General features: G+C 38.7%; 2 protein-coding genes across 5 annotated transcripts in view; both read left to right on the top strand.

Annotated features, from left to right (window-relative positions):
* Window positions 1-19,512: 19,512 nt before the first annotated feature.
* On the top strand, window positions 19,513-61,979 carry TDP1 (tyrosyl-DNA phosphodiesterase 1). 3 transcript variants are annotated; one of them, XM_017813913.1, is made up of 17 exons: window positions 19,515-19,583; window positions 20,005-20,115; window positions 20,288-20,838; window positions 22,355-22,398; window positions 23,027-23,082; window positions 24,383-24,479; window positions 25,032-25,066; window positions 27,130-27,222; window positions 28,856-29,026; window positions 30,607-30,685; window positions 33,797-33,982; window positions 34,670-34,718; window positions 37,462-37,528; window positions 40,530-40,637; window positions 41,373-41,475; window positions 50,107-50,221; window positions 61,498-61,979. In XM_017813913.1, exons 2-17 carry the CDS (start codon window positions 20,066-20,068, stop codon window positions 61,569-61,571), a joined length of 1,878 nt encoding a protein of 625 aa, XP_017669402.1. In that variant the 5' UTR covers window positions 19,515-19,583; window positions 20,005-20,065; the 3' UTR covers window positions 61,572-61,979. The 3 variants fall into 3 exon arrangements, with proteins under 3 accessions (XP_017669403.1, XP_017669405.1, XP_017669402.1); XM_017813914.1 differs by lacking the exon at window positions 20,005-20,115 and having other exon boundaries at window positions 19,513-19,583; XM_017813916.1 differs by lacking the exons at window positions 50,107-50,221; window positions 61,498-61,979 and adding an exon at window positions 42,928-43,087 and having other exon boundaries at window positions 19,513-19,583.
* Window positions 61,980-68,970: 6,991 nt separating this feature from the next.
* The window catches only part of KCNK13 (potassium two pore domain channel subfamily K member 13), an 80,264-nt gene continuing 77,145 nt past the window's right edge, over window positions 68,971-72,089 (top strand). For both annotated transcript variants that reach the window (XR_001874601.1, XM_017813917.1), the window contains exon 1: window positions 68,971-69,310. Coding sequence is in view for 1 of the 2 variants with exons in the window: in XM_017813917.1 (XP_017669406.1) it covers window positions 68,971-69,310 (340 nt within the window). In the remaining variant the exon portion in view is untranslated. The remainder of the gene's footprint in view (window positions 69,311-72,089) is intronic.

The following is a 72,089-nucleotide window of genomic DNA, read 5'->3' as shown; positions in this document are numbered from 1 at the left end:
GTATGGAATCTGGCTTGCTTTCAGCAAAGACTCATAATCAGCTTGGAGAATAACACTTTGAATCATGAAGAACTTGAAATAATTTCTTTACCTGTTTCTGCAGGCCATTTGACAACATGAAGTGATGGGTATCTTCAAAGAAATATCTTCATTTGTCTCCATATGCATTTTTGAGTGTTCCTGGTTGAAATGTAATTATGAGGAACTACGGAAAAAGAATGGTTTTCAACAGCAACAAAGGAATGAGAGGACATCAGACAAATAAGTAGTTTCCTCCCCCATTACCTATCACAATGGGCATCATCAGATGTTCCAGATAAAGAATAGTTATGGACACTTTACTATCTAACAAGTGTTTTCCTGTTCCTAGTTAATAGAACATGAACAAAGAAGTAAATATGGAAAAAAAGTAGCTGTGAATTCATAGGGAGGGGGTGAGATAGGATGAAGAATTAAAATATTATAGGACTTTAGGGGCTAGAAACCAAATATCAATAGGGTGAGAAATGAAAGATCTTTTTTCCAAAGGAAAGGAGAATTTAGTATGAATCGACTACCTCTCCTACAACTACCACAGTACACAAACACAGTGAAGAAATCTGAAGACACAATTTCTGGTTACATCTGAGAGACAGAAATCTACAGTGGGGCAATTCTCCTCAACAATGAAGACTTTTTCCCATATTCACACAGAAATTTCCCCAATACAATGTGCCTCCTGTAATGGTACATCCTTGTGTACTGAAGACTCCTCTTCTGTAGTATCATCACTGTACCAAAACAGAAGATGCAACATATGCTCAAGTGTATCTGTAATCTTATTTTTTCTAGGATTCCATGGTTAAAAGGGAATCTTCTTTACATAATAGATTTTTTAAAGATAATTTGCACAAGTTACAAGAGATTTGGAGGAAAAAATTCAGTGGATACATTTTAAAAACTCAGAAATCATCTTAAACTCCCAGGATTTATGGCATTTTTCATTTCAAACTTCTGAGGGAGATATTACAAGAAATGAATACAAAGTTAAAAATTATATTAAACAAATAATTCTGTGAACAGCTGAACTAATAATGCCTGATTTCTTATAGATTTGCATGTTATGACTGATTGACTTTAGAGTCTGGGATGGAATCTTTGTTTTCTCCACAGCTGGGTCTTTCTAAGTTGTGGCTTCCATGTAGACTCTCTGATGCCTGTTAAGATTCATTAACTCATATAACATTCTTTTCCTCTGTTGGGGGCACTTATAGCATCTCTCTCTTCTTTGTTCACCTATTTTTATGAAACTTGCAGAAATCCAATTATTTCTTTGATCTCAGCTCTTCGTACAGTTCACTGAAACCAGCCTGTAAGCTCCAAAGGTATCCATGAGCGGACACCCATTATCCTACAAGCTTTAAAAGAAGTCAATTAAAAATCCCACAGAAATTCTTGTAAAGCTGAAATATGAACATTTTTATAAACTTTGTCCAACTTAGGAATATAAGGATTGCTAAGAGCACATGCATCATTTCAATTCTATTAATAATATCTTTAATTTAAACAGAATACTGAAGATGAAGGGACACTGTGCAGCTGTGTTACAGAGAGTACATGCTGCCACTTCACTTAAATTTATTAAATCAAATAATAACTCAGGTTTTCATGTTAAAAACAAGCACTGTCATCATGTATTTTTTTACATTAGCTGTTAGGTTTTGTTAGGATGTAATAGTACAATATCCCCTTTTCCATTGTGTTGCATTTCTGATGCTGATTCATTTTCTCAAAATGCAGCAGAGATTGTAAGAAAAGAGAACAAAATCTAAATCCAAAGAAAACTGGTTAACAATTTGACAAAAGACTGTTCTTTTATTATTGCATAGACTGGCTCATTTTTATTTTTGTCATGTTTTTTTCCTACTAAAAAGGGACCCTAGACTTTGCAAACATTTCTTTGCTACTGCAAAAGAGTTATTGCTATTTTTATTATTCATACTATCCACACTATATTATTCTGCTATATTCAATGCGGGGGTTTACCTCAGTCTTTAATAATACTGATAGACCTTGGACTGCTCGAGCCCTTGAGTCAGACAACCATGAGTGTGGGAATGGTGACTTTCCATTTGTGGACACCGAAATTGTAAGGGACCAGCTGTATCAGCTGAATGCTCACAAGTCTATGACTGATGGGATTCATCCCAGAGTTCTGAAGAAACTGGCAGATGTTATGGCAGGATCCCTCTCTATCATTTGCCACAGGTCTTGGGAGTCTGGGGAGGTCTCTGCTGACTGAATGTTAGCCAGTGTTATTCCCATCTATAAAAAGGATACGAGGAAAGATGCAGGAAACAACAGACCTGTTGGTCTAATCTCAGTTCCTGGAAAAATTATGGAGATCATCATACTAGGTGATACTGAAAGATATTTAAAGAATAATGCAATCATCAGACACAGTCAATGTGAGTTCACAAAGGGAAAGTCCTGTTTAACCAGTTTGATATCCCTCTACAATAAGATCACCTGCCTACTGGATGACGGGGAGGCAGTGGATGTAGTTTTACTGGATTTTGGTAAGACTTTTGATATTGCCCCTCACAGCTTCCTTCTAAACAAGTTGTCCAACTGTGGGATGAGCAGTTTCATGGTGTACTGGGTGAAGAAGAGGTTGAAGGGCAGAGCTCAAAGGGTTGCAGTGAATGAGGCTACATCTGGCTGGTGACTGGTCACCAGTGCTGTGCCTCAGGGTTCAATTCTGGGGCCAGTTCTGTTCAATATATTTATCGATTATCTGGATGCAGGAACACACCATTAGCAGGTTTGCTGAAGACACCAAACTGCAAGGTGCTGTTGGTTCTCTTGAGGAACAGGAGACGTTGCAGGGGGATCTATATTGGAGCTTTGGACAATAACTAACGGGATAAAATTTAACAGATTGAAATGCCAAATTCTGCACTAGGACAGAGTAATGCCAGGCACAAGTACAGATTGGGAAAGGAGTGGTTGTAAAGCAGCCCTGCAGAAAGGGATCTGAGAATGCTGGTTGGCAGCAGCTCAGTGTGAGTCAGCCGTGTGCCCGGGCAGCCAGGAGGGTGTACCACATCCTGGGGTGCATCAAACACAGTATAACCAGCCAGTCAGAACAGGTGATTATCCCACTGTACACAGTTTTGGTGTGGCCTCACTTTGAGTATTGTGTGCAGTTCTAAGCCCCACAGTTCAGAAGGATATGGAGATCCTTGAATGTGTCCAGAGGAGGTCAAAAAAGCTGGAAGGAATGTCCTATAAGGAGCAGCCAAGGGCTTCGGGCTTGTCTAGTTTGGAGAAAAGGTGGCTGAGGGATGACCTCGTTGGTCTCTACAGCTTCCTGAGGAGGAGAAGTGGAGAGGGAGGTGCTGACCTCTTCTCCCTGCGATCCAGTGGCAGGACATGGGAATCATTTGAAGCTCCATCGGAGAGGTTTAGACTGGGCATTACGAATTCTTTACCAAGGGGGTGATCAAACCCTGCAACAGGCTTCCTAGAGAGTTGACCAATGCCTCAAGCCCGTCAGTTGGGGACTTGAGAAGCATTTGGCCAAAGCTCTTAACAATATGCTTTACCTTTTGGTCAGCCCTGAACTGGTCAGGCATTTGGAGTAGATGAACAATGTAAGTCCCTTCCAACTGAAATATTCTATGCTACTGATAAAACAACAGGTTTTCATTCTATCAGCATATGTCACAGATTACACTTCAAATAGAAGATGCAGTATATTTTACAAAAAAATCTTTTGTTCTTAACTCTGGACAAAAATCTACTTTTAATAATATGTATGCTCTGAAAGAGCTTAAGGAACAATTTTCTCTTCAGGGTAGAGGTTCAGCTTTGGATAAAAAAGAACAAGAATTGTTGTCATCTAATGGCTGTTTAATAGGTTATTTGAAATGAGTTTGGTTGGGTCAGTCTTTTCTCCAATCTCTATCATCCAATGCAATTAAAAAATAATCAGCATCTGTGTAGGTAGTCCCTGTAAAGAGATCACCAAACTGAATAAATATAAGATATTATTAAAAGAACTGATTCATATTTGAGGCATGTTGGCAGGTGCACTGCTATTACCACAGATGTTATTTATAAAAAAAATAATCTTTGATGTCTATTTTATAGCTGCCACATTCTAATTGTATCACCAGGAATGCATTATGGCAACTGACCATATGCATATCCCTATTCCACGGCAATGGAAAATAAAAAGGATTCGTGTGAAATAAGAATTGTCTATGTTAAAACAATTTGCTCTTCACCTCAAGGTGAAGAGCAATGACAGAAGGCAGGAGTGGTAACCAGGAGGTTGGAATCAGTGACTTACTTAAATTTTCTAACATAATTGTAAATACTTGTTTGGACATATTCTCAAAAATAGAAAAAGCACAAATTTTTAATTTAAATATAAATTTAAATTAATGAGTTAAAATATTTAGATTTTTATTTCATGTAGTAATTTTTCACAAACTAGAAAAATATATTTTGAACTATTTAGAAGGAATAAATGTGTGTGCAGCACATTGTATAACACTCGTGTGATAGGTTTGGCTTTCAAACCTGTGACAATTCATATCTCTGCTTATGTCAAATTTTTTATGAGTCCCTTTCTCTTCAGGAAAAGTGATATGCAAAAAGTTCAGATTTTTTAATGAATTTTCTGTAGGATTGGGAAAACAGATAGACTTGGGTCACATCTGCTAGAAACTCCATTTAAAATTTTTGTTAGGATGATTTGCTGTCAGATTTATTTATAGTGAAAGATCTATGCTTTCACTGGATACGACATAGATGTATAATAGCTTGCTGCTTCATAGGAACAGTATGCCCAGGTCCTGCAGGATTAAGCTAGTGATGTTTTTTACTAGACAAGTATTAGAATGAATGAATAATTTGAATTTACAATAGTGTACTGGCCTGGCTGAGATGGATTTATTTTCTTCACAGTACCATGAATGGTTCTGTGCTTTGGATCTGTGACTAGAACAGTATTTATAACACACCAGTGTTTTTACTGCTTAGCAGTGCTAGCACATCCTCCAAGTTTTAATTTTTTCCACTCTGTTCCCCGAGTGAGTAGGCTGGAGGTGGGTAACAAGTTTGGAAGGGACAGAGCTGGGACAGCTTACTCAAACTGACCAAAGGGATGTTCCCTACCGTAGGAAATTTGTTGCTCATGCTGTGAAGTGACTTATACTATCACCTATTATTGCAATAAAAGACAGGGTGAGAGAGTTGGGGCCATTTAGCCTGCAGAAGAGAAGACTCCAGGGAGAGTGTTTTGCAGCCTTGCAATATATAAATGGGGCTTATAAGAAAGACAGACATTTTCACCAAGGCCTGTAGCGTCAGGGGCAATACTTTCAAAAAAAAAAGATTTAGTTGGGTTGTAAGAAAGAATTTTTACAGTGAGGGTTGTGAGACACTGAAACAGGTTGCCCAGAGAACTCGTGGATGTCCCTTCCCTGGAAATGTTCAAGGCTCTGATCAACCTGGTCTAGTGGAAGGTGTCCCTGACTGTGGCAGGGGGTAGGACTAGACGATCTTTAAAGGTCCCTTCCAACCTCAACTGTTCTTTGACATCATGCTTAGCAATAAAACCTTGGGGAAAGGACAAGGAAGGAGGGGATGTTTGTGGTTATGGTGTCTATCGTCTCAAGTAACCATTAGGTGTGCTGCTTTTCAGGAAGCAGCTACATATCTGCCTCCTGATGAGAAGTAGTGAATAAAGTCCATATTCTGCTTTGCTTGCAAGTGTAGCTTTACCCTCACTCATTAAAATGCCCTCATATCAACCCATTAGCCTTCTTGCTCTTGCTCTTCTGATTCTCTCTCCCACCCCATTGTGGGGACAGTCAGTGAGTCACTGGCCACAGTCAACCCCCACAAATACCAAAGTATGTTGTTAAGTAATTTGATTACAAAATTGGTAATAGTTATAGATAGGAAAAGCAAAACTCATTATTAATACTAGCCAAAAGACACGTCTATCTTGAGGAATTAACTCATGTTTTCTTGCAAAGTATCACCCCACTTAGGCAGAACCTGGGACACATACACCCTTCATTATGTGTCATTATGTGTAATGAATCATGAAAAAGGTACTGCCTTGAGAAAGAACTTGTGTTAGGATACAGCTTCTCAATATAAAAACCAGTCAATTTGACTCTTGCTCCCCTCAACACCTCTAGTATTTTTTTTAATTAATTATAAAGATCACCTTTTTCTTCCTAAATAAAGATGCTGAGTCAGGTCCTTTACACTAATGTTCAGTCTGGTTTGCAATTGTCTTTTACCAACTCTAGAGCAATGGTATATTATTTGTGTGCATGGGACAAGCTTTTAACCCATGACTGAAAACAAACAAACAAAAAAAGTACATACACTGATATGCATGGGTAGGCAAAAAAAATGCATCTTTTCTATTGGACATGGTTCTCAAGAGATAAGGAAAAAGACTTGTATAAGTGATGAAGTGTGATAATACGAAAGGCTGCAAGACAGTTGCTTAAGAAACAAGCACAACAAAGGAATAAACTACTGCAGGCATCACCAGAGCTGGAATGACATTGTACTGTGTACTATGTTTCCATAGCAACTAGACATAGGAAGATGAATGTCTCATATTCACTGTGTTCTGCAGTACATGTCTATAAATCAAACTTGCATAAAAGAGTATAAGATTTCTTCCATGGGGTGGCTCTGAAAAACAGGTTATTTTCTCATTACTAGATAATTACATGAAAGAAATATGAGACAATTAGGTAATTTTTTCTATGGAAAGTACCAATACATACAAAAGTACTAATATACCTCTAGTGTGTGATTCTATCAATCTAAAGGCCCGGTAGCATAAAAAGCAGATCTTGAAAGCCTTCTTTTCTTCCTTATGATCTGATTTACACTTGCTAGCTTTAAAAACTGAATGAGACTTTTCTGTCCACTTTTGGTTTGTAAGACATTTTTCATCATCTATATGTTCACTCACATTCACATGTGATTGATTTTCAGCTTACTTCTGTCACTGTTTGCATTATCATGCTCTGAGGTTTTAGCACACAAATAAATTATTTTTCAAGAAAATGTTATAGCTGAGACATATTTTCTCAGCATCTGTAATTAATAATATTGAATACTTTCAATGTGACATTCATACTCACAACAAAAAAGGAAAACAGTACTTGAAAAATTTTTTTTAAGAATTTGAATCCAACTTTAAAAGATATATCTGTTCTATATCTGTTCATTTATAGACAGCCATTTATCACAAATTATTGTTGCAAAGAACTTGACACACTTCATATCCATGTAGCCACATGCAGATCAGCAGCATTAGTATAAAGAAATTCTTCTGTGTGCTACCCCTTACAGAGAACCCCATCATGAAAGAACATACCACCACACCATTGACCTTAGCAGACACTTCTGCTACTCCTGTGTCAAGTGTTGAGTTTTTAGAGTACAATGGCATTTTAATCAGGTGCACACGAGGTGCATGATAAGCCCTTGATCATTTTGTTCAATGTGACTGCAATATTTGCTCAGAAACAATAAACGTTACTCCACTGTTCAGGCAAGATTACGGTCAGTTAATACAATCAAATATAAACTGACAGCTCGCCCACATTCTCCAAACTTTAGCAACAGCTGTATGCAGTATATTACTGACACTTGTAAGAAAACAACTTCCCAGGAAAAAGAACATCTACATTAAGCAGTATTTTATCAGTATGAGATTAAAATAATTCCCAAAGAATTAAAAAAAACACAAACCCAAACTGACTCTTTACTATACTTAGACACTTAATGAGGTATCCTATTTCTTTCATAAAGTAGAGCATTTAACACCACCACTCCATCCTAAGCTCTCATCATCATGGCTAGGCTTCATGAACGAAGATTTGGGAAGGCTCTATCCACATTTGTTACAGGCACGCTGGTGACTTATGAGGCCAATACGAGATAGACATATCCGATTGCAAAAGGCACAGCAGAAAGACTCCTTAGGTGGTGTATTCAGCAGGATACGATTCTTTCTGCGTTGCCTTTTCTCCTCGAGAGTGATCCTGCGTGCGTTCTCAAAGGAAACGGCAGCGTTATAGATGGTGTGTCTCCAGGCCTCCCGATTTGAGGCCAGAGTAGACCAGTTAAGATGATCAACGTGGCCGAGGTTGAGATGTTGTTTCAGGGAGTCCTTGTATCTTCTCTTCGGGGCTCCTCTCTTGCGGCAGCCGGAGGCAAGTTCACCATAGAGCAGGATCTTAGGGAGGCGGTGGTCCTTCATCCTGGAGACGTGTCCTGCCCAACACAGCTGTGTTCTCAGTAACATGGCCTCAATACTTGTGACAGCTGCTTGTTCTAGAACAGATGTATTGGTCACGTAATCTGACCAGCGGATGTTTAGGATTGTACGGAGACAGCGTTGATGGAAGCGTTCTAGGAGACGCAGGTGGTGGCGGTAGATGACCCATGATTCAGATCCATATAAGAGAGTAGACAGCACTACGGTTCTGTAAACACTGATCTTTGTGCTTTGATTTTAGTATATAGTTAAAACAAATATTGGCTTTAGGTACCAGGTGGGTCTCCTTCGTAGCCATATAATCCATTATTCTTTAGGTTCCTGTTACATTAGATTAAGCATTTTAACATTATTTTGATATTAATAATGAGAAATACAAGAATTCCATTTTCGAGCCTCAAATTTGTTAAAATCAGTTCAACATATAATGCCTCATTATGAGCACTTTGCATGCCCACAAATAAAGTCTACTTTATCCAAAAGCTAAATGACTCTGGTGGGGCCCTTCATTCTTCATATAAAGCAATTACTGGTATTATTCCTTCCCTGTGTTCTGCTAGCTTGAATACACTTGTTTTCAATGTTATGTCTAAGAATATGTTGAGAGAAAAAAAAACCCACACAATTCTCTGCTCTGTATGGCAAGCAGAGAAGCTAAGTATTATGTATGTGTCTTTAACTTTTTTCCCTACTTCCCTTTCCTTCCTTTCTGTTAAGCATTTGTGACACTAACCACAGACTTAGTTTATTCTGCTACATTTTACTTTAAAATTTAAAGTATAAGACAATAATGCATGCAATAAAGCATTCCAAATTAAAGCAATGAGTACCTGACATGGTTTGGAGACAGCATTTCCACCAAAGTCAAAATTTTATAAATAAACATAAAAAGCCCTTTTCATACCACAGTATCACAGAGCTCTGAAATATACAAATAAGGCTTTTTCTCCCCTTGTCTCAAAAGGTCATTATGTTTTACTTTTGGATTTGGAATGCTCTCTTGAGCTGAATCTCCCAGTCTTTGCCACTGACTGTACTACGGGGAACAGTGATCACAGCAGGCAAACTGCATTTCTTCCAGTAAAATTAAACTGAAGGATGTGTGCTAGGCATGCACCCAAAGGACTCCAACTTCTAGTGATCATTCAGTCTATTGACCAGACTAGATTAGTCCAAGTAATCCTCTCAATGAATACAGATACTGGGTCCCCAGCATAAACTTCTTGCTCTACAAAAGCACAGTTAATGAGCTCATTAATTCTTAATGAAGACATAGTTTTAAAACTCACATTTTATCAGTCATTGCATCTAAAAATACTAAACATCTTATCTGCATATGTACTGTAAATTGTTTTACTTAACATAAAAGAAATATTTTAAAATTATGTTCAGTCCCAAAATTTAGTTTTGATCTCTGTGCTAAAAAGAGGGAAGAACAAGTAACACATCTACAAATACGAAATTATATATGCTCTGTTTATTTTAGCAATCTTTTGTAATATAGGTTTTGTGTCACAAATACATGAAGCTTCTGAAAAATATCTATGTCCAAAACATTTCCTCTGGCTTTGTTTTTATACAGTTTTAATCCAGTTGCACAGCTCAATTTAGGACAAAATTCTTACCTGTGTCTCCCTATCTCCCTACAAAAAGTTCAACATCCACACTTCTGAGCCAGTCTCACCTTGCAAGAGATCTCACCACTACTGCTTTGCAATACTAACTGAATTTTCTCAAGAGATAGCTCTTGAATGCAGATTTCCTGATTACAGGACGAAAATGTAAAAGTAAAAAGCTTTAAGCTTCTTAAGAAACAGTACAGGCAACAAATTACTTTCTGTATCTGGTGATATTTATTATTTACAGTTATTATTTTTATAAATACCATCTATACAGCTTATATTAATTATTATATTATTAACACCTATTACTTGTGTTTATAATCTTTATTAATAAAGGCACTGAAACAGCAATGGTGCTGAAGCTCACATCTTCAGCTGCATTACAGAATTTTCAATTAACTGAAAAATATAGAGCAAAAAGACTGCTATCCAGGAATAAGGATCAATTTGTCAATCTTACCTGAAGGCTTCAACTATGATTTTTGTCAGATAACTTAGGAGAAACAGAATTGAAGGCTCTCTTGAAGTCTTCGAAAGTCAAAAATCCCCTATCTTTTAAATCAAGATTAGGAATGGAAAAAAATATAAATTAAGGATTTTTTTTTAATCTACTTAATACAATTATGTTTGCATGTAAGCTGATCAATTCCTAGTTCTCAAATAATTATACACTCTTTAAGTTACTGCATTAGCAAAATATTTTAGAAAGGCTACAACAGACGGATGAACAGTATAAACCAGATCTTTTTAGCCAACGTGAACCCTGTTCAAAAGTAATATGCCTACAGCTTCTAAAACTCTCTTATTTAAGTTTCAATTTTAAAAGTAGACACTTTGATTTGAAAATTTCGATTTTGTAAAACTTTGAAAATACTCTAAAATATGCAAAATTACATTTCAAATCTACCCGTTCCATTGCCAACTTAGTTACTTCTACCATTGTGTTTCAAAATTTTTTTTCATAAAAAAATTTCTCCTTCAGTTTAATCCTGCTGAATGCATCATATCAGAGCATATCCACTGATCAGTCACTTAGGTTATGAATTAACTTCCAGATCCAACTGGAAAATAAAGCATCTCAAACAGGGCTATCTATCGCAAACTGTGTGCAGCAGACAGCAAAACAAACAAAAGCATAGTGCTTGAAACAGTTAAGTCCTTTGAAGTAACTCACTAAAAATAACACTTCAAAAGCTACTTTTAGTTCACAGCAAAAAGCTGAATGCATGCTTATCAGATTCCCAACATCTGACCTGCCATATGTTGCACTTTCCTTCTTTTCAAGGACCACAGTCCTTTCTGAGACCAGGAAGAAAAAGGCTAAGGATCATGTGAAAGTCCATCATCTCAGAGGTTTCTGATGGGAAATCCTCTGCTGTTTAATAGGAAAGTATCACCACATCTACCTCCCAACACGAACAAGAAAAAATCCTTGTTGCTTTGGTTTCCCTTCTTTGGTCTATCAAGAGAAGTAAAAATGATCTATGGCCAAAACCAAGGACAGAAATTGGTAAAACCTGTGACATAACTGAGTGGACAAATATGAGTCAGAGACATAATGAGAGGTAGTAACAGCTCATAGGTAGAGTGAATGGCTAGAGATTTCCTTTAACAGCTGGAGGAGCTCCTACTACAACAGTCAGAGCTACAGTCTAGAACACTGCAGCCACTGACCCTGACTTTATTTATAATAATATCATCACCACATGTGTTAGTCTAGTACTGCTTCCCTTAAGTTTGCAGCAACCAGGACATCATCTTTTTATTTCCTTCAGGTGTTCTATTTTGCTTAATTGTTTCTGAATTAAAATAATATTCCAAATATTTAGGAGAAGAAACCTTATGTTGCATATAGTAACAGCAAGAACTGTAAATATTTGACTTGTTTCATTACTGTATAACTGTGCAGTCTTCATTGCACTCATGAGATTTAAAAAACTTCTCAAATAATGGACCTAGAAAAATGTAAAACAGAAATAAATTTCCCTCCAAAACCAGCTAGTTTCATTTTTCCACCTTAAAAATATGGTCTACTAATTATGAATTATTTTAATTATATAAATAAAAATTAAAACTTAAATAATAGCCTTCAAAATTAGATCATGATCATGCGAACATTTCAATATAGTTTAATTTTTCTCACATATTTTCTACACTTGAGTATAATGCTTCTGTTTACTTCTACTTTCTCCTTTTTTTTACCTGCCATCTCATGTTTCTTTGCACCGGAGAGAAACATGGACTTTTTTAAGTCAATAGCATTTGCATGCTATGGATAAATATACATGCTGCATAAACAATCTATCTGGCATCATTCCCAGAAGTGAACTCTGAAACAATGTATAACCTCAGCTATAGATTCCTACAAAATTCATAATAAAATTGAATGTAAAACTGGATTGGTTATTCCTCCTGTATACTATATGAAAGTCTTTACTTGTACATTTATCTTATCTTTCTAATGAACTGAAAATTAAAGAAATTGAAACGCAAATCTGGTTTGTAAGCTCTTAATTGACCTTTTCTTCTAAAATCAAAGTAAAACATAAAAATTAAGAAACAAAAATCTGATCCTCAAAAGCTCAGGCCTCTCCATAAAATACACAAGAATCTTGAAATAAAAATTCTGCAGACACATGGCTTTATGGGAAAAAATTCCCACTTCAGCTCAATATTTAAACACAGATGAATACTCTTTTCTCGTAACTTTCTAATATATGCCCTATGATCATGTAAAACAAATTTGTTTTCCTGAGAAGGCAACATGACTGCATCCTGCAGGAATTTTTCCTTTATCTAATAACATAACAAAAGCTCTGCACTTCTCTTTCTTTTGATTCATTCATATCCTATTCTTTCTGCAGTGGTTCAAAAGCACAACTCCTTCAGCTCCACCTGCTGTCTCAATTCAAATCTTAAACTCCAAGTGTACAGATTTCCAGTGCTTCTTTGCTTATTTCTTCTTGGAAAAATCATATATTAAGAACCATTACGGTCTCAGTTTCCAGGATTACACAGTCTTGCTGCTTTCAACTGCTGGGTTCTGTACATGCACCATTTCTATAATAATAGAGGTTGCCCAAACACACTGAACTTATCTGCATGAACAGCTTTCCATTCAATTGGATAACGATGGAAGTGAAATGATAAAAAGCACTATAAGCTTTCTATCCTTTTATTTCTCCTCTTTCAGAGCAACATAAGAGCACAGAAAATTATAGTATACAATTTTCCTTCTATAGAATGACTCCTATAATAGAGTCCCGCCTATTCATTGATCTTGAGAGTTGGCAATTCATGTGCAGCTAGAACAGGATGTAAAGTTATGTCAACAAACAAAATGTCATCTTAAAAACTGTTAAAGCCAATTAGGTATTAATCTGTCTTTATATCGTAGTTCACTATTTTTGGTTCACACCAAATACCGCTTTCATGTGGTACTTCTGTTGAAAAAAAAACCCTGAGTAAAATCTTTATTTTGTATTTGTTGCCTAAATTAAAGATTTACAAGGGTGTGGTTTAATGAGCACGGGTTTTGGCATCAACGCTAGAATAAACAGAACCAGCCTCCACAATGCCTTTCCAATATATTGATACAAATACTTGTAGAGCCATGTGGCAAAAGGGAAGAGGAAACTTATTGATAAAAACAAAAACAGTTTTTTGCCACTTCACATTTTATATGAATCATTTCTCCAGTAAGACTTGCCACATGACCCCACATACAGAAGTTCAGGGGCAATTGGTAAGGTCAAGGACAACAAAAGCCAAGCAGAATTATATAAATGGGAAGCTTGTTTCAGAAAGAGATATTTATTGAACTGTGGTGTAAGACTGCAGTATTTTTTCAAGGTAATAGTGGATCAGTATAAAAAAACTGATAGAAACTTTCATCACCTATCAAGTTGAACACTAAAAATTACTAACTACTTTTCTCTCTCATTAATCAATATAATCTTGCTTTTAAGAAATGCCACTTTGAGTGGCAAGAATAAGTTGAAGCTAAATGTAACACAGAAGCACTAAAGATACTACCAACCTAAATGAAATCTATTTCATAGCCATGGTCAGCTCACTTATAGAATCACAGTATCATTTAAGTTGGAAAAGATCCTTAAGATCGTTTAGTCCAACCATTAACCCAGCACTGCCATGTGCACCACTAAACCATGTTCCTAAGTACCACATCTACAGGTCTGTTAAGTGCCTCCAGGGATGCTGACTCCACCACTTCCATGGGCAGCCTGTTCCAACGCTTGACAGCCCTTTCGGTGAAGAAATTTTTCCGAATATCCAATCTGAAAATCCCCTGGCACAACTTGAGGCCATTTCCTCTTGGCTTATCATTTGTTATTTGGGAGAAGAGACCGACCCCCACCTCATTACAAACTCCTTCCAGGTAGTTGTTGAGAGCAATAAGGTTTCCCCTGAGCCTCCTTTCCTCCAGGCTAAACACCCCAGTCCCCTCAGCCACTCCTCATAGGACTTATTCTCCAGACCCTACACACCAGCTTCATGATTCATATATATCACACAATGGTAGTATCTATGGCATTTAAGTAACAAAATACTTTATTCTAATTAAAATAAAACCATCCCTATTTAATTCAGTAAATTAAGTATATATGTAGTCCTAATAGAGTCCAAATCAATACCCAAATCTTAAATTCAGTATGCTTAAACAAACACACTTAACTTTATACAGATTGGAGTTCCCTATACACAATGGAACTGTAATATTCAAATCTAACTTTTGGAGCATTAGCCCCCAAATTTGTTATTTCCTTTAAACAATGAAAGAAATTTCTGTTTCAGTATTCAGATTGGAGGCCAGCTTTTTACTGAAGCCATGTTGGATCAAAATTAATTTGGTAAATCTGTCTAAAATAAAAACTTCAACAAAAAGATAGAGAAGAAAAAATGAGAAAGAAATTAAAAAAACATATGTGCATCATTTATGCTTCTACAGCTATTCTGAAACAAACTGCATCCTACGTCCTCTGTATTTCCTTTACTATCTTTCAATAGGTTCTTACCTCACAACTTTACCTCATAAGCATACTTGGAGTGACACTTACATGTTGATTAGCGCATTTCCAAGATTCATTAATACTAATATTACTGTGTTACCAAGATTAATAGTAGGAATGCAATAAGCTAAATTACATGATGAGAACAAATTTTTAAAAAATTGACTTTTCAGAACTGAATTAGGTGGTGACCAAGAGATCCCTGTAAAACATCTTTAAACAATGTAAGGGACAGAAAGGGAGTGCATAGCCAAGAAAGCACAGAGGTCCACTTTGAGCTATATTTACATAGTTTTTTTGACATGACTGAGTGCTCATGAGTCTAAACCCTTGCACTTGCATTATCAGAATACAGGAGTGCACATAGTTGCAGAACTGGGACAACCCGCATGAGAGGAGGCCACATGTGAGCAGCTTCTAGTGCAACCTAAGCACACTCCACCCTGGAGAATGCACAAGCCAAACACGCTGTGACCAGTTAACCTAAGGCTACACATTCCACTTGGCCCGCAACACTTTTCCCATAATGGTGTCAGGTGTATAAGCAGACTAGGGAGCCCTGTTTAGAAAGCTTTGGTAAGATGTGCCAGGAGAGCAGCTGGAAGTTGTAGGCAGCCTTGAGTTCAGACTGCCCTCTGTACTCTGTATGTCAAGGTGCACTTCTGTTGGCACTTTCTTCATCAGCAGGTGCCGACCTACTCATGTACCTCCTATTGTACCTCTGCACCTCATGTGAAGGTACAGAGTTGGGTCAAGAAAAACACTGGACACCAGGGGCCTGACCTCCTAGGCACAGGGTAAAGAATGCTTTTAGTTAGATCTAAATGTAACAGTATGGGAAATGAAACTTCAGCCAGGGAAATGACATATTTTCATGACAACTGTTCCTGCAGTCCCCGTTTCATTTGAAACACTTAACACCTGAATGTGCAGTTAGTTAGCTGAATGGCTGCTGAAACATGAGAGTATTTTAGATCATTTCAAATAATTTGGGGGAAAAGAGGATCACTGAACCAAACTGTCAGAGGGAAAAAAAAGTTCCACAGACTTGATTCCCATAACGTTGATAGTTCCAGAAATGGTAATTATATGCTAACAAATACATCAAATATACATACAGTATCAGTCCAACAATCAGGTTAATCTGTTTTCATTCTTTTCCAGTTATTTGCTTCAGAAGCCTTAATTTTAAACAGTAATGTTCAGTAAAGTTCAAAATCTCTATGAATAACCACACTAAAATAATATTTTATAAATCATACAGAATTGTTTTAACAAAGTTATTTTGAAAAATGAAGTGGAGTAGGAATGTGATTCAAATTCTTAGGGCCCACGTTTTCCAGTAAAGAGTTCGTTCATGACATCTAGTGGGTAAAGTCAGTATTACTTTTAGTTTATGGAATAAATACAAATATGACCAAAAAAAATATGTAGCAACAATTTACTAACAGTTCAGTGGCTTTACTGCAGTTGATGCTAAGTTACTGCCGTTTCTACTGAAAAATTTATGTTAGTATGGAGTATAGCTGAGGAAATAGTTCCACCTTAAGAAGTAATGTGTGCACACTATTCTCTATTTCTTGCAAAAGCAATTGAAAGGACCCTTCTTTCCAGGGCTGTTCTTAGTAGCTTCCAAAAAAAATACAAGGGTTGTTAATATAATCCAGGATTTTAATAATTTTGACAACGTAGTAATATGCACAATAACATGCTCAAGAACTGGATCCTAACAATCAACTTTTAGGATTGCAAAATCTGTATTTGGTTCCTCTCTGCTGCATAGAGGGTTGTGTTTCCCAGAACTAGATTAAAACCCACACAAATGTTGAAAGGAATACATATAGGGCCTAATCTCCAGTAAAAGCAAAACCTATGGCTGTGCCATAAACCATAGCTAATGCACGTTAGCAAAAGCCACAAAAAAGTATCTGCCTCCCCAGGGATCTTTTAGGGATCTTCACAATGAGCAGTCATTGGGTAAAGAGCAACAGTTGCTGGAATTGGGCCCACATAGGGAGCCAGCAAAACCATGAGATGACAGAATCAGTCCTAGGACAAACGTTTAATTAATTTTTGTGCAGCTGCATAGACAAAATGGTCCAACAGCCAGGTGGTCACGGCAGTGCCTAGAGACACAGCAGGTGTGACTTGGCACTTTTTCAGGAAGAAATAACTAAACCTGCAAATCCTTTTCTCCCAGGAGTCCTCTACTTCTATTCTCTTTCCAAAGAGGTGCCATAAGTGACTTATGCACAGAACCTGCTCCTGTTTAAATGCCTTAAGCATGTTTTGAGCACTCCTGCTAGAAGAAACATCCAGGGAATTTGACAGAACAGTTAATTTTTAGATGAAGGTAAAAATAAGTAGGAGAAGAGAGATAATGGGAAGCTGAGTATTTTCAGATTCATAATTCAGCAGTTAAGACTCATGTTAGAAGTCTTTATCATTTTTAGATCTGGCCATAATTCATTGGTAAAATGTTTACCCACAGCTGAAATGTATCGAGTTCATTAAAGTTCATTAAAACATTTCTGTGGGTTTTACTTTAAATTATCTTAGATGTAATTTTGTTTATGACTTTGTTAAGACAATTTTTGTAAAATATGTATTTAAGTAAAAAAAAAATAATAATTAGTCCCAAGTGGTCCTTGATGAAGAAGATTCTCAAGCTGGAAAAGAAAAATGAATGATCATTTCTACTTTATACATACTTTATCTATATAATATAGTTTGTATTGACATGCCATCAGAAAGATAAACTCACAATCATAGTGTATTTATTCTGAAATGTTGTGTGTTCTTCGCACTCTTTTTCAATTCACTTGAGTAGAAACGTAACTTCCAAAACTACATCAAGCAATATAATTTATCCAGTATTTTCCTGTATGTAAACACATTATTTCTCTCAATTAACCTTTCTCTTGTTNTTAACATTTTTGTACAGCCGTAGGTTTACATTTGAGAAGTCAAGGCAAAAAATGCCCAACTGTTACTTGAAACTTAAACCAGATATATTATTGAGAATACATAATTATTATTAGAACATGTGACAGTTTCACATCTACTGAAACTACTGAGTAAAGAAATTGAGTGTACCACTATTAAAAACCAAAAGTCGATCAATAACAAGCTCAGTGAGTCATTTATTTCATGTCTTGTACACATGAAATAGAGTACATCCTTCTCCTCATCACCCTCTGCAGCAGGAGAAGCAGGGGTTTGATTATTTTCTTCTGAAATAAATATCTGTAGATAAGAAAATTACTTTAGAATCTGTAGGTATTCTGTGAGACATCTGGATCTTCAGAACATAGATGAAAAAGTATATACCTTTGACGGTTTCTAACAAAAAAACATTACTAGAGCAACGTTAATATCTTCTCTGCTTAAATAGCCTTTGCTGTCTTCCTCACGTGCTTTAAAAAGCTAAAAAAAGAAAGTGATTTCCTTTAAAAACAATAAAGGCAAACTAATATTTTTTTACTTTGCGTAACTGTTATAGGAAAAATCACACACCTGCTGAATAAATTATGCTATAAATAAACTATTGAAGATTAGTCACATCTCTGTCAGAGCTCTATTTATCTACTCTGTTCCAGTAGCTGAAAATGGACCAAGTCCATTCAATTTTAAAGTTAAAATAAAGTTTATCCTACTTCTACGTTTTACATGCTTATAATAAAAAGGCTTTTTGCAAACTTAGAATGCATAGTACAGACTCCTAGAAAAGAAATGACATTAAATTTGTCTCCGCAAGCTCTTAAACTGTTTCTTAAAAAATTCCAGGCAGCTTTAATTCTCAGCACTACATAGACAGGAACTATGAAGAGAGAGTGGAGTGCCAGCAGAGTCAGAAGCCATTCAACTTTCTTAAGTACTTCTAGAAAACAAATATCATTTCCAGAGTCTGTATTTAGAGACTATGCCCATTACATACAAAAACATGCAACTCTCCTAAGAGATTTTCCCCACAGAAGACCTTCAGCAAGAGTTCATAATACAGAATTTAATCTTACAGTAGTGAAGAGTACATCCTCGGAGGGTTTCAGAAAGAAGCATTACATACAACTTTGCAGAAAAGCACCAAGAAAATTACACAGAGCAGCTGAAATTTCATTGAACGCTTTTTTCAGTGTAGCTTGCCGATCTTACTGCTGGCACTTACATAATTTGTTAACTGCAGTCACAAGCTTACAATAAATTAGAGTAAGGCGAACCAAACGCTCACACAGCTCGCTCCGGCAGCCAGAGCGTGCTTTGATGCAGGCCGCGCTCCTCTGATTAATGTCACACCTGCTCCCTCCCGAACTCCTCACGCAGTTGTCTCATTAGCGGGGCACTTCAGACACACTGATTAACACCGCGCTGAATGAACCATTATGCAAATACCGCACCTGCCCTGAGCTAATATTTAAGCCAAATAGAGTCTCATTAGATTAATTCAGGTCACTGAGACGGGCTCGATCTGCCGCTGTAGCCTCTTCGCGCAGCCTGACCGCCCCCAGCTCCCGTGCGCCACCGGCCCAGCGGCGGGGCGGGGCTGCGCGGGGGAAGGCGGGCCGGGGCCTGGTCTCGCTCCCCGTCGCGGGCTGCGGGCTCTGCGGGGGCGCCGGGCGGGCGGTGAGTGGCGGTGCCGGCGGAGCGCGGCGGGCAGGGCGGGCGGGGCGGGCGGTGAGCCGGGAGGGCCGACGGGGCCCTTTGGCGCCGTGTCCCGCGCGTCCCCTCAGCCGGCGGCGGCGGGCGCTGCCGTGCCCGGGGAGCGGTGGTGGGAGCTGCGGCCGCGCGGCCCTGGGCGGTGGGGGCGGTGGGGGCGGCTGGGGCCGGGTGGTGCCGCCCGAGGCACGGGGGTGGCGGAGGGAGGCCGCTGTCCCGGGCTCCGCTCCCGAAGTGTTTTCCCGCGGATGCAGCCGGAAAGGGCGGCCCCGGCCCGGCCCCGTGTCCTCCCAGCAGAGCGGGCGGGATGGCTCAGCCTTAGCTTTGGTATGAGAAATGCCTGCATCGTGCAAATCACTGCTCTGACTTATGGAGTGCTTTCCCATAGGTTGCCCTATGCTAGCCCGCCTTCCGTGTGCAGACTCTTCACGTTAGCTGCTTCCCATTTCATGGTTGCTCCCGTTGCACGTGCTTCTTTGTTTCCTGGGAACAGAAACAAGTAAGCCTTGTACACTATTAAATTTTCCCGAGTCAGAAGTTGCACGGAGTTTCTGCTAAATACAGAAGCACGCTTCCTTAATAATAAACAAATGGGAGCCAGGAAGGGAAACGGACTTGAGCTTAGCAAAAATGCACTATTTTTGTTTAGTGTTTTGTTTTCTAATCCATAGAAACATGCTTCAGGAAGGCGCACATGGTAAATGGACAGTATCCAGCAGTGATGAAAGTGCAGAGGAAGATTCCGATAGTGAAAAACCATCTACATCTACGCTGTCGGATGCTGCACGTGGTAGAACAAGTGAGCCGCAATATCCATGCTCTGAAGCTAGGAAAGCTGCTCACAAGAGAAAAACTTCTCCCCTGAAGCTCACTGATGAAAGTCTTTCTACAGAAATACCTCCAGCAGCAAAACAGAGAACTAGCCAAGAAGGCTTAGGCTGGTGTCTTTCTAGTAGTGATGAAGAGCCTGAAGATCAGCAAAAGCATGCCCCCAAAGAAACAGTGAAAGAAGAAAAATATGATGCGCCCAAAGAGCAGTCTCTGAATCTTTGCAAAGATGACAAACTCTCAGAGAATTTGAAAGCAGAGGAATATAATGAAACATCCAGTGAAGCTCAAGATACCTGGGATTTGTTAAATGGAGGAAATCCCTTCAGGTTTTTTCTCACTAAAGTCAGTGGAATTGAACGGAGTTATAATTCTGGAGCCCTGCACATAAAAGGTGAACAAGTGGCTTGTACAGAAGTGGGCTTTTGGGAGAAAGCAAGAGCATGCTTAATTTTAGTTTGTGGGTATTTTTAAATGCGTGTATTTCTTGATGTAGCTGAAGTTTCGTATTCTAAATATGCAAATTTATAGGAATTGGTTCTCTTATCTGGACTTTTCTCTTCTAGAAGTATAACAAAGCATTATTTGCTTACATGTGGTTGTAACTTCTGAGTTATGCTGCACAAATCTAATGTGTATTTAGCCAAGGTAATTCAAATGTGCTTTATTGCTGCTTTCCCTATGAGTTAATATGGGGAAAACCACTTGTCTTTGTGGCAGTTATAGGGATGCTTCTCTAGGATGCCTAACTCCCTGAGTAGTTGTTTGCACTTGCCTTCGTGCTGCTGAAGGATTTGGATCTAGTAATTTGCTATTACTTGATGCAGTACTTCTGAACATCTGTGTCTGGGATTTATGGGTCCATTTGAATTCAATTGGCAGTGAACATAAGTCAAGGTGGAGCAAGGTGTTTGGTGTTACAATACTGATGCTTCAGGATTGCTCTGTAGTTGTAGTTTGATTTAGGGGGGAAGAGCCTTGTACACCTGTAAGGATCCCCTTATTCAGAAATGAAATCTCATCTATCACAAGACAGAATCAGAAGCAGGCATTAATAAGAGAGTTATGCACAGAACAACAATAAAATGGGGCAGAAAAAAAATTGTAATTCTTTGAAGGAGAAGAAATCGCCAAAGACCTGTAAAATTAGGTTGTAACTTTTCCTCAATCTCATGTGCTCCCTATGAGCACTGATTATTGATGCAAGCTGGTATCAAAGACCAAAGTTGCTCTACTGCTGTATATTTTTATGTGCTTTATGAATGTATTGGGGCTTTCGACTAGTCCTCTCTTAGGAGTTCTGCTAGGTGATTAGTTGAGGTGGTAGGCAGTATTTTTTGTTAAACCTGCAAAACCAGATTTCTGTAGAGCTAGGGCATGAAATATTTTACCCATCCTAGAAAGTATTCATAGGGTGTGTTTTCAAGTTGGTGCTGTGCTTCAGTTGCTGGGGTTATGAATCCTCAGTTGGATTAGTTTCCTGTGTTACCATGAATGAACAATGGATACAAGTATCCTATAATCAGTCTGCAACAGACAAATAAGCATTAACTATGCCATTATTGCTGCTACCTTGCCACAGTTCTTTAAGCCCATTCTATAGGGGAGAGAGTAGTTTGTCCCTTTCTCAGTATGATCCTGGACTTTCTCCTAATCAATTTTTAAAACTTGTTTTCTGCTTTAAAAGTATTAATGCTTTTTATAAGCATATGACCCTAAGCGATTCACTGGAGAATCAGTGACTTGGATACTCAGATAAGTAATCTCACTTGTGAATGCCTCTGTTACACCAAGTCTTTGAACATTCTGGCCCTTGTGGTATGGTACTTATCAAGCTGTTCAAGATGCAAAATGTTTACTTTAACTTTTTTTTTTTTTAAATTTAATTATACTTTAATATTTTTTAATAGATATTTTGTCTCCTCTTTTTGGGACTCTCATATCTTCTGCCCAGGTGAGTTTCCTGGTTGCCAAACTGATTTGACTTGCTTGTTTCACTTAATTAATCTTAAACTTGATAATCCGTGCTTGTGTCATGCAGCTGACATTAGCAGGGAATTTTGTTAAAGTACAGAGGGAATTCTAAATGTTTTTGACTGTTCAACAGTTTCTTGAAACATAAAAATCGTTCTATGTTCTGCTTTAGAATTTAGGCAATTGTAGGACTACTTTCTCTTTCCTGTTTTTGAGGAAGAAAAAAAACTGCCTTGCAATCTAGAAATGAGTTTTTTGTTATTGTCTAGAAGCTTTTGCTATCTTTCATGGCATAAGCACATGGCAAAGAGATGATCCTTGAACCAAAGCTTTCACATTATGTGCATAGATTGCTTTTTTTCCTGCATGTTAAATATTATGACCACTAACACATGCTTTTGATAAACTTAAGTTCATTCTTAAATTGTCGAGAGAAATAAAAGAAGCATGTGAAAGTAAAAAATACACTTGGTTTTAGAACATGCTGTATATGATGCAAACAGTATTGTGTGATGACTTTACGTAAGAGGGTTTTTTACTGTAGTTCACTGTTTTAACAAACTGCTTTTTCTTTTTAATGAGTCTATTTTCTTTTTCTTATGTGCAAGTTTAACTACTGTATAGATGTGGGATGGCTTGTAAGACAGTATCCACAGGAATTCAGGTATGTTTATTTTATGAAGATGAAATGATGCAGTTCCCAGATCATTCGGTTCATACAGGTTCCTGTTATAAGTGAATGATGAGCACTTGTTTGCAGTTGCAAATTATTGTTACCAATTGTATATGCACAGACTCTTGGTTTTCTTTCTACTCTCATTCCGCAGTTGTAGTTCTCTATTGATTTCTTGGCTTTTTTTTCAAGACTGTTAAAAGGTCAGAGTTCAGTATAGCTGGTTTTTGATTTTTATTAGTTAACATTTGGGAGGTTCCATTGTGGGCCACAGTGGCAGTGCAGTAGATGACCTATAAAGATGGAGTTAGAAGCTTTTTGCCCTTAGAGTTTACTGAGTCAAGAGCCAGATAGTGCAAGAGAAAGGAGAGTGTAGGAAGGGCGGAAGAAAATTACATGAAAAGTATCAGGATGATGGTGTGGTTATGACATAGTGAGTTGATGGATATTGTCATGAAAGCAGTTCTTGTTTGCTTGAAATTCCTTTCTGGTAGTTGCAACGTCCTGCAGATGAAGTGAGTGTATAATGTGCATTTTTCTATACTTTTTTCCTTCATTTTACTGGAAATGCAGTAGAACCAGAGTTCACAGAACGGGTAAGTTTGGAAGGGACCACAGTGGGTTGAGCAGCACCCTATTCCTTCTGGGATCCTCAATTACCTATGTCAGAAAATTGTCATCAGTATGCAGCTGGAAAACCAGTAGTGGGTGATAATCAGTGGGCCATACCAGGCTGGAAAATTTCCTGGTGATGTGTCTTAACTGGGCCCCAGGTAGGCAACACTCCCTCCCTATGGATTGGATCCAACTGGCAGGATCAGAAGTTGAGTTCTAGGGAGTGAACGCCAAACTACTGCCAGAATAGACCTAGCCCTCTCCTTTTCCCTATCATTCTTCCCATCTTCTCTCTAAGAGGACAGTTTCTAAATTGTCTTAGATCTCCACTGTGTACATCAGTGCTTTTGAGAAATATCATTTGTCCGTTTCCAGCTATAGGGATAAGAATTCCTTTCAAGATCTTGTATTAATAGTTTCTGTTTTGGCATCTGCTTTATTCCATGCTTCCTGTTTCCCTTTTTTTTTTCCATTAAAATTTTCTAGTGTCTTTTTCTTAGAGGTTCAATTGTAGTTACTGCTATTTTGAGTTTGTTAAGGAGGCATATAAATTTCAGTGCCATCTTTCTGCTGGCTTATCCAATGTAGGGGCCAGAAGTCAGAGCTACGTGAAGAAATGGTTTATGCCGATTGCTAATTCACTTGATGTTTCAATGGTAATCTCCTTGTGTTTAAGGAAGAAGCCATTGCTGATAGTTCATGGTGAAAAGAGAGAATCCAAAGCTGAACTGCTTGCACAAGCACGACCTTATGAGAACATTAGCTTTTGTCAGGTAATTAACATCTGTATCATCCTTTGGTTGAAGTTAAGCCATCTGCTGCACTCAAAATCTTGTTATGAACGAAGAGAGACACACCTTATGTGGGAAGTTAAGAGTTTTTTGTTAATTTTTAAGGAATGTACTTACCAGGACTATAGGAACATGGTAACAATGATCCTGGACTTATGTATGTCCTTATGGTAGGCTATTGCCCACAAAAGTGTGCATAGAACAGCTGCCCACAAAAATGTCACAGGGTTTACAGAAGAGCCGCTCTCTTTCTCCTGTTCATCTGGATGTCTAGCATGAACCTTGGGTCCTTTTCTGCTGGCTGTTTCTGAAAATGCTGCTGGTAAGAGATGCAGAAATTTTGCTGGAGCAGTTCCAGCAAAAGTTGATTGCCATTTAAAGTCTAGCTTGTATAAAGTGGAGACTGCATTTAGAACTACTGAGGGGGGAAATAATGTGTTTTGTGATCTGTCCACTAGAGAGCAGTGAAATGAAATAAAATTAGAAAGCAGTGCACAATAGGAATTCTTAATGATCAACTTTTTAATTTTGTAGGCTAAACTGGATATTGCATTTGGAACTCACCACACGTAAGTAACACTATGAAGCAGAAAGGTCTGCCACAAAGCTGGGTTTCATAGAAATTGTTGAGTCTTAAAGAAAAATTTCCATAACCATTTTATGTTTAGAGATGGCAGGATTCTTCTAGTTTAAGGAAACAGTTCAGCTGTTGGGTAGATATGAGATGTGCAAGTTAAACAGCTGAAGTCTAACAGGTCTAAGACAGGTGAACTGCAGGTCCTGGCTCTTGCCTTGCACCTTAATGCCAAAATTGTAATGCAGACTTGATCAGTCAGTTTTACCTCTTGGCAGGGCAGGCACAACACTGATTTGTGTTGATAGGTGAAGGATCTGGAAATTAGTGAATTTGGAGGGTCTTCTCAAAGAAGAAACTTGAATTTAATATTGTAGAAGTGTCACAAAGGGAATTTTATAGATTAAATCTGTTCTTATCTGTAGTTTTCAATCTTACATCTCAGCAAAGATATTTTGGTTTCAGTTTGATTTTCAGTAAAAAATACTGCAGTATTTTTTAATCAGTTAACCTTTTGCATAACTTGTTTTATGAAACATGACATTACATTAAAACATTGGTCTGAAATGCCAGTGTTTCTGACAGAAAGCATACTGACAAACTCATTGCCTGTTTGGAGAAAAACATGCAGATAAAGGGAAGAAATGAGCTTTCTAAAAAGGAGTCTTGTTTCTCTCAGGTTTGGTGGAGGACATAGAATGAATTGAAGTTGTCTTTCAAATAGATAATTTTTAAAGCTTTAGCTTTTTTTCACTTAAGCTGTATAAACAGCAACTCTCATTCTTTGTGTGTTCAACTTTAGATTTTTTTCTTCAATTACACTTTGGCATAAATAAGTGATAAGGATACTAAATGCTGCAGTTCTTTAACCCTGTATTTTAAAGGGTTATTCTGGGTAGTGTGTTTCTGAATGTATGTTCCGCTGCAGGTGGAAAACAAGTGATTAACAGAGTAGTAAATTGAATCCTGGTGGTAATAACACAGCTTTTTTAAGGGAGGCACTTAACAGATTTCACCCCATCAAATATAAAGAGTTAAATTCATGTAATTCTGGTTGTATGATGTTAAACTTATATTACATTTCAGTGACTTTTTTTGAGATTAGTGGTGTTTCAGTCAGTTATCACTTTTATATACCTTAATCTTGCACTTTATTTTGCTGTAAAATACTTATTTTACTGTTAACTCCAACTGTGCTTAGATCAAGGCATAAGACAGATGTGGGGAACTATTTTATGGTTACAGGGTCTTGCGTATTGTGCAGACAGCTGTAAGCACAGGAAAGTGTGTGCAGGTAACATTAAAAGCAGAATTTACTGAATAAGTACTTGCCTAAGTTCAAACCTGATATGGTTTGCATCTTGTCATGGAGCAGCAATGAGAATAAGACTGTTTTTCCTTATGGCTTCTATTCTTGAGCATGGGTTTCTGTGGAAACCATTTCATCCCTTGGGACCATATGGATATGTTGTCTGCACAACTATTGAAAACTTGTATATGAAAATTTGAGCACTTATGTTACCAAAAAATACAGATGTTTATTTTAAACTCGGTTACTAGTTTTAAAACTTCTTTATGCAGTAGCTTGAGTTTAGAGTTATGGTAGATAAATAGCTTTTTTTGACATCCCAGTGATTAGCTACCTACGCACCTTCCTTTAAAATAAAAGTTCTCAGTTTAAGAGTAAGGAACTAAGTTTCAGTTAATTCAGCTATAAGTAAAGGTCTTTTAGTATTCCTAAATTCTCTTTTTAACTATCTGCAAAGCGATAAGTTTATCTGAAGAACTTTGCCAATATATAGGAAGTGTTCTGCAAGTATTGATTTTGCTGTGGGTGTTGCATGAAATGTTAAGCTGTATTCTAGAATAAAATATATCAGGATGTTCTAATGACTGCCATGGGAGCTTGGCCTGTGCATGGATTGAAGTCCAAGTGCTTGCATGGTGCAGAACAAATTTTTCAAAAAACATTACCTTGAAGCTTTTTAGTGAGTTGTTAATTTATCTCCTATTCTGTGTACTTGAAATAGATGAAGAGTTCTGTATCTTTTTTTAAAGGAAAATGATGTTGTTGTTATATGAAGAAGGTCTTCGAGTTGTGATTCATACATCCAATCTTATTGCTGAAGATTGGCACCAGAAAACTCAGGGGTAAGCAACAATCTCTAGCAGGTGTGTGTTTACTACTTTCTGTAGGTATTTGCTACTGCTGAAGATGGGATACTAGGTCAGATGATCTAGTGCTGAAGTCTTACACTCTGAAGATAGAGCTGTTCTAAAGAAAAAAACAAAAAATTGAACCTAGAATGCTGGTAGCTGTCTGAACCTGAACTCTGCTTGCTTCCTGTTGTAAACAAAATTACGTACCCAGTTGGCTGTTAGCTTAAACCTGGTCTGACTGATATAAAATTTTATTATGCCATGCTGTTTTTTCATGAAAAAACTTCTTAGCTGTAAAGTACTCTTTATATAGATGTGAAGCAGCTATTTAAAAATGATCTTAATACTTCAAGAATTCTATGAATGTGCAAAGTTCTGCAGAATGTAACCTTATAAATGTTGGGCACTACTGATTCCATAATACAGTAGATAACCTAGTATCTACCCAATATTCTTTCCTTGGAAGGAATTTTCTTCCTATTTTATTTTCTTTGCAGAAGTTTTTAAACTTACTGACCAGCCTGGGACATAGTTTTGTTTAGAGCACTACAAATAGGACTAATAAATAAATATAAATAAATATAGTAATATAAAGCTCCTCAGCCTCTTGTTTTTTTGACTGGTTTTGTGGGAGCATTTTTTTAGTTAGATCACCTCAGTAAATCAGGGTATAAAATTTCTTCAAACTAATTGAAAATGGCTTTTCAGAAGTTACCATTGCTTTGGCTTCCATTTTGCTGCCATTAAATATGGCAGGGTTTTTGAGGCTTTCTGCTTGTCTGAGGCAAGCTCTGATGGAGGTTTTGAGTGGCAAAAATAGCCACTGATTTTTTTTTTTTTTACCTTTAAATCTTAGAGGCAGCTTTAGTATCTTGTGGCAGTTAGCTTCTTAGAAAGTTAAGAAAGCATGGAAATACCTGCTTGGGATACTTAACAAGTTCCCCTACTTGTCAAACATGAAAAATATTTTTCTTTTTAGCTTTTGCATACTGCAATGTTGTGCAGTATCACCTATATATGGTGGTTCAATGCCTTCTGTTTTATCGATTTCTGAATTTCAAAGGATAATGTCAACACATTGTAAAGTTGATAATGCAGAACCTTTGGTTTCCATGGCTCCAATAGTGTGTGACTGGAAAGAAGTGCTAAATGTTTTCCCTGTGTAGCGCCCATCTTATTTTATTCTGATGGAAGTTCTGGGGAGCCAGCTTATCGTTGTGGGCTGCTCTTCAAACTATGCAAAACTTTCACATGCTTTAATTGGTGATTTTCTTTATAATTGCACAAACCAGGAGTTTAGCACAATGCATTGAAGTGTTCTATTCCTACAGAAAATGTTGATTAAAGGACTGTTGTTTGCTAAGTCTGATCCTGGCCTGTTTAGCAGAGGTGAAAACTGTGGATAAATGTTGGGATGGTTGTTTTCATTTGAAAGTATTAGTTTTCTGGTTTTGAGTATCAGATGGTGATTCTGTAGTTGTAAAGGCAAGTCATGTATAGTAAATATCACAGTAAATCTCTCTAGTATTTGTTTAGGACCTTCAGATGTACTTTAATCACTTACTAAAACCATATGTTAATGTGTGGTGTCCTTGTTTATGTGGCTTTTTTTTTTTTTTTTTAGAATATGGCTAAGCCCTTTATATCCAAGGCTGCCTAAGGGAGCAACAGGTTCTTCTGGTGAATCTGAAACTAATTTTAAATCTGACCTTATAAGTTACTTGATGGCTTACAATTCTCCTATACTCAAGGAATGGATAGATCTGATTCAAGAACATGACTTATCAGAGACAAGGTATATATTGTGTTCTTAGTAACTTGCATGTGTGGGGTTGTTTTTCCTAAAAATTGAATATCTCTGTTAGGATCTATTAGACCTTGAGTTTGTTTTGTAAGCTTACTTTGTTTCAGACTTCAGTGTTCAAATAACTTCACACAGTTTTTAAAAATGTCTTGTATAGATTAAGTCAAGTTGACCAACTTCTAGTTTTATAAGCATGAATTTTAAAGGAAGAAAGAAAGAAAGGTGCAGCAGCAGTAACTTTACAGAAGGTAGCTGTAAAGTAATAAGGATTTGGTTTCATTTAAGACAGTCTGGCTTAAATATTTACTTCAATGAAATTACCAGTGGAAAACACTGTGTGGTATTTGGTTCATCGTGTAAAAACAATCATATATGTAAAGGTTACTGTAATGGGGAGAGTAAGAAGAGGCTTCTGAATTGTAAGGCGAAGTTCAATCCACATACATATATAGAGAATTTTGCCTATAACAGGCATGAGTTGGGTCTGGTGTGCAATGTCATGTCTACTTGGTCTTGAAATAGTCTTCTCTAATATCACATTGCTGATACTACATAAAATATTCAGGTTGCTCAAATTTACTTCTAATAGTTATATCTTGCAGTTCCACTGAAATATGGGTCCTTAGTTCAGAAAGTGTGTCTTGATGACTTAATTGCAGTTTTATAAGCAGATAAAAATTGTTGAAAAGTAAAGCTGAAAATGGTCATAAACTGCAGTGAAAATAGAGACTGAAACCTTGTCTAGTTCATACATGAGAAAGTACTTTTTTTCTTTACATGGGGTCATACAAGATTGAAGGGGGGTGAAGAAAAAAGTATGTACTTTATAAATCAGGAGAGCTAACAGCCTGAGCTGCTGCTCTGATTAAATTGATCATCTCCATGAGCTTGGCCAGATGAGCTGAGCCCTAGCTGATGTTAGTTTATGCACGCTCTAGGAAGGAGTCACTTGTTAGAATAAGGATTGACTCCTTGCCCTATGAAATATGTAGGGGGCATTCATTCATGGATAAAGCTAGGCATGAGATGCAGTAGGGAACAGCTTCTTAAAGCCTATGTTTGTTGTGACTTTGGGCAGATCTCTTCCCTATTTTCAGGGTAAAGTCAAACAGGTTACTAAACCATTATTAGGAAGATGGTTGAAAGAGCTGTACTTAGCATCTGAACTATTGGGTGCCCAAATGACAACTCATACCTGAATCTGGATTTGGATGTAGCAGTAGACTGGCTTTTCTCAAAATTACGTGCCCAGTTATGTGTCAAATGAGCTGTTTGTGTTTATTGCTAACATTGTCTTCTGCATTTTTATACAAAGAAGCAGGTGTAGTTGTTGTCTGTGCTGTTAACATCCTGGTGGTGCATGACAGCCACACAGGATGCTAATAATAATTATACAGCTGAAAATATACTTTTCTTTGTATTGTAAATTCTGTGAGAAAGATTAAATATTTCTGGTTGCACTTCTATGTTCAATCTTGCTGATAGGTTTTACTTTAATACCTTGCTACTTCACCAAACCAAAACACTCCAGATCTGCAAATAACTTCAGGATTTTTTGTTTCTTTCTGTAGTGTGTATCTTCTTGGTTCTACCCCTGGACGGTATCAAGGCAGTGATAAAGAGAAATGGGGTCATCTTAGGCTCAGAAAGGTACCAAGACTGTAACCTTTTTTGTTAATATCCTTTAAAATGTAAATAGAATTTTGGAGAGCACGCTTGAGTTCCTTTCCAGCTGTCATCTTCAGTCTTTTAATACATTGTTACAGTTGAAGTTAGCAATAACATACCTAAGCTTGCAACTTATGACAATGTAGACTTTGCACATTGTGTTCCTGGGAGTTATTTCCTGGTCAGCTTGTGGTCTTGTCATGTGCTTACAGATAGCGGAGGAGTCAGTGTAACTCAAATGAATTCCTGTCAGCTGTTAGTGTTTCTAGCAAAAGTGACACTGTCAAAATCCAGTCTTCTGTGACTGAGATCCAAATGTAGCCTTTTTCAAAAGCACTAACTGAGGAAAGATTTGTTGACATAGAGACTTGTCTGCACATAGGGAGTAGGCATGTTTTATTACTTGAACGTTAAGGTTTATTGCAGTTTCTTTTTCTCTAATGAGCTGGCAATAAACCAATCAAATAAAAAACCAGTTTATACATAGCAAATGTCATCAGTTCAGTCAAGATTTTAGTTATGTTCCAATACATTGCTAGGATCTTGATTTTTTTTTTTATTGCATTTTTATATCAACTAAATAATTAGAAACATGGACTTTTTTTTTTTTACATCCACTCTGTCCCCTATTTTGGTTTTTTGCTGGATTTGGGTTTTTTTTGGGGTTTTTTGGTAATGTCAGTATACGTGACATCAAGCCTGTTGGCAACAGACAGGGTGCATATACTTGTCTCAAAAGGTAAAAAGGACCTTTGCTCAGGACTTAGCAGGGCTCACTGAAAGAGCTTTAAACTAGATTTGAATGGGTGAAAGGATAAAACCAGGCTCACTAAAAATAAGCCTGGAGCAGCACACCAGTGTTTGAGGGACACTGTGCTAACATGGTCCTTCAGTCTGCTGTCTCAGTGGAGGTAGGGGATGGACATTCGTTTAGCAGCAAAGACACAAGACTTATTAGTGTGTCAGAAATCATGAAAGTGCCTGAGAATGGTCATGTAGGAATTAGGGCTTCTCTTTCCAAAAAGGTGGCATCTGCACCAATGCACACAGCATGGGCAACAAACAGGAGGGAAAGGAAGCCATTGTGCAGCAGGAAAACTATGACATAGTTGCCATCCCAGAAGCTTGGTGGGATGGCTCACACAGTTGGAGTGCTGCAATGGATGGCTATAAACCCTTCAGAAAGGGTAGGCAAGGAAGGAGAGGCCATTGGGTCATCACAGGTAGCCCTGTATGTTAGAGTTTTGATTGTCTAGAGGTTCAACAAGGCCAAGGTCCTGCACTTGAGTCACAACAACCCCATGCAATGCTACAGGCTTGGAGCAGAGGCTGGAAAACTGCCTGGTGGAAAAGGACCCGGGGTTGCTGGTCAACAGCCAGCTGAACATGAGCCAGCAGTGTGCCCAGGTGGCCAAGAAGGCCAGTGGCACCCTGGCCTCTACCAGAAACAGTGCAACCAGGGTAGTGACAGCCCCTCTGTGCTTGGCACTGAAGTCACACCTCAAATCCTGTGTTCAGTTCTGGGCCCCTCACTACAACAGGGGTCACTGAGATGCTGGAGTGTATCCAGAGAAGGGCAATGGAGCTGGTGAAAGGTCTGGAGCACAGTTCTAATGAGGAGCAGCTGGGGGCATTTAGCCTTGAGAAAAGGAAGCTCAGGGAAGACCTTACTGCTCTCCACAACTACTTGGAAGGAGGTTGTAGCAAGGTGGGGGTCATATCTTATCCCAAATAACAAGCAATAGGACAAGAGGAAATAGCCTCAAGTTGCACCAGGTGAGGTTTAGATTGGATATTTGGAAAAATTTTTTCACCAAAAGGGCTGGCATTGGAACAGGCTGCCCAGGGAAGTGGTGGTGTCACCCCTTGGAGGTATTTAACAGGCATGTCGATGTGGCACTCAGGGATATGGTTTAGTGATGGACTTGACAGTGTTGTGTTAATGGTTGGACTCTACTGTCTTAGAGGTCTGTACCAACCTAAATAATTCTGTGATTATATAGATAAGTCATAATGGTAAATCTTCATAGAAGATTGCATATCTCTTGTAGGAACCCTTCTTGTTTGTTGTGGTTTGGTTTTCTTTATTGTTGTGTTTTTTTGGTTGGTTTTGTGTTTTAGAATTAGATGATATATTTCACGTCATCTGTTAAAGGCCTCTGATAATTGGAGAGTTTTCAACCTGCACCTCCTGCTAAAGTGGCATTATTTCGAATACTGTCATGACTTTTACATGGAGCTCTAATCCTGTCCATGGCAAACTTCTGTGACATACAAAATGTTTATGTATCACATGGCTTTTGACACTAAGTTACTCTTTTAGACTTCCCATTGCTTGTTAAGAGCTTGTCCTTTCTAATACATGTATTGTCTTCCATGTTTTTTGCCTAGTTAAACACAAAATGAGAACAAAATAAAACAGATAAAGCCTGTAAAGGTGGTCTTGTGGCAAATGTTTCTGTGATTTAAAAAGGTTGATATTTTAAGTACCAATGCAGACAGACCTGATGATACTACACTCATGGCTGAAGCCATTTAGTTATGTGTTCTCTCTAGAGGGGTCAAGGTAGCCATTACATACAATTTAATATGTGCCTATATCCATCTGGCTTTAATGTGACTTTAAATTCCATTCTCAGCGAAAGAACTCTACTAAAAGGATTATTTCAATTTTGTCTTCAGTTGTTCTTTTTTCTCTTATTGTAGGCTTCTATTGTAGCTGGGGCTACAATATGAGAAGAATTTTATGGCCAGCAACCACCAAATATAAAAAATATTTAGTTGTTGTGACTTCTGAAGCTAATGTTTCATGTTTCTAGAAAGAGTTTCTAATATTCTTTTCACCTGTTATTTAATGGTTGGCTTTGGTGCTTTTGGATAAAACTTGTGATGTTTAATCTTTTCTTGAAGTGGGTTATTTGGAAGGCCTGATAATTTTTTTTTATTGCAAAGTTAAATGTGTAGTATGAATGTTAATCTCTTTCATTATCAGAAGTGAATTATAGAGGATTTATTATATCAGAAGTGATATCAAACCAGTAAAGGTATTCTTTGCCTGTTGAAGTCTAACAGTGTTTCAATTCCCCTCACTAGCTTTTGAAGGAGCATGCTTTGTCGATACCAGCACAGGAATCCTGGCCTCTTGTTGGACAGTTCTCAAGCATTGGTTCAATGGGAGCTGATGGGTCCAAATGGCTGTGCTCTGAGTTCCAGGAGAGTCTGGTGGCTGCAGGCAGCGGTGTGACACCTTTCCTTAAATGTGATGTCCCAATTCATTTGGTATGTCTTTTAGATGCTGGTGACCTTTATTTAACACTTATTATTTGTTTTTGAAATCTTAGTCATTGGGGTTTTTTTAACTTTTGAAAGACAGTAATGGGTTTTCATCCTGAAATCCTAAGTGTGCCACTTGCTGATACTTAATTTTGTATGGTATACTATAAAAATGTACTATGACTTCCATCTGCATGACACTAGAGTATATATAATCTAATCAAAACTGTCTTCTTACTCTATAACTTGTCTTCTGTTAGGTTTTGTAGATGCAGCTGTTTCTGCTACTGAGATGTAACTGAACCCTTAGTCATTAATACCTTTGGTTATTAGCACAGTTAAATGGAGGAGCAGAAAGAAGTTTGTGGCCTTTACCATGTGCTAGTTGCTCCTGTGTACTCATATTTGAGATGTGAGACTAAAATCTCATAAAATAATGTTAAGGCTAGCTTTGACCACTTAACAGTGGTTGAAGCAGTGTTGAGTCTTGTTAGCTCTGTAAGAGCAGTAAAAGTATTAGACTTTGTTACTCACATGCATGTAGTTTTAAGCTGCAGTGTAATTTTATTCATTTTGACAAGTGAAGCTTTTAACGTGTTTTTTCCTCGGGTTTTCTTTGAAGTGTCCTTTGTTTGAAAATTGGCAGCTTGCATATTTAGAGCTGTTATTAAAGTTACTTTTTTTTCCATGAAGGTTTATCCTACTGTGAACAATGTGAGGCAGAGTCTGGAAGGGTATCCCGGTAAGCAGATGAATCCCCATTTATTAACTTTTTGTGGTCGTAATGTCCTGCAAAATCACTTTAGTGGTTGATGTTGAATGAACACGAAGTTGTCATCTTGCTGAGAACATGGTAGAATAGGTGGCAGTACAATCCTTTAAATTTCTTTTACTGGAGTTCTAGCTCCAGCTCTCCTATTGTGATTGAATAGAAGAGGCTTTATGGGCATTGGTAGGTAATGTTTAAGTCTGTCTAGCCATGTTCATACATCACTGTGTATTAAAACAACAGCTCTTGCCCACTGTTCTTACTCCAGTCATACTTTCATTTTGGCAGAAAATTCAGGTTTGAGTGTGCCAGTTTCTTCTGGTTTGTTTGCAGTGTCGTTCTGCACATCAAATACAACAGAGGCTAAGATGCTTTGCTACTCATTGGTCATTTTTTTAATATTGTAATATACAGCTGTTCTGTTCAGTCTTCCGATGTTAATATTCATGAAGTCTGGGGACCTATAGGCTTGCCAGCCTCACTTTGATCCTGGGGAAAGGTGATGGAGCAAAGAATACTGGAAAATATTTCCAAACATATGATGGACCAAGAAGGTGATCCGGAATAGTCAGCATGCATTTTTGAAAGGATAAATTATGCTTAATTAACCTGATGTCCTTTTATAAAGGGATGAGTGGCTTGATGAATGAGGAGTGCCCTGGATGTTGTTTATCTTAACTTTTTCATCACTGTCTGCTAACATCATTACAACAGCATGATTAAGTACAGGCTGGATGAGTGGAACATGGGGCAGATTGGAACTGGCTGAACTGCCAGGCCTCACTGACTGTGATCAATGGCACAAAGGCCAGCAGGGGGTCAGCCACTAGTGGTGGAATATGCCAAGCACTGATATTGGGGTCGTGCATTAATATCTTCATTAATGACCTGGATGGTGGGGCAGAGTACACCCTTGGTGAGCTTGCAAATGATGCAAACTCAGGAGGAGTGGTTGATGTATCGGATGATTGCGCAGCCATTCAGAGGGGCTGTGCAGGCTGGAGAAATGGGCAGACAAACCTCATGCATTTCAACAGAGGGCAATGCAAAATACTATGCTGGGGCAAGAGTAACCCCAGGCACCAGTGCACACTGGGGTTGACCTGGGGAAAGCAGTTTTGCAGAAAAAGACCAGGGATGGTCACTAAGCTGAAGGTGTACCCTTGTAGCAAGAAGGCCAATAGTATCCTGGGCTGTGTTAGGAGGTGCATTGCCAGGAAGTGACTTTTCCTCTCTATTTAACACTGGTGAGACCAAATCTGGAGTGCTGTGTCCAGTTGTTGACTTCTCAGTACAATACAGACACAGACATACTGAACCAAGTACAGCAAAAAGCTACAAAGATGAATAAGAGATTGGAACATCAATCACACAAGGGGAGACTGAGAGATTCTTCATGCTGGAGAAGAGAACTTTCCTGGAAAGTCTTATCAACATGTATAAATACCTGATAGGAGGATGCAAAGTAGAGGCAGACTCTTTGCATGGTGACTAGGGAAAGAACAAAAAGCAATGGACATAGACAGAAATCTCCTGTATCTCAATTCATCCTTACAGCAGAAATGTTTTCTGATGTTTAAATGAAACAGGTTGCTTGTAGAGGCTGTAGAGTCTCTGTTTTTGAAGATACTCAAAACTTGACACTGTACTGAACAATGTGCTCTGTTCAACACTACTTTGAGCAGGGAGTTATTCTAGATGATCTCTAGAGGGTGCTTCCACCTTCAATGATTCAGTGATTTTTGACATTGTTGAATCGTTAAATGCACGTTCCAGTTCCAAGCTGGATGCTCGGAAGTTCCTGTGAAGTATGAAGTAGAGTAGCTGTTGAATTCTTCTAACAGCCGGTGTATTTTGAACCTGGGGGAAGCAGGAGTTGTTTCAGCTCTTTTTCTTTCCTCTGAAAAGAGGAAAGTGTTTGGAAATATATAGAAACTGCAGCCAGAGAATTTGTAGGTATCTGACTCCTACAGGTAGGTTAGGGTGTCTTGAAATACATTTGGTTGTCTACAGCTCAGTGACTTCTTACTGTAATTTCTTTCATATTATGAAATAACTTGGTGAATTACATAACTCTATGTTTGTGCAGTTAAACAGCTCTGTGGGCTTCTGCAGTTAGTGCATTCCTGAGAGTGCTGAAGATTTTGTGATGGGTCATTATGGTGTGTTCTAGGACATGCTGAATGCAGTAGGCTTTGTATCATGCTTTTAAAATACACAGCACTAATATAACTCAGTATGCTTGGATGATTCTTCTTTATTAAACCTGTTTCAAGAAATCACAACAGGCATTAACCAAAGGCCAAATCAATACAAATACAATTTCATCAGAGAAGTTCTTGCTTTTCAAAATAATGTTGTTTGGGTGTTGGTAGGTTCTTTTTTCTTCTGAAAGCTGCTTGTTTTATTCCTTCTAGTTTGTATGATTCTAATCTGTTGATACCAAGTCCTATCCTAACAGAAAACTACCTGTAATTCCATAGCCTCTATGCATTTTCTCTTAGTGTAAATGTGCTGTGTAGTGTTCAGGAATTTGCTACATTATGAGAATGGAAAAAAAAAACCAAAATATATAACATTTTATACTAATGGAGTATTTAAGGACTTCTGAAAGTAACTCATGAGGGTAGTACAGATAGCTTGTTCCCCAACGTGCTTGCTGCTTTTAGAATGTCTTTCAAAAAATAAATGTACATGTTCTGTTTTGTTCCTTAAGCTGGTGGCTCACTTCCATACAGTATACAGACAGCACAGAAACAGCTGTGGTTGCATTCCTATTTTCAGTAAGTAGAACTCAATTGTTTGGTTTTTTTTTTTTTTAAGACTGTGTGTTTAAACTGACAATGCTGTAATGTTTGAGTGTTAAAAGCAAATTAAGTGGAAGTGGTTACAAACATGATATTTTTAAATTCCTTAAAATAAAAGCCTTTAGTTCCTTATCTGCTGGGTCTTATCTCCAAAACATAGTAGAAAACATGCTATTTACCTATAAAAAATTATACAGAATACTGTTGCTAATGCATTTAGGATTTTGTAAACTTTTATTTAAGTTTTTCTTCTTTGAACTGGAATAAAATACTTCTCTCTTTTATTTTTTAATTTACAGTTGTATTTCACTTTCCCCACTCTTGCCTCTGTATTAATAGGATTTCAGCTGAGCCACAGCAGGGTTAGGAAGGCTTTTTTTTGTTGTTATTGGGTGTTCTTTATCTTCCGTGTACAGCAGTCCTGCTGCAAAAATTCTCATTACCTTCTGGTAATATCTTTTGTTAAAGGTGCCTGACATTTTCTATTAAGAACTTCTTTCCATGTGCTGCTAGTTTTGCCAAATTCTAACAGTCTGACATTCCATGCCAGATGCCTCCCTCAGCCTGAATCTTTAATAACTTAAACATGTTTTGAGAACAATGGGGAAAAGTTGTTTTGCAAAGATCAAAAAATTATTAATACATCCTGTAACCTCTTACAAGACCACAACATCCCATTCCTTTCATCAGAAACTTTTAACTCTTCCAGGTGGAAGTTGCTCTGGTAAGATAATTTACTAAGAAAGAGTATGCTAAGATGCAATATATTCAGGGGACTGAAACAGAATTGCTGGATGCAGAAGGCATCCCTAGTTCTGGAGTGAGTGTGATTGCTGCTGTGAGCTTTGCTGGTTAATGTCCAAGGAATGGAACTTGGACAAAAAGCATGTGAGGCTTTGTCTCCTGCTTTTAAAGTGTTCCCTCTGAGCACATTCAGCAAAGGAAGAAAGCTACAATCACCTTCAAATTTTCAAGCTTGTTCAGTCATGATTCAAAAGGTGAGGAAATCAAAAGTGTGGAGGTGTTTGTGCAGTTTTAATTTAGTTTCTGTAGTCATATACCTCATGAGAATCTTACTGGAAGAAAGATGTAACCTTTTTTTGATTAGTCTCTTATTTAATGCGCAGAATGCTACTTTAGTAATGAGATTATTAATTGATTAATTCCTGTTCAGTGATAAAATGCCCACATACCTGTCACATTGGACATACCAGGGTCCTGCTCTGGCAGCAAAAGGGCAAAAGTGATGGGCAACAGATGAAGCAAAGTTCATTTGTTGAATTGGTTGCAGATGACAAGTTGCCCTGCATAACTGCTCTGTAGTGACTACCCTGATGCAGACCCTTACCAGTAATATACAACACCAGCCCTGGAGGGGAGCCTGCATGTGAGCTCTTACCATAGAGCTGGTGACATACAGCAGCTTCTTACCCATGGAATCTGGCACACATGGAAAACAGTAGGTTTTCAATAGTATTAAATAGAAGATAAGACGTTTTAAAGACTTGCCATAGTATAAAACTTTGAGCAGTAAAGGGATTAGAGAAATTTCTCTTTACTTCACTGGAAAATAGTACAAAACCAACAGGAAACTAGGGATTCTAACAGAGCAGAAAGGAAAAAATACTTTCCTACTTACAGGTTAGGGGAAGAAATAGCTCTGCTTTACAAGGAGGGAGAGATTAATGGAGTTGGAAAAGTGTGGAGTTCCATAGGGGAAGAGAAGTTTAGTTAGCTGGTTCTGTATCATATATCATATCTTAGTTTGTTCTTCAGAAACAGACTTCAGTGTGGCTTGCATCAAAATATAAAGATTTCTAGTTAGTGTCAAATGTGTGGAGTGTGTCAGTCCTTGCCCTTTAGGAATACAGGACCAGTTCTTAGAAAGGGTTTTCTTTCTTTCATCAGGGGAGATAGGGTTGTTAAAGTTCATGGTCTTGACCCATGGTGTTGACCCATGAACTATAAAACCTCTTGACTTTAACTTCACTAACTGTAAATGTTAGTCCTGAAGGTCAACTTAAGTAAATAATTCTAGCCCTTCCAAGTTAATCTTCTCAGGCTTTTAGGTGAACACAGTGCACTTAAGAGGTTTTTCAGAGCTGATTAATTCTTTTCGATTTCCATTTTAGAAGAGAATGATAAGTTAGGCAAAGAGGATTGTGATAACCAAAACTAGAGACTATTATATTCTAAACTGAGGAAAGAAAAGTCTCTGGGTGGAAGATGGTGTATTTAGAAGCCTTCTTCCTGAATTTGAGTGAGGACTAACAGCTGTTAGTGGAAAGTGCTTCTAAATACTGTGATTACATACCTTCAGTTATATACATTTATTTACTTCTTGTTTTACAGTTTAGTTCTGTAATACTGATGCTGAATTAATCCAGCAATGGCTTGTTGTTTTAAACTAGTTTTTATATATACACGTAGATATGATCTCTACTTTCTTAAGCTTTCAAATTTCTCAGCAGCTTAGTGGTACAGAAAAGGGAAGAGGAAGAGTGGTGTCATCTGTCTATCAGTTGCTCCCTGCCTCTATGTCATGGATAATAAATTGTAATAAACTTGGAGAATTTTATGAGGTTTAGTTTGGTGCCAAACTTGTGTGCTCAAAGTTATAACCATTGATAGCCTTCAAAGAAGAAATATTGGCCAGAAGTTTGGACTTACTTTCTTAAGTGTGAGCTGGAATGGAGGAATGGAAAAACTTGTTAGGAGAATCTGGCACAGTGAGGAGAATATCTGTCTGAATTGGTTGTAAGGGAAAAAAAAAATCCTGCCCTTCTGACTACTAGTAAAATTGGAATTCAGGATTAAGAATTCTGTTAAATAAAGTATTTTCAACTTTTGTCTGGGGGAATAAGTATTGAATGTGAGAAATATAGGTAGTGTTACTGGAAACATGAAACTGTAGTATGGTATTTTTTAGACCTTAAAATAAAACCATACATGAAAAGAATTCCTATTGCTTTTCTAGCAAATGGTCAGCAGAAGTCTCGGGTCGAACTCGTGCTATACCTCACATTAAGACATACATGAGACTCTCTCCTGACTTCCAGAAGATTGCATGGTTCTTAGTAACAAGGTAAACAACTAATCAATACATCTCTCACTTAAGAACTTTATATATGACTTTTTTTGTCAGCTCCAAGCCCAGGTGAGTTAACTGCCATAATCTCATAATACTCCAAATAGTGATATGAATTTTTGTCCATATTTAATAGAGTTTTTTAATGACAACAGAATTGCGTATATTTTTTGACTCTCAACTTGATCTACTTCATAGCAGATACTAATGAAGGATTAATTACAGCATAGTGCTGAATAACAAATTGAAACAAAAATACTACTTTGATAAATACTTGTTTTCATAAGTATATCAAAGAACAAAATGCCAGGAGCAAAAGATACTGTTTAACACTCTGTACTAGAATGTAAAATGCAAAGCCACACTGTACTAAGTGTAACTAGTAATAACTGAGCTAACCTTTAATCTTCCTGAGTCAAATTGAAGCTATTTACAAATATGAAATTCCTTTCTGAAATGTGCAGAGAAGATTCAAAAAGCTGAATTTGTCTTGTAGATCTGTATGACACAAATAGGCTTGTATAATTATTCTCATGTGTTGTATGAATGCTCTTTTGCATATTGTCTCTGCTGTTCCCACTGTGCTGTAAAAATAGCAATAAGGAATAACACCCAAGTCACTTTTTGTGAAAAGACTATTCTGATGGAATTTAAGTTCTGCTAGAAGAGCATTGCTACAGATATTATTTAAACATTTTCTGCTTCACTGATATGCTTTGTTTCTCTTCATAGTGCCAATCTATCTAAAGCAGCTTGGGGAGCTCTGGAGAAAAATGGCAGCCAACTGATGATCCGTTCTTATGAACTTGGAGTTCTTTTCTTGCCTTCAGCATTTGTAAGTTCATAGTTCAAGTACAAATCCTGGAATATGACAAAAATCTGCAAATATTTATGAATACAAGCGTGACTGAGTAATCTAATCAGTGGGTTCTGTGTTTCTAGGTTAGAGAGCTAATAGGAAATGGAGTTTATATGAGGCATTTATAGTCTGTTTTTCTACACAGCAGATATGGATTTGGTGTTGCTGTGACTTTTGTCATGATACTGAAAGGCAATAATGTTTCTAAATTGTAACATATACTCTAAATGTTGCTGGAAAGGATGATCAAACCTTTTTCATACTTTTTTAAAATAGGCTGTACGTGCATATTCACACTGAAGTGAGGTCGTGACTTGAAAAACAATTCCTAATGTTGCACTGATTGCTGTTCTTGCTTGTTCCTGAAACGCATTTGCAAAGTCATATGACTGTCTCTCTTAAAACATCAGGTTCCTTATTGAACTATACTTGCTGTTTTTTAGCCCTCCACAGAATCCTGTGGTAATGAGTCTTGTGAGTTAGTTGTACATTATATTTAAGATAAAAAGCTTCCCTTTTATGCTTAGGTTGAGTTTTGTCTTGCTTAGATCCACTACCTGATAGTGAGATGTGAGATTTTGCTTCCTGTGGCTGATTCCTCCTTCTCTCTGGTGAACCTGTTAGTACCAACATGTTATCATCGACAGATAGTCTGTGATCAGAAACCACTCAAACTCCTTCCTGTGTGAAATTTCTTTCCCAGAGAAAAGATTGCAAGCTTCTCAGAAACAGCATTTGTTTGCTAAAAGTTCTTAGAAATATTTTTCTGATGAAGAATGTATCTTTCCTAGATAATGTTTGCGGATGATCACATAATGTTCTGTCATTTCTGCTGATTAGTAGTGTACTCCCAAATGAATATTTACTAATGTTATGACATTGTAAAAATGTTTGCTTACCATAACTGGATAATTGTAATCTCCTAAGATTGCAATATTAAGATTGATAGTTTCTGACTGCAGCTAAAGAACTCCTTTATCTCACTCTTGACATTTATGATGAGTTTGCATAGTACTGAGGTTTCTGATATTGTGAACCTTAGAGACATTATTTTCTAGCATGGTTTATGTGGAAGACAACTTTTAGAGAAAATGTGTTTATCAGAGTGAAACAAGAAAAATCCTATAGCTTCTTATAGTAGGAAGCATTGGGTTTTATATCTCTGAGCTCTAAAAAAAGCAGACATCACTTGCATAAACAACTAGTAATAACAGAAAAATAAAACATTGAAGCAGTTAGTTACTTATTATTAAGTTAATATAATTAATCCAATTTCTATACATACAGTGGATCAGAACAACAATAAAAGTTATTTACACAAACCTGGCCAAGATCTTGATCTCACCGAGTAGTTGTAGGGTGAGTTCAGATTTGCAGAAAGGATGCTGACACTCTTGCGGTTGTGATAATCATTTTTGTTTGTTCAAGGCCTCTCTTCCTAAAACCTACAACTGCTACAGGCTTAGACTCTCAGCCTGGAGAGAATAATATATGGTGAAGCTTTGCTGCAACTCAAGATCATGTTTTGGTGACAAGTAAGTTGCTCTACTTCTCTGACTCAGCAGATAAGTGTATTAGATAATTAACCGCCTGATAAGATAGGGTGGAATCTGGCATCTCAAACATGTCAAAGCAATAGATTACCTTAACATGTGAAACTACATCATTTGGCCCTACCACGAGAGTAGCCTGTCCATGGCTGTCTTTACTCTCTTAACTGTACTGGCATCAGTGCTTAGTGGACGCCTTGTGCTTTAAACCAGCTCAGACTGGCCAAAACCAAATTGCACAAGTTTCTGTGAACCAGCTGAACATGATCAGATGAGTGCTAATGCAAGGAAGAAGTAGGAAAGGCAAGTTCAAGGGAGCAGAGTGCAGGAAGGTGAGCATGAGATCATATTGTGATGGCCTTCATTTGGCCTGGTTTTGGAACCACGCCTAGGGAGAAAGCTGATCAGTGAAGTTTTGGGTGGAAAATATGCATAAATGGCTAGGATCTGGATGAGGATGTATTGTGCTCTATAAATGGTGAAGCCAAGCCCCCAGATCTCTCCCTTTTTGTCACACTGGTTACTTTAAAGTAGCCATTGTTGGGGGAGAAGAAGGATTTTTTTTTTTTTTTATTATATCAAAGGAACATCTCAAAACATTGTGATCAAAAGCAGATACTGCTTGTGGAAAAGTATAATGGTCAGGCATGTATGTAGTAGTTTATCCCTGAAGATTTCTTGACTTCTGTTCTGTGAACATCTTTTGTCTTCTCTTAGAAGTCTGTAAGCTTTTAGCATTGACAGTCTGTTCTGGCTGAGTTCCACAACTTGACAATGTCACGAAGCAGTGTTCTGAAAATTACTCATTTGATGGGTTTTCTTTTCCTGCATTGAAAGAGAAAATAACACTGTGATCCCTAATCACCTTTTCCATGCTTCTCTTTCCATAGACCTTTATCTGTTTCTAGGCTAAAAGGTTGTTAGCCTGCTCAGCTGTTCTTAGGGTGGAGATGATTTGATCATTTTTACTGCTTTTCTCTATTTTTTTTCCTCTGTATCCTCTGTTTCCTTGGGTTGAAGGGTACTGAGTGGAGGGACAAAGGTTGCACTTAAGATGGAAATATAATTATGGAGAAACAGATGCAAGTATAAATCTGTTCTCAAGGTTCTCTTCACTGGATCTGTTGGCCTGCTGTATTTTTTGCAAAGTGATGTGTAATTAGTTAGCTTCTGATGATTTTTCAGCAAGTGAACGAGAGAGTTGTTCATGTAGAATTGACAGAAGTGTGACATCATTCTGATACATCACATGTCATGAAAAGGTTTAATTTGTTGTCAAATAAATTAATTAAAATGTATGCAATGTAAAGATGCATTGTGGAAGTATAATGGTTTCTCTGTACAGCCCTCACAATTTTTGTTTTGTGAATTGTAGAAAACTCCTATGCAGGTAACTGTAGTAAAATCTGCAAGTGTGCATGAGATAGTCTTATTCTGAGGTCTGAGATTCAAACATAACAGTACATACTTTGGAAGAGAATAGTTAATTCTTTTCATCCCAGTTTCCTACATATTGATACTTAATTGTAAAGACTGGCAGCCAGAAGAGAAGTTGTCACCTGTCAGTAGTCACATTATATGGTGCATTTGGGAGCAAAGCAGGGAGGGAAACTGCAGCTGATTTCCTTTCTTCGTTGAGAAGTGCCTGCAGAGACACGCAAGGAAGTAGTCAGAGAGACAAATACAAATGCTTGGCTGATGTACTTGCAGCTATCTGATATTCAGGTTGCACTGCTTAGCTTGCAAATCTGCCCTCTGTATATGTCCCGCAGTTAGCTCTGCATAAAAAGTGCTTCTTCGATGACTTGGTCTGGTTGTCACACTGGTTTAACATACTGTGTGGCAGAGTAGTCTTAGGTGAAGATAACAGAGAACTAGGAATAGACTGAAATTTTTAGAAACAGAAAAGTTTGTTTGCAACTAAAGTTATATAAAATACAAACTAGATGAAGTGCTTTGAATAATAACTGAGCATTCCTAGGCCTTGAGAGACTCACCATGCTCTAGCTATTGGAATGCTGATTTAACACTGCCAATCTCTGGTAGTTCTGTTTCTTCAAGTTGTTTTATCTTAAAGTTAATGACACTTATTCTGGTAGAAGTTCAGACTTAGCATCATAGCATCACACAATCACTTAGATTGCAAAAAGTCCTTTAAGATCATAGAGTCCAACCATTAAAATATCCCTGGCAGTGATGGGAATTGAACCTGTGTCCCAGAATAGAGTGGAGCCTGAATCCTGCACCTTGGCATGTTTGGCCATGCTACCCTGGTGTACTTGTGTAGCACACACTTAATGTTACTCATCTTAAGAACTCCTCTAGCATTGTGGCTTGTGCCTTCTATTTTCTGCTGAATACGAATTTGGAAGTGGATCATTCCTCACCTGCTATCAGTTGACTGCTAGTTTTTCTTTTTTTTTTTTTTTAAGATGCTTCCAAAATTATGCTTTGAGGTTGGGTCTTGGCCTGGTGTGCTAATACAGACTCTCAGAAATATGCCAAATGGTTGTTCTTAACATAGCAATAGCTGTTATCATTTACAATTCTAGTGTTTAGGGAAAAATCAGCTGATGCTGACATTTTGATCAATAGAAGCTTGTGATCCAAACTGTTTATAGAATTCATGTCCTGTGTTTGAACTACATTTTCCTTTCTATCTCCATTTCTGTTTTGTACTTCCTACATCTACATTCCCTCTCTTTTTCAACTTGCTGTTTCAGCTGCTGGGAGATTCCTTTCCAGAGGCTGAAATAAAGTACACCTTTGACAGGTAAAACATGTTGAGAGAATTCCATCATCTAAAAGCATAGAGTTCTGGGAAGCATGTTCCAGTAACTACTTTGTTTGAAAAATCTTGAAAGTGCCTAATGGAAAGCTTTTTAAGTAAATAGTTTCTCCTCATAGCTTCTGTGTCTGATAAGATTGTAAGGTAAACTGAGCTTGAATATAAAAGTTGGTGGAATACTTAAATCTTTTTAAAGATTTGTTGAATATGGTACTAGCCACTCAGCTTTTGGAAATATAAGCTCACAAAAACAAAACAGTTGCTATTAAACTGAAAACTTACCCATAATTGCCTACCTAGGGCTATAAAATGCTACAATTACGTTTAGATAATCAATCCCAGACAACTAACAACAGTATTTCAGATTCTGAAATGCTGTATTTGATGGTAAGTACTCACTGGTAATGAGTTGACTGTGATAATTATAATTGACTGTGGAGCTGGACGTATGAACTGAGTCTGGATTAGAGAGCAGCCAGGCATAGTCAGTGAGATCATCAGAACTGAACTGCTTAAATTTTTGCGGAGTTCACATAACTGAACCAGGCACCTTCCATCACAGCTCAACCAAAATTAAGTAGGTTAAGCTCTTTGACTGTAACATTAGCTTCCAAGGTAATGTAGTACCCCTTTCTTGGATTTCTCTAGTTTCCCAACCAGGAAATGTTGGGAAATATTAACGTTTCAAAGTATATTCTTTGAGCAGCAGTTGCAAAGCAAAATAAAGCTGTGGAGGGAAAAATTCTGAAAGAATAGAATATGGCTGAGGACAACTTACAAGGCAGGCAGAATTATTTTAGGCAAGATCCTGCTGCTTGTTTTTTGGAAACAGCAGTGAGAGCTGTCAACATTCAGGAAATGCTCAAAACAGACAAAGTGTGTGAATTAGTTCAATTTCTGTGTGAAGATAGACACATGAGTTATTTTTAAAAGCATGTGAATCTCCTCAGAGAGCCTTGGTAAAGAATGTATTCCATAAACTAGACTCTTACTCCGGGGTGTTTTGAGGAAGACTAAATATCTTTTCTTAGATTAGTATTTCCTTAATGGAAGGTCTCTATAGGTTAAATTCTGACATGAATAAAACAATTTAGAGATAAACTGATGAAGTCAAGCAGCATTGGAGGATAGCATCAGAGAAGAAATAAGGCTTTCAGAGGAGAGGAAAATATAACTGCTGACTACTGGGGAAGAACAGGCAGAGGAAAGCAAAGTGTGGAACAAGAGAAGGAAACAAAATGCTTGAAAAGAAAGATGCTGAAGTAATAACAAGGCATGGAGTGCAGAAGAAACTAAGCAGAAACAAAAATTATTACTAGATTGAAAAAAAAGGATGTATAACAGGGGTAAAAAAATGAAAAATGTCCTACAATTAGTGCTTTTTTTTATCTTTCATGTTGAGCGAAAGCACTTCTATGAACTTTAGAGTGAATACATGCAACATAGTTTGTGATACTTGAATTAAACTGCCATTACTTTGTATGCAGAGGCTGAAATAGGTGTTGTCCTGCACTCTGTGCTTTGATCGCAAGGGTTACGCAAGTTTCAAACTCGGATGGTGCCAGGCAGCAGCTTTGTAATTTTGGTGCTCTTGATCAGGCAGGAGTATGAAGTTCATTGTAGAATAAGAACCATCTCACAATATAGCAGAGAAACCTTCTCTGCCATTCCACACTTATCCCATAGCTGCATGCAGAAGACAGAGAGAAGCTCACAGGCTCTTGGGGCAATCAAACCTCGTACATGCCATTTTAGCTGACGATTTCAATGTCATCTTGTGGGGGGTATCTAGGACTGCACACTACCCAGACCCTCCACCAACTGAAACCTGACTACTGTGAGTTCTGAAAAAAAGCTCTTGGCACCACCACCACTTACACAGTTCCTGTAGTTTGTGAGCTATAGAATCGCTGCCGTATTTCATGTTCTTTCCACTACAGACAGAAGTATGGTTATTTGCATTTTACATGGAATTTCTGCCAACCTCTGAACGATTCCAGTTGATTGGAAGTAAAGCTATACAACTTGATTGTTGTATTTTTTATAAATAATTATGATTTTTCGCAGTCAATTTTAAACCCTTAGATGTTTGTGAGCTTTTAAAAGTAATCTTATGTTTACATTGGTTTGTTTTGAACCTATTGCTTGTTACTTATAGATTAAGATCCACAAAATGTTGTGTCCTGGTTTTAATGAAGTTTTATGAAAATTCACCTGACTCTAATGGTAAAAGAAGGGGAAGTTCAAAATGGATTTTCATTCGCGCAGTCCTTTAGCATGGATCGTGTGTGTTTGTTTCTTTTGCTTAAAAGTCAGTGGCTTTTGCCTAGTCCTTGAAATAATACGTAATGTTTCTTACGTAATAACTGGTGGTTTGCTCTTACTTTGTGTCATGAGACAAAAGAAACATCTGTATTCTAAAGCAGATTCTTGAACTGACTTGCTAGAACTACTGTAATACAGCTTGACATTGGCAGCTCTCCTTTTTCTCTGTTACTATGCTTCTTGAAAATTAAAGAAAAAAGTATAAAGCTGCATTGATTCCCATGCTTTTTGTCGTCTTGTAAATGTTGGTTTCTCCAACTTAAAATGATAACATTTGATGATGTAATACTTCAGTGAAGAAAAACTTGCGGTATTGTATATAGACAGGAATCTCAATTCAGCCAGCATGTATGTTTGAATACAATGGGATTTTTTAGTGGTAATTAAGATGCTTCCTTGTGCTATCACAAAACAGTAATGCAGTAAAACTCAGACTGATGGACCATGGAGCTTGGGTAAAGTGTAAGTTCATATTTGGACATGACCTGGCAAGGTATACTCACAGCCCAGAGAGCCAGCTCTATCCTGGGCTGTATCAAAAGCAGTGTGGGCAGCAGGTCAAGGGAGAGGATTCTGCCGCTCTACTCTGCTCTTGAGGATCCCACCTGAAGTACTGCAACCAGATCTGAGACCCTCAGCACAGGAAAGACCTGTTGAAGCAGATCCAGAGGAGGGCCACAGAAGTGGTCAGAGCACCTCTCCTATGAGAAAAGGCTGAGAGAGCTGGGATTGTTCAACCTGGAGAAGAGAAGGCTCCAAGGAAATCTTACTGCAGCCTTTAGTAGCTGAAGAGGGCTTGTAGGAAAGGTGGGGACAGACTTTTAATAGGACCTGTAAGGACAGGACAAGGGGTAATGGTTTTAAACTAAAAGAGGGTAGATTTAGACAAGATACAAAGAAGAAGTTCTTTACTGTGAGCATGGTAAAACACTGGCATAGGTTTCCCTGAGAGGTGGTAGATGCCCCATCCTAGGGAATGTTCAAGGTCAGGTTGGATGGCTCTCTGAGCAAGCTGATCTAGTGAAAGATGCCTTGCTCAGTGCAGAGGGATGGACTCAGATAACCTTTTTGAAGGTCCCTTCCAACCCAAACTATTCTATGATTTTAGACAGAAAAATAAAGCTGTTAGTTATATCTTAAAAATAAATAATAAAAACTTGATAGCCTTTAAACTTCTGTTCTAATCAATTTGTACTTGATTAACAATAGGCTATTTGAAATTTCAGACTTGCATTTGTATAACTCACTACAGTTGATGAATGGGATCCAACTTTTCTGCAAAAGTGGCTAAGCAATAATGTCTGCCCAAGTTATTTGAATCACTTTAAATCTCTCTTCCCTTGTATTGCATTATAGCTTTTTTTTCTTTTTGTAGTCCTTAAACTTGTTTGACAGTAATGCTGTCATTCTGAGTGTATTCTTTGGAGCTTTTATGCAAGCAGTTTCAAATCTTCATTAAATTTTTTAAGGTCTAGGGATGATGTTACCCAAGATATCTGAAAAGCACATATTTGAAGACTTGTTTCTATAAGAGGGTGAATTCTAGTGCAGTTCATGAAACACTGATTAACTAACTGATGTGATCAGGGTGAAACTAAGCAGCAAAGAGAATTTTTAAAGCTTTTTGCTTTAATTAAGTATTAAACACCAAAGGTGCTCACCTAGTGAATTTGGAAATCGATATATGTGTAATGGTCTGAGAAGACAGAGTATATCTATGTGTGAGGCCAAGCCAATGAATGTACTAGAGAAGAGCCTGAAATAGTAGAAGTAAGGGAAGCTGAAGACAGGAAGGTGCTTCAGGAATTATCTGATCTCAGTAATAGAGGCAAAACATTTTGTTTATTAAAATAATTTATTGAGAAAGCATCTATTCTCGATTAGGTTTGTCTTTTCCTCATAAACTAATAAGTCTTTCTTCTGTATGTTTCTCTACCTTCACAGGGACTGGACAAAGGTTACTTTCATGTAGGAGGAAGAAAGCTTCCAGAAAGGAAAGATTCAGCAACATATTTTCCTGTACCTTATGACCTGCCACCAGAACAGTATGGAAGCAAAGGTAAGGTGTGTCTTCAGAAGAAAAGTGGGTGTATTATACATGAAGCAAACTAATTTGAGTAATTCTGAGTCAGTTAATACTGCTGTGTTCTAAAGCTTTATTTTAACATTTTTGTGGCATGACTGTATTTGATATGGTATCAGTCCATGTTCTGCTAGTGACTTCAAAGAAAGCAACTATAGAGTTCTTTAGTTTTAATTTTTTTCTTTATTGTTGTTTAAGTTTTGGATTAACAACTTCAACCCTATTTTTTATTCCTCCTCTAGGGTTCTTATGTGCATTAGGAAAGTAGATACTCTTTGTGTAATCAAAATGTTTTTCTGCAGAAATAATGGAGGAAGGAGTGTTGAAAGGGGAATCTTTGGAAGAGAGCAGGCATGAGTTAAAAACAATCCTCTGGAAGTGGAGTACTAAGAAAATACTATAGAGCAAATGTGAAAGAATTGCTGCAAATTAGAAGAGTTGCTTTTGATCCATTCTATACTTCATAGGCTATATTTCATAACACTTCAAGAGGTTTACAAAATCTCAACTTTCTCAGTTTCCGAGACTATCTCTAGAATATACAAATCAGGAAAGTGATAAGGAAGTGCAGCCATGTGATGATGATGGCTCAAAAATCTAAAAATATATTGAGGATAATAGTGTTGATGCACAACCTGAAATACTTGGTAAGAGTCAATTTCTGTATTTTTGTTCTTAAAGATAATGTCAAAAGATTGTAACTTTTTTTTTGAGAAACCTTAATCTAAAAAAGACATCCTCTATAGCAGAGCTTGAAATAACAGTAACAGTGTTTATAGAAACTCACATCTGTCTGTACATTTTTGAACTAACAAATGATGTGGGGAGAAACAATGTTTAAAAGCTAAGAAGTCAGTAGACTTCAATGGAGTCTTATATAGTAAATAAAAGTGAAGACACATTGTTTCAAGGTGATGGGAGTCCTGCAGCAGGATCAGAGCCTTTGAGCATGATGCTTCTTGCTGTGGTTGAAGTAAGAAGGTTTCACCAGCATACTCTTCATCAGGTGACCTGTAGTAAACACCAATCATGAGATTTCCTTTGTTGGCTTGACCTCCAATTTTTTGACCCACAAGCTCTCACTCACGCTGCAGCTTTTCAAGCACAGCTCTGTGCAGTCAATCCACTTCTTTATATATAGAGGAAATCCCTGTCTCTCTTCCTTGCCTGTCCCTCCTGAACAGCTGATAGCCATTGATTGCAGTGCTCCAGGTATGTGATTTATGCCCCCAAGTTTCAGTGATATCAATTAGATCATAGCTTTCTAGCTGCACAGTGGCTTACAACTCCTGTGTGTCATCCATGCTGTGTGTTGGTGTACAGGCACTTCAGCTGGGCTGCTGATCGTGTCACCTTTTTAGAGGAACAAGCCCTAATTCCTTTGCAACATTTCACAGGTGTTTCCCTGTTGGTTCCTAATGCAGCAGCAGCCTCTGGCTCTTCTGTGTTGTTCAAATCTCCATCCTCTTTTACCACTGAGTCTAGAATAAGGCCCTGCTTACATTTCTGGCCAGCTTGTTGACAAAGAGGCTCTTGCCCCACTTGGTCAGGTGAATCCCTTCAGCTTCCAGCAAACCTGATTTCTCATCAGTAGGTCCATGATCATAGAAGTCAAAACCTTAAGTATGGCAGCAGCTACACAGCCTGGCATTCACCTCTTCAATATGATGTATGTTCTGTAGCCCGGAAAAATGATTGTTCTGCTCTAAAGAGCTCACTACTTACCTAGAAGAAGTCCTAAGTGGTATTTCAGTTTTCCCAGAGAAAAAATACTGGCTCAATGTAGAAATGATAATAAAAGCTTTTTATGCTGTTTTGTTTAGTATAAAACAACTCTGTCCATTTTAGTACTGTTAATGTTGTGTTGGGAAGCAGTGGCAGGGGTTGTGCCTGGGTTACAAGCCAACTACAGGGCAAGAACATACTACAACTAGCAGTTGTGCTCTAGGATATGTATGCACTGTCTGCTTGTTAACTGATGCTCTAACACATGGTTTTGGAAGGTTTTTCTAAAAGGTCATACTTAGGTTTTTTTAAATTTTAAAACAAAGATTAACAATTAGAATTTGTGTGTATTCTTAAATGTGTTTCATGTACTGTCTTCCTTGTGCAAAAACGTACTTGTATAGTTAATATTATTCTTGGTTTAGTTCTAGCATTTAACCTACTGTGTCAGTGAGCTTTATGCATATTTCAACTTAATGTGAAATTTTTTTTTCCAATGAACTTTTTTCACATTCTGCATGGAAAACTTACTTCTGTAGAGGACTCATTTGACTAGTTCAGGTTTTGTGTTCCAGCTTTCTCCGGTGATATGAACAGATGTCAGAATTCAGGTTGTCTAGGCTTTGGCAGGGGAAGTAAAGTCAGCTGCCTGTGCCCTTTCACATTTCTTTCCTGAATATTCTATTTCAGTTCCTTGGCCTCATTATGGAAAAGATGTTTAAAGAATTCCCATGTTGTGGGATGGACTCATAAAATAATCTGCCCTTAACAATACAGTTGTCAACTCTCAAACTCTCTGGAGAGTGATATAAATAGATTTATTTTAATAAAGTCTTGAGAAGCAGAAATGCGAGTAATTATCCTTTCCCTAAAGAAACCATATTGACTGATCCCTGTAATTGAAGGAGAAAAGGCTCTGGGGGATTTTCCGTTAACTCAGATTCTCTAACCATGGGAAAACAAAGTACACATCACTTTCATATAATCAGAAAATTCCTATTAGGAGCAGGAGGGAGGAGAAGTGGGTGAAATAATGAAGAGATGGTCGGGAAGAAGGCTGTGTATTTGCTATGTAAAGTTCTAAGTAGAATATAGGTATTCCAAAGTACATTGTTTTTTCCTGTACAAATTCTAGTCATGGATCAAATGTACTTGGAGAATTCTATTATATAATGTAACAAAGGGAAAGAAAAGCAGTTTCATATTTTGTGGAACTAATTTAATTGCAGAGATTTTGTCATTCTGTCACAAAGGCTTTCTGTCATACTAATTGGTGTTTATCATATTGGGCAGGACTTGAGCATGAAAACTGTTACAGTGAAGTTAATGCATCTTGAGAAGCAATAAAATAGATCTCAGTACATACACTAATAAACTTATCAGTAAATTATGTAAATAATCTGCCTAAATTCAGCCATAATAATTCATGAGGTTGATCTATGGCCTTTTAACGTCCATTAAGTTCAATAATAATGAAATAATTTGGTCCTTGTCCTACTTTTCTCTCACCCATATAATAGGAGGAAAAAGATACAGAAGTCTTGCCCACCTTTGCCTGGTTTACCTCATTAGTCAGTAGGTTTCATTCTAAAAATCAATTATAGGCAAAACAGGAAAATAGGATCTCTCGGAGAAACAATCATGAAGATTTTCTTCCTCTGCTTCTCCCAAAGATTTTTAGAATATAAATTGAGATCATTGTGAGACAGATAATTTCTTGGTTTTGCCTGTTTTTCTCTCCCAGAGAGATGGATTATCCATCACTGAAATGTAATCATAGGCTAAGCTGTAACCACGGAAGGATGTATTGATGTGCTTTAAGATGTCACCGGTAGAGAAATTATGATATATTATCTCTGTGACACATAACATAGTTAAAATATTCTCATTTCTTTCATTAAAGTTTTCAGCTGTATTTCAGACTTGCACAGAGACATGTTGGACAATATGTGGACAGGTAAACTCTACCTGCTACTACCAACCCGAGTCATTTGACCTTCCTGAAGGGAACAAAGAATAGAATTTAACTGAGTGTCAAACCATAGCTGGTAGCAGCATTGTCACTTCAAGTTGAGATGAGGAGTTGGTAACATTTTTTCTGTGAGAGGAATCATACCAGAAATATTTTCATGTCAGGTAGCTCATTGTAACTATATATGATGATTAAATAAAACCCAAAAAATCAAATAAACTGACCCATCAAAGCTACTAGCAAACACTAAAGTGCTTTGAAAAAAATATTTGTAAATCAAAAAATTGTCAGAAAATAATGATTATGTGATTAATTAGCTCAATGAGTCACTGAACATATTGTTGTTTTATTAACCTTCAGTATTTTGGGCTACTTCATCTGGGCTTTTTTCCTATTAAGTTGCATTTAGCTTTCTAGTTACCTTTAAGTATGATTAGATTTCTGCTTAATTGGCTGTTTTCTGCTCTTTTAGGGAAACCTCAGCAGGTGATACATTTCTGAAACATTTCTCTGTGATGTCATTCTGCCAGATTTTAGGTTTATTTATCTCATGTACTTGTTGCAGAACTCTCTTTACACCACTGCTGAAAAGGGGATGAACTAAAAATAGATCTATCAGCAAAAACTATTGAGTTGACTGGGTTACAAGGTAGGAATTTATATAAGCTTTTTCTGAGCTCTTAGTGCAGAATGCTCTGGAACTTATTAAACCCTCTGGAGGAGAATCCTATAAAAGAGGGGGGTAAGTGCGTTCTGATAAGTTATTTCTCATTTAATTTTCTCTTAAGTGTATATATTTAAATCAAGGGAAGAAACAGATTGTTTAGTTGATTAATAGTATAGAGAAAACATATGTGTATACAATAAAATAAGACAGGTTCCAACTCAGTCAAGATTAATCTGAAGTTAGAGTGAAGCTACATATTAGTCTCTCTACGTGCCAATTATATGAATTCCATTAGCCTTTGGTTATTTTGCTCTGTGGGGCCCCCTGGTTGTCTAGTGGTGAGGATGCAGCGCTTTCACCGCCGCGGCCCGGGTTCAATTCCCGGTCACCCGGGCAGATGGAGCTCGTCAGCCCTGTAAGGCAATCCATCTAAGAGAAGGTCACTCTAAACAAACCTACGTCCTGAGGACCTCGCTGCCACCGTCCGAGCTCGCTCAGCCCCAGCAGATGAACCTCAGGATTAAAGGGTGGGCTCAGTTCAGTGCACACTGTGTCTCACCTAAAAAATTCACTGCACAGGCTGGAAGGGTAAAGACCTTTCCCAAATCTTCGTTCGCGAAGACTGGCCATGATGATGATTTTGCTCTGTGGTGAGGATTTTTCCTGAATGATTCTAACAACTTGCAAAAATGTACTAAAATGTATTTCATTATTTTCCAGTGGAAAATCTCTTTTACCCTTGGTAATTAGGGACTAAAACGTGAGTCAAATCTCATGCTATGAGAGGCTGGAAGAATGGGGGGGAAATGAGATGGAAATTAGCTTTAATGCAAGGTGAAGCGTTGAGGAGAAATTAACAGCCCACCTAACAATTAATTAGTTCTCTAGCTGAAGTTTTCAACCTCTGACAGCCATGATTTCATGTTCTTAAGGATGCACAAAAGGATGTGTAACATGTCGCACAGGAACAGCTCTCTCCCTTATGAAGGGCCCTGCTCACTGTTCGATGTTCCATAGCCACGCATGGAAGAGCAAATTGACCTTTTCCTTGTAACTTCAGATATTCAGTGTTTGAAATTTTGTCTAGTTTTCAATGAGTAGGAACTGGGATTATGGCAAATTATATTTGGTAAATATTTGTAGTGATTTCAGTGAACTAGTAACACTGCATCTCATTTGTCACATAGAAACTGTTGTGTTGGGTAAAAAGAAAAGAAATTAGTGGCATATTTGCCTCCAGCTCTGGTAGGTTTAGGTATTTATGTTTATGCTGTTATTTAAGAGTTGGTAAAATTTTAATTTATCCTACCTTGCCCTAGTAACACAGTGCTTAAAAGAAAAGATGGGTGTTTTGTCCAGCTAAGTTAGAGGAATTCTTCATTACTCTGAGCTCCCTCACAAGGACCTGGTGTATCCTCAGGAGGTCAAATAAGTTCTGGGAAAATGGCACTGTATGTGGTCTCTACCTTTTTCCCACCTTTTGTTTCTTGTCCAAAGTTCTAGAATTCTTCATTTTCTCTGTTTAGTAATTCAAATATTTTTTTAAGACATTAAGAAAGAAGACTTCATATTTTTCAATAACCTCTTTTTTCTAATTAATATTGCATAGCTACATGAAACCTGTGTACTTCCTGGAGTTTGAAAGAACTAGACTAGTGGCATCCTGTATGCTTAATACGGTACAAAGTCTAAGAGAATACCCTTTGTTCTGAGAAGATGACAACTAGGAGCTAGTCCTGTTTCTAGTGATAGTAATACATTGAATAGAAAATATTTCACTTCTTTAACACTCAGAGCAATGGTGAACATAAATCTGAGTATGTTTACAAGTTTAATTTCCAATTTTTCAAGCAACAAGTATATTTTGTTATTGTAATTCATTGCAAGGGGCAGGGAGTTGGGTTTGGAACCAGTCTCGTCTGTGTTGGCATCAATTTCCTTCCTCAGCAGAACCAAAAGCATTATTATTGACTGGTAAATCTGCAGTTTGAGACTGAAGCTCTCTTAAGGCAGCTTGACGTCAGATAATTCCTCAGATAGCCTCCCAGAGTCCAAGTATAACATTTGGGTAGATGGGAAAACCTGTTTGCCTGGAAGCTTTTTATAACGATTGTGAAGAAATTAACACTTTGCATGAGACGAAACCTGAGTTACAGGGTCACCATTTAGTTTGACCACTTCTATATAATGTTTTGATAGGGTTGCAGACTTGAAGACCAGAAGGAGCCACTAGATCGTCTGATCTGTTTTGCATATGTTACTAGCCAATTTCTTTGAGCTCAAAGCTTGGGTTTGACTAATGGAGATGTTCCAAAATGTTCTTCAGAGCACCGTCACAAGATGGCAGATTCACCAGGTGGTTGATATTTTGCTTCAATAGTTGGCCAATTCAAGAATTTTAAAAAGCAGCGTAGTTTGGTTATTCTTTGTCAGGATAGATGTATGATGCCCAGTCTAGTTATAGAACTTAAATGTGATTTGAGCTGTCTTGTGTAGAGTGCAAAATTTGTAGGTGAAGTCTGAGGAGATGTAAGAGTATGACATCCTGACAAGTCAGAGTCAAGGTTGCTCAGAGGACTTGGGCATTTTTCCTTCAGAGTATTTCTTCCCAGCTGCTTTAAATTACCAACACAAAACAATTATATTATGCATGATATGCATAGTTTGCATCTTTCGTTGTTGCAGAGAATAACATGGGTATTTTACATCTGGCAGTTTTAAAATAAAGATTAAAATCATTCTTACTCTGACATGACAAAGGACTCATTAATTTTTAGCAGATAACATTTGTTGTGTGTAACATGTATGTTATTAACTCTTTGCACATTGCTGTTTTGAGTAATCCCAATTGATCACCTCCAAAAGTCGGCTGAACAGCAGAAGGTCATTTGTGGGCAGCAGATGCATCTTTAGGGCAAAACATTTAAAGAATTTTTTAAAATTAACAATATCTGGTAGCCGACAGTACTAAATTTTATCTCGACAGATAAACTGTATAGATACAACAGTCTCTTCAATGCCTCTGTTGTTAACCAACAGATTCAGGCAGCATCAATGATACTAACATAAATGAAACCTGTAGACTAGCAGTATAATTGTAGAGTGCCTTGGAAGGAAAGCTGAAAATTATCCAGTCTGGTATTTTGGAAACACAACAACCTATCTTACTTGGCAGGATATCTTTATAAGTAAAATTTCTTTGTGTCTTTTGATAGTACTCAGATCTTTATTTCCCTGTAGAATCTTTCAGATGAGTACTGCAATTTTGTTGTATAACATTATCTTCTCATTGAGCTCCAGCATCATACCTCAGTTGTAATATTGCTGTTCTTTCTTACCAATACAAGTTGACCTGTTCCTCTCATGAAAGCACAGCATTTCATTTAGAGTGCTTGGGGGCTGATTCCCCTCTTACTTTTGTTTCATCCTGTTGAGAAGTTTCTTACAGCAGATTACATTACACAAAGGAATACAGCCCCAGGGTTTCTTTGTAACTTTGCATGGAAAAAGGTACAAACTGCTTGGTGTAGTCAAGGAATATCACTTAATTTGTGATTTAGATATTATACAGTTTACTGACTGAGGAAATCATCTGTGGTATGGGGGCAACTTGAAACTTTAACACATATCAAGGTGTTTTTATAACAACTTGGGAGAGGCCTCAGAAAAGTGCAAAGAACTTTTTTTCTCATCATATCAACACTCTGAGATACAAAACAAATCATGTGTTTAAACTTCAGTACTGGGTTGTGCTTTATACTCCCCCCACAAGTGGTCATTGTCCTGGCCCTCAGGAATCATTGCCTTGTTTGTGAATATCATTATAGATTCCACATCAATTCCCCATCTGCCTTTCCTTCTTCATAAGATCTTACAGGTATGATTTTTGCGTTGAGAGGAACAAGATTAGCTCCATTTTAAATGTCATATTGGCCAAAGGGAGGGGAGAAGAGAGACTGAAGTGTAGTGTGTACCTTCTGCAAATTCTAAAGGGGGAACTTTCCATCTTCGTGCAGGAGGGAGTGAGTTTGCCGTGTTAGAATGTGTATGCAGAATGACTTGAAGAACTGTTTTTTTGTGAGTAACCTTTCTATATATGTGAATACTTACTACTTTGAAGCTACATTTTTCAATTAAGTTGATATAAGAATCCATTCTCTGGGTTTAGAAATCAACCAAGAATTCTCTCACTCAGGTCTCCACTCACAGTGCAAAAGACACCTGTATTTTACACTGTAGGAAGAGAGTCACGAAGGTGCTTTAGCTGTGTTCTGTACTTTACTATGCAGCTGCGTGTTCCTGGTTTTGACTGTACTGCCATCTGTCACATTTATGAGAATATGTAGTTTTGAGATGGCCTGCCAGCATGGATTCTTTGAGTGATTAATCAGGTGTTGCTCAAAAAAAAACAACTTGCCTTGTACTCCAGGGCCTCTCTATCTTTAAATAAAATATGATAGTCTATTCAGTTGTGAGAGGATGTTCAAAAGTATGCCTGAGTACAACTGAAATAGTACTTTGCCTGAGCTTTCAGATAACCTGAAAGTAGCAGTGGGGTTGGAATGGCCTGGTTCATTTTACTGGATGCTAACTTTAGAGCTGGAGTTCTGCTGTCTATACCTGAGGCCAGAGGGAAGAAGTGGTACCGGCCCACTGCTGTGAGGTGTGGGTGAGACAAAAAAAACACTGAAATGTGTGGAAGACAGATATGTTGAAGACAGTTAAAAAATTTATTTAATGGAGCTTTTTCTTTTTTTGCCCCCAGAAGATCAAAGGAATTAACTTTAAGAAGTTTGGCAATCATTTTAGTGTGCAACAGTAAGCAGCTAGAGTCATACAGTATTTTTACACAATCATTGTCTCTTTCTCCTGCTGATATAGTTCCTATTAAAAATGATAAATAATTTTAAATTTGACTTGATATTTTAAAAATAACTGAATTATAATTTATTTGAGCAATAGTTCTACACATGACTTATTAAAATATTATCGGGTGGCTTATAAAAGCAACATTACACTAATGGAACAAAGTTCCAAGTACATTAATAGCTACCTTGAGAAAACTTTTAGATAGCCACAATTAGAAAGAACTAAATTAGGTACTGAGGCCTCTCAGAGTGCTTTAAGGGGATGACTGAAGTTATTTCTGTGCATCTGAGCCTTCCTTTACCTGCATGTTTTGCTGAATTAACAGAGTAACTGCAGATGGTAGTGAAAACCGATAGTTCCAAGTTACATAATATTCTCTGAGTGATAAATTCCAGTGCTTGAGTGGGACTGGATTTATTCTGATGTCATAGCCAGATGTCAGTGTTCAAATCTGAATGTACATTTGAAATGCTCAGTGCTTTTCCCAACATTTGCATACCTGTTTTTATAACTGTTAATGTTTACTATGTGGCAGGGTATTCACCTGAAATACAGAAGGTACACGTGGCTCTCCAGCAGGAGACTGATAAAAGAAGCTTAGGGAAATAGTGGTGCTACTTTTTTTTAATCTTTTTAAGAGATCACTTGAAGTCTAGATATCCTGTAGTTGAACCAGAATCCTAGGGAGCTCTTTTGGCCATGCACTGTGAATTAAGTGCTATTGTTTCTTCCAGTTTCTCACACCTTTTTTTTTTTTTTTAATCACCTGTCCACTGTAACCAAAAGGAAACAATTACCCTATCACCCTCTTCCTGCTGTAAACAGACACTTTGGTAAACCATTTGCATTGCTTGGATATGTTTTGCTGCAACATACAGAACTACAGTACTAGAATTAAGGACACTGTAGTAGCAAATAATAATGAGTACTTAGTAGCAATGCTCCCCCTGCCCCATGTTTAATTGGTGTGATATTTGTCACAATGTGCTGTTGTGTAATTTATACAGCCCTTCATTACTGTTTCTGTCATTTCTTACTCTCCATTCCTTGCGACAGTAATTCTCAGTTCTGGTGTTCTGAGAGCTGGCATTGGATCCTGTAAACTTAAAACTGGACAACAATAATCCTAATCAGTAGCTACTGCCATCATCTTTGGTACAATTCGGTTTAATTTATGCATTGTACAGATTAATATCACTGTCTTCCTTCAGGGCTCATTTTGTAGATGGAGAAAATAAGCAGGCTAGATTTAAAATTTCTTAATTGAGAAAACCCACTGAAAGGGTTGAAGGATTTTTTCTCTGTATTTCAGTAGGAGTAGCCTGAGAGAAATAGAATAATAACTTGGCTTTGTAGAGCAGCTGCATTTCTGCAACATGTAGGAAGAAGAGCCTAGAGCAGGTTGCAGAGCTAGCAGTTGGCTCCTGCTGTGTTGCCTTTTCTCCTTCCAAGAGTGGGAATAGCTTCAGTATTCTGAGAAGAGGGAGGGAGGGAACTGTATGTTGAGAACTGTTGCTCATCTAAAGATGCAACATTTGAAGAAGTGAGGGGTGAACATGAACTTTTCAAAGGTCAGACACTGTCATTCTTTAGGTACTGAATTCTTACTGTCCATGTGAAAAATATTAATATATTACAGCAGTTACTTATAATCCCATGGGTTAAGAGATATGCAGTACAACAGTTGCTGCCACTGGGCCAAACCAAGTTTATTGTATAAATTGTATATTGTCTGAAATAAAATTCTTATACAGCTGGTAAAGAGCATTTTGAGTTATGGTAACTATACTTAAAAATTATATTTCGGGAGAAAAGCAAAGCCTTTTGAAAACTTTAAATCTTACCGTTTTAAAAAATAGCTGAACAAAAATTTCCAGTGAACTGAAATTGCACATGAAGTTATCTGAAAATCAGTGGGAATTTTGACCTTCCTCTTCCTCCAGAGGGAAGGAACAAAGATGAAAATTTTGCACTTAATAAATGAATTTGTCTTAAGTATATTTTTGTTTTGGTTTACAGATCAACCCTGGATTTGGAATATTCCTTACACTGATGCCCCTGATACACATGGAAATATGTGGGTTCCATCATGAATGTTTCTAGTACTTCGTGATGTTTCACTTGCTGACACTGAGCCCGCCATGCTACTTGCAAGATTGTTTATTTCTGTTCTGTAAGCTATAACGTTTGTCATAATGGCTGATTTGTAGTTGAAATAAAAATTAAAATGTTGATAATGGAGAGATTCTTGGAGGATCTGTAACCATATTATTGTAAAGGGACCTGCATTTTTTAATACCTTTTTATATGTTTTTTCCTTACTGTGGTTCCTAATATGCTTTTCAAGATTAGAACTGTTCTCAGAGATTCCCTCTGCATTTTTAGCTGTAAGGAATTTAAAAATTACTGTTCTGTGAGACTGTTCAGTTGACCCCACTACCTGGAATAAATGTTATTGTATGTAAGATTTAAATAAAAATAAAGTCAATCTTGTTTACATATCCTTGTTCCATCTTCTAAGTGTATGCATTTTAGATTGGATTGGAATTTTGCTTTGCAGTGATCACTTGTAATGCAAGCACTAATATTCACTGGTTTGGTTTCTTGCATTATTTGGTGGCTTCTCAGTTATTTCCTAATCTTTTTTCCCCCTTGCAGTCACTCAGACACTGTCCAAACACTAAATTACACTGGATGGGCTTGAGAGCTGCAGAGCAGTCTTAAACAGTGTTGTGGGATGTATGAACAACTGATCCTGCAGCCTGGCAATCCTGTAGTATAGTGTGGTACTTAATTCAGAGTGTTTTACTCTGGATCCCAAATAATCTAACTGGGTAGCTGTTCCATTGCTGCTGCATTCATTTTGCAGTGTCATCCCCAAGATGGTTTGGAGTACACTGGGAGAGCACTACTTTCTAATATTTGTCTAATATCTGTTCCTGATTTATTCAAAAATTACCACAGAAAAGGTGCATGTTTAGGAAACTGTCGTGGCATCTGCCTAGCAAGGCAAAGTTGTCTTTTGTGTTCCTATACTATCCCAGACCAATCCATAGAGAAACTCTTTGAAGTACTGCCTCTATTCCATCTTTCAGATCCTTTCCCTGTTTTTCTACCTTCTCTAGTTACACTCAAGTTCTCTCAGAAAGGTTATGGCTTTGACTCATTGTTGGGGAAATTATTGTACAGTCTCATATTCAAGGGGTAAATGGATCTAAATAGGGAAATAGGCTTGCCTGTATCAGAGAGGAATTTTACACATTGTTCACAGCAAATACCAGAAATGTGGGTATTTAGGTTGCTCATTTCTTAGCTCATGTTGGCAATATAGAGGCTCAGTAATCATTCTTATTGCTTTATCTGTTTTTGAGAACTTTGCAAATAATGTGAGTTGAGTAAGGATCAGAGTGCTGCTGGGATGTCCGTGGAACAGATAGGAAAATTGCTTTTGCTTTCACCTTTCATTTCTGTATGCAGACTCTTTACTGTTCATGCTACGTGCAGAAACTGTTTGATTCTGTCCCTGATGAGCCTGAAAAGACAGAGATCAGGGAAGGCAACTTGGAAATGGAGCACTGTGCTCTAAAAACTGAGATAGCAACTTCACTGTTGGACTTTCCTTTTAACAGTGTTACTATTTTAATAATTTTCATCCTGTGAGAATTAGAGAAGTTCTCTAAGTAGGAAGATGTCTTTACATGAGGAAAGCTTTAAGAGCTCTAGAAGGCTGGCTAACAAGTGGTTTTCCTGAATTTGTGAAGGATGTGATTTATTAATGTTACATACATGAATATTTCTGGTTTTGTCATAGAATGGTTTGACCAGCTCTGAGACATTCCTGGTAAATTCCAACTGGAATCTTTCAGTGTCCAGGAACTTGGTGTGATTTAACTTTAGCTCTTCAAGGCTCAGATTAATGAAAGTGTCAGAAGATCCTTCCAAAGTCTGCCTTTGGGGACAAATAAACCAAGTGATCAGTTCCAGTAGGAAAACACTCAGGAAATCTTTCCAACAAAGAACCGTGACCCAAGGCAACTTGGGCTGTGGAATAAGCATGGAAGTGAGGCAGTGCTGAGTGGCAGAGGGGAAAGAGGAGTGAATGTGAGGGGTTTGTTTTGTTGGACAGTATGTGGTGTGAGTCTAATGGTTCAAATAAAGGCTGAGTTTGGTTGAAAATGACATGCATGTAGTTCTGTTTTAACTGTTTAAACAATTCTCTTCCAAAAAGACAAGGAAAACCTGTTTTGAAAAAAACCCATCCAAAGATAACTAAAACTCCAAGGTGGCAACAGTCTTTTGCAGCCAGTCCTATGCAACCCAAACTGAGCTGCGCTTCAGTACACACTGGAGCTGGACAGAAGGCTCTTGGGAAAACCTTTGGCCAGAAAATGTTGTTTAATAACAATTTTCTAGACCTGCATGCTCTCGAGTGCCAGGGCAGACTTAAAAACACTTCTTGATTGTCCAAATTTTAATTTTTCTCTTGTCAGAGTATTTTTAAATTATATTTTTCATACCACCCTAATAAATGCTTTGTTTCATACTCTAGGTACCCAATGCGTGTGTTTGACAAAAGCTAGAATGGAGATGTAATGTTCTCTATGGTGCTAGATGCTGCCTAATCCCACAGATATTTTTGCTGACGTTCTACAGCTGTGGAATTAATCAGTGCCCCAGGATGTCAGAATTTTAGCCAAACACTGACAGTGGTCACACTATTCCCTCTCTCTTACCTCTGACTTTCTTTTAATCTGAGCAACTGTAACTGGCATCCTGAAGGGCAAAGAAAGAAACTGGAAAGTACTGGAGGCTGAAAGGAGTTGGTAAGTTCAGGGAATTAAGTTCCCATGTTAATCTCCAGTTTTTCTATCCTTGACTTATCTTCTTTTTGTAATATACTTTTCTGCTTCTCTGTTTATCAAAAATTTATCACTACTCAAACTAATTCCCGATTACTGCTCTCTAAATACGTTTGTAGTGCTTTCAAGGTATTGTGATCCCATTGTATTAATCAACGTAAAAGTTCATCCTTTAGTTGAAAGTATTTTCCACTGTTTAGGATGGAGGAATGCTTGGAGGCTCCTGGAGTCTTTACCAACTTTTTTTCTGACTCTGTTCTGTCTTTAAACAAGTTGATTTGTGTGTCTTAGTTCTCCCTTCACTGCAAATTATTGCCTCTGAACTGTGGTTGGTTGGTCAGCAGTTTGAGAAACTAAGCTGTCAGCCCCACAGTGGTTTTCTTACCTGTTGAAATGATGGAAGATAAACAGCATGCAAGTGCAAAGTGACTTCCAAAAGTGGAAGTTGTTCTTGAGGACAGCTCTTTAAGAGCCCTTTATAGGGGCTTCTAAGCCCTGTCTATCTCTGCCTCACTTTTCCAATTGTAGAAATTAATTTGCAAATACCTTCAAATAAAAGTGCCCCTATAGGGTGTTCCCTAACTATAAGTGAACTGTTGTCTTCCCCAAGAGGACTCGAATGCCACACTTCAGCAACTGAAGTAAAAGAGATGGAAAAAGTTTTCACATTTCTCATTTTTTGAAAATCTGTTTTATATAGCCAGGTTCAGCCATCTTATCTGCTAAGTGCCTTCTGGTTTGTGAAGGCAAGGAGCAGCATTCCAGCTGAACATGAGCAGCAGTGTGCTCGGGTGGCCAGGGAAGCCAGTGGCATCCTGGCTTGTACCAGAAATAGTGTGGCCAGCAGGACCAGGGCAGTGATTGTCCCCCTGTACTCAGCACTGGTGAGGCCACACCTTGAACCCAATGTCCAGTTCTGGGCCCCTCACTGCAAGACAGACCTTGAGGTGCTGGAGTATGTCCAGAGAAGGACAGCAGAGCTGGTGAAGGGTCTGGAGCACAAATCTTATGAGGAGCAGGTGAGGGAGCTGGGGGTGTTTAGCCAGGAGAAAAGGAAGCTCAGGGGGAAACTTATCACTGTCTGCAACTACCTGAAAGGAGGTTGTAGCAAGGTAGGGGTTGGTCTCTTTTCCCACGTAACAAGTGACAGGACAAGAGGAAATGGCCTCAAGTTGCACCAGGTGAGGTTTAGATTGGATATTAGGAAAAAATCTTCACAGAGGGTTGTCAGGCACTGGAACAGACTGCCCAGGGAAGTGATGGAGTTAAGATCCCTGGAGGTATTAAAAGATGTGTAGATGTGGCACTTGGGATATGGTTTACTGGTGGACTTGGTAGTGTTAATGATTGTGGCTTGGACTAAATGATCTCAAGGTCTTCTCCAACCTAAATAATTCCATAACTCCCTATTTCATATTCCTGCTCCTCTAGCAGAATGTTTCATTATGTATAAAGTTTGCTCAGGAGTATATTTCAGCTCTCCCATAGCTCCTCCCAAGATAATTAGTGATTTTTGGTTAAGTGTACCAGCTAATCACTTCCAAAGGAGATCTCTAATTAAAAAGTAATTGACCCTATGAAAGAGTGAGAGTAACTAAATCCCTACATGAGTCTTCCAAATAATTTGATGATGCATTAATAATAAATCTATTCTGACCAGACATTTGTTGGTAATCATTACTAGTGACTGTAGCTTTCTTAATTACAGGGTTGTCATTCAATATTATCAACAGAATGAGTAAGTACATTGATTTTTTTCCTATTATTTTATAATGGATTGACCACCACCAATCTGTTGTCACTAAATGCCCCCACACACAGACACCGGGGAGCTGTGAGCTTGTGGTGCTGAGGGGTAGGACAGACATAGCAGGTTTCCTGGTAATGATGCCACAAGTGGCTGTACTGAGGTTAATGGCAATGCTTTCAGGGCTCAGGCTCTCAAGATGCGAACTTAGCTTTGGGGTTAGTTTAAATATCAGCAACATTTAACAACTTTTTTTACCTGAAACTAAAAGATTAATTTTATTTTTTAGCTTATGCCAGTGAACACATTGCATTTTTTTATTCAGCCTTGCTTAAACGTTCTGAATGGGTGACTGCATCATTACACTGTGCTCTCCACACACTCCAGTTTTTCGAGGTACCTACCCAAGAGCAATGGAAATGGTGACCTTTGTTACACAAAAGTATTCTTTAGAGTAAGTACCTTAATTAAAACAGGGGAATAAAGGAAGAAAAGGAGCTTAAAACAACAAAAGGTGCCACGCCTTTGATATTTGCCAGCCTTTTCTCATTTTCTTCTTCAGGATTCCAGTCAATATTAACTCACTCTTGTTCTATCGCTTAAAAAGCCACTTTTTTGAAAGATGATTAAATCACTGCATATCCTTCATAGTGTTTTAGTTTGGTGAAGATCAAATTTGACAAATTAAGGGAACTTGCAACGTTTGATGACCAGTGACAGTGGTAAACTTCATTGTCTTTCAAAACTGTGCCAGATGGTTTTACCTGCATTAATGTGATAACTCCCTCTATGCCCAAGACCAACACCAAAATAACTATTCCACACTAACAAAATAATATGTAAATAAGGAGGAACTCAATAACTTTGAATAATTTTCCTTGGATAATCCTTAGGACAGTGTGATTGTTATTCACATTCCTTTGGGCAATCACATTGATGTCATGGTTGTAAACAGTTAAAGGCTCCTTTTCCCACTGTGCTAACCCAAGCCACCCTAGAACAGCTTTCGTGGGTGGAGATTTCAGCGTGGACTGAGGGTGCTCACTCAGTTCTGCTGCCTATTCTGGCTGGGAGCACACTGATTGAGTTCTGTCTTCTTTCTGGATGGCAAAGACTGGCAATAGGTTGGATTTTTTTTACTCTAATAGGAACTATTAATAATTTTAAAGATATACCAGCACTTTTTATGGAAGCATGTGGTTACCTTTAGCACTTGTCACAGAGTCTGGTTAATTTGACTGGCATCTCGTTTTTCTATTTTTCACTATTTAGTGTCTTCCAGCATCGCTGCTAATTTTGATTGCCATATGTTAGTCTATACTGAAGATTAATGATGAGGGAATAAAAACTTGCAACATGATGTACGTATGTATAACAACTAGGAAAAAAAATGATGAGGACGCATGAATCCTATTCATCCTTGGCTGTTGGTTTACTGTGCAACATGAGGAAAGGACATGGCTTTTCCCTGTCTGTGCTGCCCAAGCAGCTGTTGCCATGCAGCTGGTGATCCTATCCCAAACACTGGCAGAGAACTGCCCACAGTGCACCCCCAGGGCTCAGACCAATACCCAAATATATCTCAGGCTATGAGACCATCAATGGCTCTTAAAACCATTATCTACCATTGTGTGGGATTTCTAATTGCTAAGACCTTAGAGTTCATTCCCATTGCATTTTGACTGCAACATAATTAGGAAATAGAAATAGAAAAGAGGTGAAGGGGAGTAGATGTTACAGTAATAGCTCATTAACCTGATTTTAAAAAAATATATGTAGGTTGTCTTTCACTGGAAAGTGTTTATATACTAATATGTTTAACAGAGCTGAATTCTAGCTTCCAGTTATTTTAAAGTAGAATTCAGCACTGTACTAACTGCCAGATATTGCTGAGTTTAGCTTTTTCTTCTTGTAGTAAGAATATTACCAGAAGATTTGGATCAAGAGCTCTTTGAACCTGCAAATAACGCCTTTTTAAACCACATTGCAGCTGGAGAGCTGCCTCTGTCTTCCCTTCACGACTTCCCTTTGACTGCCCAGCGCTGGAGGATGAAGATGTAACACCTTGTCGGGAAGGCGATGGATAACCAGATCTGTGGAGAAGGAGGTGCCCTCTTTTGGCAAAGGGCGGTAATTTTTATGGCTTTGATACTAGAGGCATATCACCGACTGAAGGGTTTCACTCCCGATCTTTCTAAGAGGCGCCGTTGCCTGGAGCGCTCCTCGACTCCACGGCCGGGGCTGAGCACAGGCCGGGAGGGAAGGGGGAGCCCCTTGTCCCTGTGAGAGGTGGAGGCAGCGGAGCGGCCCGCCCTGCCAGCTGCTCTCCTGGAGCTCCGGGGACACCCTCGGGGACGGCGGCCGCGCCTCTGCCGCGGGGAGCGACCCTCGGGGCGGTGGAGGACACCGTCGGGGGCGCGACCCGGGCGGAGGAGCCCCGCGGCGGGGGAGGGCGGCGGGGCGAGCTGGCGCGGATCCCGCCTCGCCCCCGCCACCAGGCAGGAGGCGCCTGGCGATGCCTGTCCCTGCGCCCCGCTCCGACGTGCTCGGGGCGGGGGCAGGAAGGGGATATGAAACTGGCGGGCATGGGAGCCCGGCGCGGCGGGCGGTGGGGCTGAGAGGCTCTGCGGGACGGGACGGGACGGGGACGGGCGGTTCCCTCGCCCGCAGGATGCGCTGCAGCCCGAAGCGCGTCCGCCGCGCCCTGCCCCCGGGGCGAAGGTGCCGGCCGGCTCCCCGGAGCGCTGTTCGCCGCCGCCGGGCTCCGCGGCGCCCTGAGCCCCACAGCCCCGCGCACGGCGGGCGGGCGGTGCCGTGATGCCCGGCGGCGGCAGCGGGGCCCCGACGTAGCGTGGCGGCGCGGAGCCCGGTCCCGCGGGGCGGAGGATGGCGTGTGGCGGTGGCTGCTGCTGCTCCAGCGCGGGTCGCCTGAACGCGGACAACGCGCGGTTCCTCCTGCTGGCGGTGCTGATCCTGCTCTACATGCTGTGCGGCGCCGCCGTCTTCTCGGCCATCGAGCTGCCCACGGAGCGGGAGGCCAAGGAGCGCTGGGAGGAACGGCTGGAGAACTTTACCCGGCGCCACAACCTCAGCCGCGCCGAGCTCCGGCTCCTTCTCCGGCAGTACGAGGAGGCCAACGTGGCCGGCATCCGTGTCGATGACATCCGGCCCCGATGGGATTTCACCGGCGCTTTCTACTTCGTGGGCACCGTCGTTTCCACTATCGGTGAGCGGCGGGACGCGCTGGCGGCAGCGGCGGGACGGGCGGGGACCGGGGCGGCGGTGGCGAGGCCAGGGCGGTGGGGCCGGGGATGCGCAGCCCCTTTCCTCCTCCCCAGCTCCCGGGCTCACAGCAGGCTCCTGCCTGTGCCGGGCATGTTTCTGTCTCCTCGCTGCTCCTTTTTTGCCTTCTCCTGTCAAAGAGGCGCTGCCGCGGTCGCACCACGCTTGCGGGAAGCGCTCGCCTCTGGGAGCGCCCCCGGAGCCTCGGGCAGCACCGGCTGGCGCTGGGGGTCGTGCTCCGGGCGGGCAGGGCAGCGGACACCACACTATTCCCCTCGCCAGTCACTTGCCTGCGCGGAACAACTTGTCCGGGATGCGGTGGCAGACTTTGTGAGAGATCAGCACACCCAAAGCCGAAAGCTCTAAACGATCGCTGTATGTCTTTAAATTCTGGGAAATCTTATAGCAAATCTTAGATCTGGACGTAGATTGTTTCATAGGCTGTAAGATCAGAAGGGCCCTTTCTGAGGATTATTTGGTTCTAACAAGAACCATGAAACAGATTTTATGGTGTCCAGCTGCAAAGTGTGCAACTTGGAAAGGCTGGGTTTCAAACCACTTGGCTTTTCGCTCTTCAGGCTCTCCGAGGCAGAACTATCAAGTCAGTGGGCACAGCTTATTTTGCTGTAATAATAAATAAGTAAACCCAAGTTTATTCTGGCTGAAGGAGCCTTCAGGGGAAGGTGATACTGAATAGAAATTCCGAGGGGTCTGACAGGTGTACATTAAGATTAAAAGGGATAGCACCAGGAACTGACATAAGCACCCCAGGGAGCCTATGGGTGTCAACAGAAAGACTTCGTTCGAGCAGCTGCAGACAGCTAAAAGCCTTGTTAAAATGGAGCTTGCTTTAGTTAAAGACAGGCAGTCTGTGTGCAGTTGCCACTGTGACAAATGGGGTCACTAAATCTTAGTAACAGTATATCCAGTTCACATTAGACTCCCTCCACAAGTGAAACGCACGCTGAGGTGTGAATGTTTAATCCCCAACAGCAATTCTTCAGGAAATCTCTATTAACAGTTTTTTCCTGAAGAGCAGTTTAGAGATGCCTTGCTTTTTGTGGTATGTGTGAGAGTTTGTGCTGTCCTGCAGCACACTCCTCCCTAATACTGACTTTTTTAGGTCTGGGGTTATTCTGTTGTTAAAGGTGTCATCGATTTGGTTTAATATTTCCTCAAGGCCTCAAGATTGGGTGTTTTGTGTCCTTAGACCTAAAGTCTGTAGGACGCAAGAACTATGCTTCACTGTTCTGCTGAACTGGTGATTTAGAGTAACTTATAACATTGTTAAGCCCATTTTTGTGAATGTCTGTAATTTGTTTGCCACTGTAACATCTCACTTAAAGCATGCTTCTTGTGTGATCAAAATAAAATGTTTATACTAACCTTCGCTACAGCCATAAAATCGTATAAAGAGCCAGGATCATATCTCAAAAATCCACCTTGTTTGTCTGTGTTCCTAGAAGAGGTCAGTTATATGTGACTTCTTTTTTTTGTGATAGCTATTGTCCAAGCTGCCATTTCATACCTGCACTGCTGGAGATTCCACAGCTTCCACAAGGAATCCAGCCTTGTTCATTACTACTCTGAGGTTTTCCTGATGTCTACCTTACTGCAGTTCAGTGACTTGCGTTATTTTTGTCTTGCCATCCTTCATACCCAGAGAATGGCCTCTTAGGTACTCAAAGACTGTTGTCAATGTGTCCCTTCAGTCTTCTCTCAATTCAGAAAACCACAGTGTTGTAACCCCTTTTTCCAGTGATACAGTTGCTTCTCACATGTTAATAGTTCTACATTAATATATGTCTTCTATAAATGAGATTGGTAAGGAGAGAAGTGTATCTGTGGTATTACTAACTGTAGTTGCTCACAAACAGAAGTATCCACTTATCCACTCGCACTTTTTGGTAATTTCTCTGGCTTGCTGATTTCCATTGCCCCTATTTTACAGCTCCATCAGTGTTTCTGCAGAAAAGTCCTCAAGACTCCTTTTTCCTTTAGACTCTGTATGGTCTGTAGCCTTTGGCAATTTACACCCTTTCCCTTCTTTTTACCTGACATTGCTTTTCTAAGTCTTATCAATGGTGGCACTTTCTCAATGTGTTTTATGAATTGCATCATTCTTTCTTAATCCACTCAGTGTGATTGCACACTTTCATCGTATCAATGGTGATAGGACCCGAGGGAATGGCCTGAAGTTGTGTCAGGGAAGGTTTAGGTTGGATATTAGAAAAAGGTTCCTCACCCAGAGGGTGGTTGGGCACTGGAACAGGCTCCCTAGGGAAGTGGTCACAGCACCAAGCCTGACAGAGTTCAAGAAGCATTGGGACAATACTCTCAGGCACATGGTGCAACTCTTGGGGATGGTCCTGTGCAGGGCTAAGAGTTGGACTTGATGATCCTTGTGGGTGCCTTCCAACTCAGCATATTCTGTGATTCTGTGGCATACCTCTTTCGTAATCTTCTCAGTAGCACTTCTGCTTTGTGAGACTGATTGTGCATTTCAATGCTTTAACTTAGCTTGTGCTGCGGGCTGGGCTCTCCAGGCATTCACAGGATCCTACTTCGACCAGGTCCCCTCAGATGTGCCACTCAGGAGCATTTTCCTGCAGGTTCTGCAACCACACTCGTGTGTCAACCATACTGGTGTCCTAACAATAGATTTTATTTTACACACCTAAAATTGAGGGAGCCACAAGGATCATCAAGTCCAGCTCCTGGCT

The sequence above is a fragment of the Lepidothrix coronata genome, unplaced genomic scaffold, assembly GCF_001604755.1.
Source record: "Lepidothrix coronata isolate B3197 unplaced genomic scaffold, Lepidothrix_coronata-1.0 Scaffold43, whole genome shotgun sequence".
Classification (NCBI taxonomy): Eukaryota; Metazoa; Chordata; class Aves; order Passeriformes; family Pipridae; genus Lepidothrix; species Lepidothrix coronata.
This window is presented reverse-complemented; position numbering and strand designations above follow the sequence as displayed.

Bases quoted from the DNA above. Each gene is read 5' to 3' on its own strand.
- TDP1 (XM_017813913.1), top strand. From the start codon at position 20,066: ATGGTTGCTCCCGTTGCACGTGCTTCTTTGTTTCCTGGGAACAGAAAC. The intron at 20,116-20,287 runs GTAAGCCTTGTA...TCTAATCCATAG, and splicing joins TTTCCTGGGAACAGAAACAA to AAACATGCTTCAGGAAGGCG. The intron at 29,027-30,606 runs GTATATATTGTG...TTCTTTCTGTAG, and splicing joins CATGACTTATCAGAGACAAG to TGTGTATCTTCTTGGTTCTA.